This window comes from Mixophyes fleayi, chromosome 8 (assembly GCF_038048845.1).
Source record: "Mixophyes fleayi isolate aMixFle1 chromosome 8, aMixFle1.hap1, whole genome shotgun sequence".
NCBI lineage: Eukaryota > Metazoa > Chordata > Amphibia > Anura > Limnodynastidae > Mixophyes > Mixophyes fleayi.
In genome coordinates, this window is record NC_134409.1 from 45,560,008 (window position 1) to 45,632,096 (window position 72,089).

General features: G+C 40.4%; 1 protein-coding gene across 2 annotated transcripts; it reads left to right on the plus strand.

Moving 5' to 3' along the window:
* The first annotated feature begins 3,688 nt into the window (after positions 1–3,688).
* Positions 3,689–53,621, plus strand: LOC142099238 (dimethylaniline monooxygenase [N-oxide-forming] 2-like). 2 transcript variants are annotated; one of them, XM_075182488.1, is made up of 9 exons: positions 3,689–3,770; positions 23,837–23,976; positions 24,109–24,297; positions 24,691–24,853; positions 28,980–29,122; positions 42,483–42,679; positions 43,844–44,199; positions 44,325–44,397; positions 52,999–53,621. In XM_075182488.1, the coding sequence occupies exons 2-9, from the start codon at positions 23,845–23,847 to the stop codon at positions 53,348–53,350; spliced, it is 1,605 nt and encodes a 534-aa protein (XP_075038589.1). In that variant the 5' UTR covers positions 3,689–3,770; positions 23,837–23,844; the 3' UTR covers positions 53,351–53,621. The 2 variants fall into 2 exon arrangements, with proteins under 2 accessions (XP_075038589.1, XP_075038588.1); XM_075182487.1 differs by having other exon boundaries at positions 3,696–3,786.
* Positions 53,622–72,089: the final 18,468 nt, after the last annotated feature.

Here is a 72,089-nt window from a genome sequence, read left to right on the forward strand (position 1 = left end):
GCCTCTCACATATTTGCAACTACTTGCATTGCATCCAAACAAGTCTCCTCCATACATGCAGCATACATATACAGCCATACAGCACGAATGGCTCCATTCCACAAGAGACACTATAAAATAAGTATGAATGATCTTGAACAAAAAAAAGCTAATTTTTGTAATATGTGTGCGGTAGCGGGGGAAGCAATGACCTGTCAGGAGTTAAAACTAGCCTAGGTAGGCGTAGAAAATTAGTGGCAGTGACTTAATTCAATTTAATTAAAACCCACTACTATAACAAATGCAAACAATATGATATGTGAATCCTTAATAATCCATGCAAAATCCTGAGAAAAGCTTTGTTTCTTTAACAACAGTTAGCAATTATCTCCTTTACTACATACTGCAAAGGAGTGTGAAAGTCAAATAATTGGATTAAGTAAACTATATTGATTAATATTGTTTTACCATTCCAATCCACATTATTTTATTGGTAAAATGTATTAGAGATTATTTATACATAGATTAAAGGAATCTAAGGCTCAGGATATTGGAAAAGTATCATGTTTAGTGTCATTTAAATCTGCACATTACCATCAGTAATCTGCTACTATTGATGAAGCTTCCTGCGATCGCTAGTTATTAATTTCCTTATGTTTTAACTTTTTTCCCCCCCATTAGAGGTGCATGAAAAAACAGGTGATGTTGCAGTTTAAATCGCTGCGTTAAAGCAAAATATTGTATAGTTGAATAGCTTTCTCCGCATCTGCCTATACTTTTAATAAAAGGTGAAACTCAGGTGTGAGGTGATAACTTTTTTAGAAAATTGGCAAGTTAAATATTAAATTAAATTACAGGATTTAAATTCATGTCAGAAATCTGAAAAAACGTTCTACACGGCGATTACATTTTTTTTGCGGCTAATTGAATTCCCCCCTGTGTTGAAAATATGATCTGAGCCAGGAATGACACAAACTAGATGTGTAGTTAAGCATGCATGGGATAAAATACACAAACTTGTTATAGTGTTATCATATCATTGTAGATATGGTCAGGCCCGGCGCTCCCATTAGGCAAGGTTAGGCACTTGCCTAGGGCGCTGGGCTCTGGAGGGCACCACAGAATACTAAATGACTTTAAAACTGTGCGGCGACCGCTGACCATACCTGTCACGGCCACCGCACAGCATTCAGATGCACGGGGAGGGGGAAAGAGGCTATTTTGTCACCACCGCCGCCTCTCTGCTCCGTCTCCTCCCCTCCACTTACTAGTGTCAGTGAGTGGAGGGGAGGAGACGGAGCAGAGAGGCGGCGGTGGTGAGACAAGGTAAGGAGAGACGGGGTGAGGGGTGAGGGGGGAGGAGGGAGAAGGGCGGCGATATTTGCGGGGGGGGGGGGGGGGGCGATTTTTTAAAAATGCCTAGGGCGCCATGGATCCTAGCACCGGCCCTGGATATGGTTAATCTTTAAATAACCTGAAACAACTCCCCCTTCTTCCTAAAGATTAGAAACTGGTCATGTGTGCTGAGAATGTGAGTGTCACTAACAGGGCCATCTTAACAACATAATGGGCCCACCGGCAAAGCAGTGCACTGGGGCTCCTACCAGAAGAGAATAACATAATAGAATATATATCTATATATATATATATATATATATATATATATATATATATATATATATATATATATACACAAAATCACTTTTTTTTTAAATGTACTCGCTTAGTGACACTTCAAGTATTTGAAGTACTCCAACTAAGAAATCAAATCCCCCCCGTTCACTTACCTTTCAATTGACTTGATCTCAGATTGCACCCCCTTCTTCTCTTCTTTTATCTTATTCTGTGTATTCTGCTTCTTTGAATCCTCACTGTCGCTTGCTTCTCCGTTGCTTCTCGAGTAATTGTTCCTTCGTGCTGCGCTCCTCAATGAAAATGTTGGCCGTTTTTTGCAGGATTTTTTTTTGGTAGAATTATTTATTCTATTTATGAGCCCTGCCTATGGGACCTCCTTGCCCGGGGCCCCCCCAGGCACCTGCCCATTGTGCCCAGTGAAAAAGACGACCCTGGTCACTAATGCACCTCCAGAGACCTTTTTTGGATGTTACTGCAAGGGGTAAAATAGGATTTCAGCACTCAAACTAGCACTCACCTTTCACATATGTTACAAAATTAGATGAAAAATTCTCCATGCACACCTAATCACTGCCACCACCTGGTAGTAGTGTAATAGGAACCAAAATGCTGTCACACAAATGTACAAACTGTCGCACACTATGTTCCTAGTTAGTGAAAAGAGCTAACACATCACACACTAGCATACAAAAGGTTAATACAGTCAACAAAAGAACAATATTTTACTCCATAAAAGGTATATGAACTCATCAGAGTATCAAGGACAAAGCATACTAAATTTTAGATTTAATATAAAAAGGTAAAGGGCATTGGGTATAAGAAAAATATATAATAAAGAGGCATGCAAATAAATGCAATACAATTGCAGAATAGAGGGATAAAAATACAAAAAACCTCCTTACATAGTGCATATCATCTGTATACCTGCGACAAGGCAGAATAAGGTGAACAGTCCTCAATTAGACTGGGTTCCCAAAGCTGAAATTTTTTCTTAACATGCATAAGGGGTTTATGACTATATTTGGCAGGTCTCTCCATATGGCAGTGTATATTCTGGTATGGGATGAGATCCTCCATGGGTATGAATCATAACTTGTTCAGAAAAACGTCCAAAACCTTTATTCTACCATATCTTTCATTGTTACAAAGACATATTTGCCAGTTCAATACAGGTCCTAACCTCCCACACAATTGCGTATCGAATATGATAGTATTCTGAAATTGGCATTGGCATTCCGGAAGATACATGATCAACGTAAGTTCTCTGTACAGCGTTTATTTATTTATACACCTTATGCATTTACTGTCCCTGAGTTTAAATTGGCACTTAGATTTCTCAAAACATGAAACATGAATAAGTGTATTTTGAAATTTAGATTTTCTATATAAAGGCAAAAGCAGCATTTCTTCTATAGGTCATCTGCCCATCAGGGTGTCTGTTGTAAAGGAGGAGGTCAGTTATATATAAGTAACTGTTTTTTATACTGGCAATAAATACTTTTAACCCATAACTATGTTATACCTATGACCATTCATATTTTATTTTGTCTCTACTAACAGCAGTTATGTTATGGGTTACACATCTTAACTATAATTTTTCATTACAGTGTATATGACAAAGTCCAGTAATTATTGTGAGACCAATACAATCAAATTTGCTGATACCTTTTTGTAGAAGTACATAAAGCATACCGTTCAGGACAATAGTTTATAGGGAGATGTATAACAAAATTACATATAAGAAGAATGCCAGACATCTCAATTTCTCTCATGATATGGTAACCTTCATATGCACAAATAGTATATAGGATGTGTCTTTACATTAGACTTAAGCTCTTCGGGAAATAAAAGAAACAAGGTGCACTTTTTTTATTATTATTTTGGATTAACTTGCATTTTACATTCACTGGCCCTTTAAAATTATATTTAAAAGCCTTGCACATTATGCATACGTAAGCAAGCTAACATGTTGCTTTTTCTCAGTAGCACAAATATTATATGGGATGTGTCTTCAGACACATCCCATATAAGATCATTGGGAGATTAAAAAAAAATCTATCTTGTTTGTTCTCCCTTTCTCTCATTTCATTCAGTTTCATCCCAGCTGTTGAAAGCTGACAAATCTGGAATTGACAAAGGAACAAAAAAACTTGCAGGTAACGTTGCCCAACTGTGAGTATGTACGCCGTAATGCTAAAGTGATTTTTATGCTAATGAATCTTTTATAAAGGAAAATACAGGTGACATTTCATTTTAAATCTATATTGTTAAATAGCAGTTTAAGTAGTTTGTCGTGTTTGGGTGTATATATATATATATATATATATATATATATATATATATATATATATATATATATAGCTGGGAACCCTGATTTATGGAATATCACCTGAGAAGTTGTAAAAGGAAGTGATATATATATATATATATATATATATATATATAGATATATATATATATATATATATATATATATATATATAAATCTCCCCTTATAAGCTAGAAGAAGGGCAAATTAAAAGGATTACTCCTCACATATGATTATTTCCAATTAGTAAATGCAACAGTATAGGGCAATTTTCTCAGTGACCAAGAGCTGCTGTGTTATCCACTAGCCAGTGTGCAAAAATGAATATCCGACACTGATAATGTTAATCCTTCAACAGAATCAAAACCAATAGTATGAATTTCAGTTGATTTATTTAAATACTCTTCCAATGCTTTGCTGTGTTAGTTGAATCCTAGTCCAACTTCAAACACACCAAAGAGCAGAATGAATTGTAGACTATAAAAAGAAATTAGAATTTACCAATATTTCAGAAGAAAAATGTAAATATTGAGAAATGTTGCAATTTATTATGGGTCGTCCAAAAGTGATAGTAAATGGTTCTTTGAAGTGATTTTTTCACTTTTTACTGGGAGTTGAACCCATCTACGCCCTGACACAGAAAATGGTTAAATAAAGTGTTTGTGCCTCTCTTCAAAAGCATAACTAGGGTGTGCACCTATGTATGTGCATGATGGTCAATCAGATGCATTTATGTAATAGTGTACGCACTTCAAGCTCACAGTTTTGCAGCTTTGGAAATTGGTTTTAATGTCTCAAAAGATATTATTAATTGATCTATAACTATTGAATAAAGGGCCATTCATGACTGCATTTTTTGCACCTTTACCTGCTGTCATCACTTTTACATACCCATCTATATATTTTAGAGATGCTCACTGACTCCCTTGAAGTGATTATGGTTTTGGTTTTGGATCTGGATTAGCTTCGTGTTTTGATTTTGGTTTTGGCAAAACCACCTTGTGCGTTTTGGTTTTGGTTTTGGATCTGTATTTTTTTAGAAAAATTGCTAAAATATGCTAAAATCACATAATTTTGCTCTTTTGTTTTGTTCCTACATTATTATTAACCTCACTAACACTAATTTCAAGTAATTTGCAGTCAATTTTGACCACCTCACAGGTCACATTATCATTTTCATACACTTTCGGAAAAATACTGCAGCGACCTGGCTGGATGGTAAGCGACAGAGCAATGACTCAAACACACAGCAGTTCCTAGCACATCTAGGTCACATTGGCACATAGCAGTGGCAGAAAAGAAAAGTGGTGCAAGACGGAATTGTACTTTGGCCCTCCCACCCACCCTTATGTTGGATCTTAAAAAGGACAAGCCACTTTAACAAACCAAGCACTTCAGCCACAAAAGTGCCACTCCTTGTGGCTGAAGTGCTTGATTTGTTTGAGCCTCCACAAAACAAGGTAACAATGACCTTAAGCCACCTAATGTAACAGTGCTGTTAATGAACACTACTGTGGCAAGATGTTGTTGTCTTCATCCTCAGCCTCATCCTCACCCTCATCAGTGTGTACATCATCCTCACACATTATTAATTCATCACCGCTGGAATCCACCATTACAGAAGTCTCAGTATTTTGAAGTAATTGACGGGAAAGGCCTTTCTCGTGGAACTTGAAGTTCATTTTTATGAACATCAACTTTTCCACATTTTGAGGAAGTAGGCTCCTATGCCGATCGCTGACAAGGTTCCCGGCTGTGTTGAAAACTCTTTCCGAGTACACACTTGATTGTGGGTAGCTTAGGCATTGCAAACCGAGTTGGTACATGAGTCTTAAAATTCCCTTTTTTTCCTCCCAGTATGTAAAGGGACTGTCTGATGTGCCTATTTCTATGCTGTCATCAAAATAATCCTCCACCATCTGTTGGATGCGGATAGTAGGATCAGGTGGAGTTACGGCAGAGGTGTCATGTTTTTTGGTCACATCTTTGAGACCAGACCAGGTGCAGAGTCATCTGCATCATCCCTGGGTGTCTTGGGAAAGATATTTTTTTTCCTAGCAGCAGTTGAGTGAGAAGCTGAAGGAGGAGACTCCTTCCTGTCACGTAACACTTGAGCTGTCATCTTGCTCACCAGGAGCTCCTTGCATCTCTTCAGATCTGGGTAAGTTGGAAACAAAGAGAAGACATAGGTCTCAAACTGCTTTTCCAAAAGTCTAATTAAGCTCGCAGTGTCTGAACTCACTTCACAGGTGACTACTTCAAATGGTTTCAGCACCTTACACAACACAGAAAGCATAATCCGCTTAACGGGTGACATCTTACATTTACAGTGTTACTGACAGAGTTAATATACCACTATGAAATAAAGACACAGAGACTTTGTTTTGGCTAAATGAAAGGTCAGTAATTTATTGAAATGCTCAATATATTGAGAAGAGGTGGCCAATTTAGGCAGACCAATCAGCACCTAAGCCACACCCATGCGCTATCAAATCCGCCCCACTAGATTGGGTACGGCTGGGGCGCGCCCGCCTAAGCGGAGCCCCATCACCCCGAAGGGGTATTCTCCCCAAGTGCTCACTCCCTTTAGGGAAGAGTGTCTACTGCATCATGAATGTGACCCAATTGTCTGCTGACTGGGCTGCTTACCGCCACAGCTGGGTCCCGTTAGGAACCCAAGCCCGCCACCAACTGACCTCTCATAGCCAAAACACTGAAAATCTGCTCTACGAAACACGCCAATCCTGTCTCTGCCAAAATGCACCCCATCAGGTCTATATAAATTTGTGAACCTGCTCTGATGCCCAGGAAGCTGATAAACTCGCCCCCTATTTCCGAGAATATTCTCCTCGCCACCCTGTTAACCTTCCCGTGTGCCTTTCCAATATGGGCTGGCCTGTCTGCTCCTTTCCAGTTGATTCTAGGGATGATGTCCGACCATGTGAGGCGTACTGTTGGCTAATGTAGTTTAATCGCTCCAATATCCGCTTTGATCCTTACTATGAGCTCTATATCTTTCCACTTACCCAAATCATTGTCCCCGAGGTGGATTCTAATCACAGAAGGGCGTCCAAACCTGACCTTGCTATCCCTTAGAACCTTCAATGGCGACTCCCACAAAGCCCCCTGCGACCTATCCACCTCACTGAACTTGCCTGGGGGGATCTGGCCGACTTATGATCCACTTTGACCGGTCCAAAAGCCGAATGAATGGCCAACCAACCAAATATTCTTGCCATCCTGACTGGAACGAGCAAGATGGATTAATATGTGTGTCAACTAGAGACGAAATACACACTTAATAACTAGCGGAAAGGCACACCACTGTTTGTACGAGATACGGTGACCCATGCGGAGGTAAAACCAGAAACCCCGGGGTGCCAACAGCCAATCAGGCCCCCGGAGAAAAGAAAATGGCGAAACCCTCTGCGCCTCCTTTCAACAAGGAAAACAACCTATGTCATGGGTCAACCTCCTGAAATAGCAGCGATACGCTAAAGTTCAATAGGTGGACGAACATATTTCCTAAAACACTTTGAGTTCTACCTTCCCACCACCATAATAGACAGTCCTGAATCGCTTACTTCAGCCGCCACTGTAGCTGCTCCTATTCTGAAGGAATGAGCCCCTAATCTGCGGCATTAAGCCAAGCTTCGCAGCACACTACTTAAAGACAGCTGAACAATAAGTAGCTTGCAAGGGGGTACCCATCTCGGTGTCTAAGCCGATTACCACCAGGGGAGGGGGGGGGGCATGACCGAATACAAACTACCAAACTACAGTGTTCCTGCTGCGATGCAAAGTACTCCACCGCTCACTACCCAGCGGATCTGTCTTTGATCTATGTATTTACACGCCATACTAATGCTCTTACCACAACATTCTTGTTACCTAACCCTGACCCGATTGCCAGTCCGGAGGGCGCCACCAGTTAACTTATTCTGAATGTTCTGAAAAAAAAAAAGGCCATAGCAACCGACAACCTAAACAAAGCAGCCTCAAAAGCATCGCTAGCTACCGCCGGGATGATGTTCACAAGACCGGCCAACAATCTCTGTCAATGGGCCTACGTCTGACTTCCACGCAGGAGGAATTCTAGCTCAACCCCTAATGCCCTGCGAGCCAAAACCTGCTTGGCAACATCCTGACCACCGTGTACTGCAGAAAGAAGTAAATACCTGCTAAAGCTGACACCAAATAGGGCTTCGATTTACCCACATGAAACCAATGCCACACAAAAAACAGTACACGCTGCTGATCAGGTTTACGTTCTGTTACCCTTGTTGAACAGGACCCTCCCCAGGACTGCCAAGCCAACTGATATTTAAACAAGGTACCCGTTGCTATCGTATGTTTTACAAGGTCCACTGTACCGCCTTATAATCTGCCCGACAAAACCAGGGCATAAAACACCAATCACATTAGCCCCAGGGGCTAGCGGACGGATAGCCTGCACTACCCCAAAATTATCACAACCGGAAACTATTCTTATCGCCGTGGCGATTACACCACGATTCCATTGCTACAAAAATTGGGAACAACTCCAGAAACCAGACATTCCTCATGAAACCTTCTTGACGCCATGAAAGGGGCCATCGGCTGCACGCTACTCCCTGTCCAGGTAAGCCTCAAACCCATATGAGCCAGCCGCATCCGTAAACAAGTGCAGCTCCACATTATTGGCGTCAGGCAACATCCACAAACCCCATTGAAGTTAACCAAAACAAACGCCACATGACCAGATCGTCCCTAATCTCCTAGGATATCCTCACCAGATAACAAGCTTAAATACCCAACTGTAGCTCTCTCCAACTTCCTGCCAAAAAACCCTACCCATGGGGATAACGTAACAAACAAAGTTAAGTAGACCAAGCGAGAATGGAACGTGCTTTAACTGAGCCTTACTCTTGCCCTGCAACGAGACAATGACACCCTTCGACTTAGCCACTCTCTCCCTGGGCCACCTACAGCACCCTGCTCTAGTGTCCATTCCACTACCCAGGTATGACAATCTCTCTGACGGACCTTCCGATTCGTCCGCCGCCACAGGAACTCCCATAGTTCTAACCTTGACTGAGTGGAAAACGACAATTCCTGACACACCGTGGACCCACTTGGCCCAATGACAAGAAATCATCCAGGTAATGGGCCACCTTTTGATGCCCCATCCCCGTAACAACACGCCAATGGGGAAAATTACTAAAACACTCAAAATTTGTGCAAGACATTGAACCTCCCATAGACAAACATTCATCCACATAACAGCCATCTGGCAAACGAACACCCATGTATTTACACGAAGATGCAAGCAAAGGCGGAACCTAAATGCTGACTCATTATCCAGTTTCGCCAGCAACGCCCCAGCCCCAACGCGTTCTCCAAGGATTGATACACCACCGAGCACTCAGATTCTGCAAATACGTCACTCACGGACATACCATGTGGGTTAAACAGATGCTGTATCAGCCTAAACTTACCAACCTCCCTCTTTGGTACTACACCCACTGGGGAAATGACCAAGCCCTGAACCGGGGGGGGGGGGGGGTAGGAGAGGGACCGCACATTCTGCACAACTCGTCCTCTTTATTCACTTTCTCCTGCCCAACCAAAGGCAACTCTCAAGCTCATTTTAGGTTCATGGTAGACCACGCATGTACAGATCCACTTACCAGCAATTTATACCCATGCTTAACACCAACCCTTAAAAACTCAGAATCCGGTCTATTGGGGGTAACATCCTAGCCGTTTATCCAGCTCAGACAATGCAATAGGAGAAAAAGGCCTTAACTCGCAGGAGCACTTAGGGTGGGTCTATCTGTGGCACCTGGGCCGCTCCTCCTAGGACATTCCCTTCTGGGATGCCCTCCTCCATACGCGGCACAGACATGCTTAAGCCTACAGGCCGCTCCTCTGCCACCCTGACTATCGTTATATGCAACACATCTCCCTCGAAAGGGCTGGGCCAAACTGTTTGGGAGTTGCCATAACCTTACACCAAATCCATCCTTAATAAACCATCTTGTTTCTTGTGAAATGCCTCCTCATAACGTCTCCACATGTTACCTCTGGAGCGGGTATACATCCCCTGTATCAAGAGAATGGTTTTTTATGATGTTCATGTGCCCCTCCAGCCTACTCACCGAATAACAGGCTGCAGACTCCAGGAAACCCTCCAAAGAATTGGCAAAACTTCCATCAACTGAAGTCCGATGAGGATAGTAAGTAGACTTGGCTGATCCAGATGGAATGTGATTCACTTAGCGGATGGTTATAGGTAATTTAACGGTTCTTGTCAGCGGAGCAACAGATGTATATATAGTCCAAGAGCTTGGTGAACTAGAGATGTGCAATAGAATGTTGCTAGAAGTACAGCGTGAAAATAGAAATCCAATACACAGAGAAACATAAGTTCATCCCTTTGACAGAAAGCAGCTGATATCGCACAGAACTTGATTAAAGGAACTGGCTCCTAGCTCGGCAATGATTCTTAGCAATAGTCCAGCAATTCACAAACAGTAGAATGATAATAATAGCCGTGCCAGACCTAGAACCACAGATGACCAGAACTTGATTGTAGTTCAAAAGAATAATGAACAGCCGAGCAGGGCGGTAATGAATCCAATCAATATGAGCACAGTTTATAACAAGCAACTCACGACAGTTCAATGTGCAGATGAAAGTTCAATGAATAGTTGCAGCTTAGAGATGAACCATGAAATGGTATTCAGCAGGGCCAAATGGAGATCAGCGATGACAGGCAATCTCGGCAACCGAATAACATCCAGGAAACACTCAGGGAGTTAGGTATGCAGCCAGAACCCACGGTAATGTGAGTAACACTAAGATCAGGCAATGAATCCCTGATCACAAGAGGTTGATATAGTCTTCAGTAACCAATAAGCTTCAGAAGGAGGTTTCCAATTAGGATAACAGAAAACAGCCATGAAAGGGTAGAGACTCTGAAACAGGAGACAAGCACCAACATAGTTCCTTTAAAGGGCAAGTCACACAGCAGCACCTAGTTATGAGAGCGGTGTGTGACAATGGTTAAGTGTACAGTGGGTAGAATGGCATTTTGCAGCCCAATAATAACTTTGTTATGAACCGTCTGGTAGAGGTGAGGAATAGCTTTTCTACTGAAATGGTGTCGTGATGGAATTTGGTAACGGGGACACAAGATCTCAAGTAACGGTCTAAAACTAGCTGCATTAATAGTGGATATTGGATGCAGATCTTATACAAGCATAGTCACCATGGCGTCTGTGATCCGCTTTGCGACTGGGTGACAGCTTTTATACTTGCTTCCTCTTGCAAAGGATTGTTTAAAAGTCAAAAGTTGTAAGCTACTAGTAGTCTTCTTCTTGGTCTTCTTCTGGGATGAAGATTTACCCCAAGCAGCAGCAGCAGCAGCAGCAGTGGGACTAATGCTAAAGAATTCTTCTGAGGAATCCAGGATAGTGGAGGAGTCATCTAGCTTTAGCAACTTGGATGCAGGACTAACTCCGATCGCTACTGAGGATATTGACGAGGACGGTGTTGTGGGTTTAGATTGCAGCCATCGGGATATAGGTGAGAGAAGGGTCCTATCTGATGATGGACTGCTTGTTGTTATTTTTTTAGCATAACTTTCTGATTTTACCAACACCTTGCCATGAACTCGCGACAAATGGCGTAACATGGATGAAGGTGCTAGATGGTTAAGGTCCCTCCCTCGACTGACAGTAGCTTTACATACACTACAAATGGCTAGACAACTTTTGGCAGAATTTGGGTAGAAATAATTCCACACATAAGAAGTGGCTTTTTTGGTCTTTTGTCCAGGCATAACAATGGCCTTCTTCTTATCACGTGCCAGAACTGCTTCCACTGGTGCAGGACTTACACCAACATCATCGTCATCAACATCTTCATCATCGCCCTCGTCGGCTACACAAATTTCCCCCTCATCCAGTTCCAATTCCAATGAAGGCATCCTCAATATGTTGTATCACCGGCTACTCTCTGGCTGGAATGGTCACGATTACACATAGCAATCGTGGATGGACTCTGCTCAGGAATTGGTGTCATTTCTGAATCTGAGCATACATTTTCCTCTAATGCCTTACTGTTTTCATCCAGCACAGATTTTACACGTAAAAGTATTTGTGCACCACTTTTGGACTCCGAATTACTTGGTCTTGCTTGGTCACGAGTGACCTTACAAGAAGATGCCTCAGTAACAATTTTAGATCTCGCACTCATAGAGAAAGGTGAAGGCCTCATTCTTTCTTTGCCAGTGCGTGTGTAGAGTGGCATGTTGGCAATTTTTTTTTTGGGCAGGTAACTTTTCCTGGATTACAGCTCTTTATTTCTTTACCACGGTAAAAGGTGTTTTTTTTTATGTTTTTTTCCCTGATTTAAGAAGACTATGTACTTTTACATAGGCTTTAGCAGATGACATACAGGGATTACTATCATCAGGACTGGTGTCAGCAGCTGCCTGCTGCTCCTGCTCTTCTGTGTTCTGCTGTGAATCCATTTGGATAACACTGTACACTTTTTGGTGCAAATTTAGAAGAGAAGTCTGCAAGGACTAGTATTTGATTTTCACCAGTGACAATTAGCAATGGAGCAATGGAGGGGTTGTCTTTGGGTGTATATAACACTGTACACTTTTTTGGTGCAAATTTAGAAGAAAAGTCTGCAAGGACTAGTATTTGTATTTCTGCAATGATAATTACCAATGGAGCTCCTCTTTCTATGTGTTACCTATATAACACAGTAGAATTGGACTGCAGAATTACACCAACCCTGCCAGCAGCACTAGTATTTGTATTTTTCTGCAATGAGATTTAACACTGGAGCTATGGAGCTTTCCTGAATGTCCCTGATTACTTTCTTTAACACTGCTACCACCCTCCTCTTTCAATTCTCTAACTTTGCCTGCTCTACACTCTATGCTACCCCTTCTATATCCCTATCTCAAATGGCGCTAGATCGCTGTGGAGGGCGGTATTTATAGATTCCAAAACTCGCAAAATCCGAGATCCGACAACATCACAATGACGTTTTGCCTCGTTTTTGATTCCGTAAAAGAGCAAATAATCATCTTGGTACACAGATCCTTTAAATTCGGGTGTGTTCAGTTTCCGAGGAAACGAGCCTGAGCATCTCTAATATATGTAAGTATATCTATCTAATTAGACTGCAGTTATGTGTAAGGACTAGGGATGCTCACTGACCCCCATATTTTGGTTTTGCTTTGGATCTATAATTTTAAAATAAATAAATAAATAAATTGCAAAAAAATGCTAAAATCACATAATTTGGCTCTTTTTTTGTTCCTACATTATTATTATTATTATTATTATTATTATTATTATTAACCTCAATAATATTAATTTACAGACATTTACAGTCAATTTTTGTCAAGTGACAAGAACACTGCTACCCCTCCTATTTCTGTATGAGTAATGGCACTAAGCAATGGTACTGGAGAATGGAGAGTGACAAGAACACTGCTACCCCTGTCTCTGTGTTAGCAATGAAACCAGAGTACTTTCCCCCAGATCCGAGGAAGCGGTACTCGGACTGGCGATGTTCGGGGGGGGAGGGCTGGTTTTCGGAAAACCGTGGCTGAAAATCTCTAGCAGGGACCTGTAAATGATTTGACTTGCTGTGACTCCCGATTTGTAAGTCACACATGCTGTAAGAGAGTTAAGGTTAATTATAAAAGTGCTAACATCTCTGCACACAAATCTGCCTATTTGTTGGCACCATTCATAGCGTACATGGATGTATGCCCATGTTCCAGTACTTGGAGCATTATTTGCATTTAAGTTTAATACACACAACACAAAGCCAACTTTTCATTTCATTTTGTGCAGTGAAATATTTACTGAAAGACTGCTTGTTTTATAATAATATTTAACTGTGGGTTAATGTTACTAATGCTAAGGGTCATATATGAGGCTGCAAAAATGCAGATTCACATCCCAAATACTGTTTAGTCACATTATCATCATCATCAACATTTGATTATATAGCACCAGCAACTTCCGTAGTGCTTTACAATTGGGAGCAAACATTAATAAAACAATACTGAGTAATACATACAGGCAGAGAGGTAATAAAACCCTGCTCGCAAGTTTACAAAGTTATGGGTGCACCTATTTCTCTGCTATTGTCCCCATTTGCACAGACCAAAATATAGTTTACTTATCAATATTGTGGCAACAGTAGGGATAGAAAATATTTATTATTTTTAATGGGAAAATGTTGGCAGAAAAGGGAGTTCTTGCTCAATGTGTGATACAGAAATGGAACATAAATGGGCCTCATATTGCTCCCACATGCAGAATTTTAATTTTGTGTTGCAGAAAGCAAGTTTTAAGCTTTAAGGTTTAAGGGGTGAAGATTTTGGGGTCATTCCATATTTCTATTTCTGCAAACTGACTTACACAATCTTGAACTATGCAAAGCTGAGGCTTCATCCTATACTCACAGTGGGACAATGTTTTTTTTACAGAGTTGGTACTGTCTTTTATTTTTTTCCAACAATGATTTTTATTGAAGTTTTTCAAAGGCATATAAGGGGGGACAGAAAACAAAAAGGCAGGTAAACAAGGGATACACACAAGGGGCCCACATATGGAGGGGCTAGTTACTCAAGTGAAACAGCACAGATGTATTAAATGTAAAGAGAGACTTATACATTAGAATATCACAATGTGAGCAAGCACGTCAGGGGAAGTAAGGTCTGAATACCAAATGGGAGTCTGTCATATATCTTATCCATAAGATTGAGGTATTTAAATTAAGGCCCACATCATCAGTAATATTCTCATGCCACTTGAACCATTTCATAACGGGAGCCGATGCAGATGTAGAATAGCGCATCTCTATGGTCTCCATGTCAAAGCTATAATGGATCTTTTGATGATCCGAAATATGAGGGGATGGGTAGGCGATTTTCAGTTCTGGGCTATCGCAGCTCTGGCTGCTCTTAAAATGTGGCCCAAGAAGCATCTGTCATGCTTGGTAAACATGGAGCTGGCTTGGGAGCGACAGTGACACCAAGCACGATAGAGAATACTGCAAAAGCATCTTTCCAAATCGGTTGGATGTTGGGCCACACCCGAAAGGTTTGACAGACATCAGCCACCTGAGTGCACTGGCGCCAACAGTATTTGGATTGGGATGGCCAAATTGTGTTTAGCCTATCGGGCTTGAGGTATGGCCGGTTTAAAAGTTTGACTTGCATTTCCTTGTGGTTAATGCATGTGGACATATGATGGGAAGTGGAATAGAGGGTTTACCATTGATGTGGGGTAAAGGTCACGTGGAGGTCCGACTCCCAACAGAGCTGGGCAGGATCCTCGGGAGAGGGGACCAAGTAGTGGAGATATAGATAATTGCTACCTGATGGAGCCCTTTGTCAACCTATCCACCAAGTTGGCCGGTGGGAGGGACAAGGAATGGGGTGTTCTAGACCTTGTGGTGACCCTTGTGGTGACCCAATGCCGGATTTTGTAAATATTTGTATCCGTCCTTATGAGGAAGGTTGTACCAGTGTTGGAGGAGGGTGAATGGGATAAGGAGATTCTGGACAAACAAGCACTTAAGGACCGTCGGCCCAGAATGCACCAAATAGAAAGATTCAGGTCTGGTATAAGGCGGGATAGAGCATGGAGAGAGAGGTTAAGTCTGTATGCAACCCTATAATCCTATCCCAGATCTGCAGGGCATCCGAAATGGAATGGAGTTTATGAGGGGACACCTTTTTTTTTCTTAATGTAAAAGACAACATTAAATAGTTCACATATGACACATGAATGCACACAATTCCATTGTGGTTTAAGATATAAACTGGGCCACAACAAACAGTATTTTAGAAGATAAATTTAAATGTTGAGCAATATTGCAATCAATTAGGTGGTGGTTCAAAAGTAATAGTAGATGGGTCTGTGAAGCGAATTTTTCACATTTTCCTTGGATGTAAACCCTCCTAGGCCTGAACACTGAAAATGGTTATTTAAAGTGTTTTCAGCACAAATAAAGCATAAGTTGGGTGTGCACCTATGTAAGTGGTGGAATGCAAAATAGGTGCATTTCTGAAAAATGTATGCACTACAAGCGCACATTTTTGCAGCTTTGGTAATTACCTTTAATGTCTCACAATATATTATTAGTTGATATGTCGCGATTAAACAGTTATTAAAGGTCAGTTGTCACTGTACTTTCACCTGTTATCATCACATTTACTTACCAATCTGTATACAGAAATGTATCCATTAAACTGCAATTATGGGTCTATTTCCTGTTATATTGAAATGACTGAGCTTGCTGTTGCTCCCTGTTTTGTTACTCATACATGTTTTAAGAGAGTTAGGATCAATTATAAAAGTGCAAACATCTCTGCACACAAATCTGCCTATTTATTGGCATCATTTATAGAGATCATAGATGTAAACCCACATTCCAGTGCTTGGAACTGTTCCCATAAAATCACTCTGTGCCTACAGTACGTTTGTGGAAATCAATAAAAACAATACACCACCATTTTAGGATAACACTGATTTATATGTTGTATTTTAAACTGTAAGAACTGGTCAGTATAGAAAATTCCTCTGTGTACTTTGGTAATGTCTCACATAGGTATCTAAAGTATTAGGAATACATTTAGGTGCACAGCTGATGCTAGTGGTAGTGACGTTTTTCAAATCACAGGAGTAGACTTAAACAGCAATGAAAAAACAGTCAAGTTATGCCACTGGAAGAGTTCCTGGTTAAAAATTGCATTGTGTAGCTACTGTAACGCCTGCAGGAAACAGGACAGACGCACACAGATGAACTTACCTTACAAACGATGGTCACCTCCCGTCCGCTTCCGATGCACCCCAGCCATTGTCCTATTCCAGCAGATTAGCAACCGACCCTCTGTCACCTCCAACCACTTCCCTCTATGGAAGAAACAGGAATTACCGCTGTGCCTACCAGGAAAGGGCTGTCCAAGACCACGGCAATGAGCGGAGACACTCACAACAACTTTGCTTGCCACCACCTCGTTTTTCTCTTGCCAAGGGAGCGAGACTACGGGTACTTGAGACCAGAAACAGTCCCGCCTCAAGTACCACACTCACCTCTCGGTGAGGGCCTAGCAGAAAGAGGGAATCGAGTGTTTTACTCACCAGGCACTCCAACTTCCGGTCCCTGCTTTCCTGCTACTACCCGACACCTGTGGACGACAGATAACACACAGCTTCCCTCTACTGTACCAGTGAGGCTAGTATGTACACCCACAGAACTGCACTAACTACAACAGGCGACCCGACCCTAACAACTACTAATGGCCGGTACGCAACTTGACTATATAACTATAACTAGGTGTAGTGTAATACCTGGACCTACTCACTTTACGGGTCGGTGCGCGCGGTCTATTCCGGAGGGCTGTTCCTAACACCCTCACCCAGGTCGTACCGAGAAGACTGTCTTCTCGCTATGGGGTCACCCACGGAATCCTAAGGACCGGTTGCACAGGGCCCGAAAGAGGCTCACTGGAACAGCACACCACCGGTGTGTCAAATGCCGCACGGAACCGCCAGTCGTCACTGCCGGAACTCAAAATGACTGCCTCCACTCAAGCGGAACACCTGTCCCAGTCCGGAACAGCCAGAGAACATGCCGAGACTGAGGAATGGTCACTCAATTAGAACCACGGGCCGCCCCTGGAACTGTGCTGCACTGCCAGTGAGATACTCAATCACCACCTCTGGAAACCAGCGTAACTCCACGGACCTACGGGACGGGAAAAACTACTGTGTGTTCTTTCCCTGGCTATGTCTAAGCTCTTAACTACACCTTGTCCCCACAGTACAGGTCAATGCAGGAAAACAGCAAGTAACAAGAGCCTACCTTTAATGGGGGCCTGACGTCTTGCACCTGTAAAGAAACACAGCACACCAAAATACAAACCACAATGCAATATTCGTCGCACAGGCGGAATAATACCCTGCTTCTGTACCTGAAAGCTGTCACGTAGTACACACCTGCTATCTAACCGGACGATTAGTATAGCACCAATGGGAGCCTCCTGCTCTACGGTTACCTAGGCCTCTCACCTAGCTACTTACCACACACAGGACATTGCCCTACTCTACTCAGGGCTCTCACGCCACTGCATACATCCAGGGCCTTATGCCCAACACCATGGGTCTCTGCCCAGCTGCCTACAGAGCCTTGTGCTCTGACTATGGACCTTAGCCCTCTCTCTGCCTTGGGCTCTGAGCCCACTAACTAGGGCCTGGTGCCCTTCACTATGGCCTCTAGGCCACTAACTAGGGCCCTGTGCCCTGTCACCTAGGGGTATTAACCCCTAACTAGGCCCTGTGGCTTTACCTGACTATAGCCTCTATGCCACTAACTAGGGCCTTGTGTCCTTTATGCACTTTTGGGATTTAAGCCCACTAACTACCTATAAGGGCCTTGTGCCCTGTTACTCCTGGGCCTTGTACCCCTAACTGGTGGCCACGGGCCTAGCGCCCGACTTTGTCCACGGGCCTTGTGCCCGACTTAATGCTGAATATACTTACCTGCTCTGTGCAGGATACTCAGCTTGGCCCCTGCAGTCTTCTTTTCTGGGTCTTCCAGACCCTCCAACCAGTGGCGCCTCTTCTCCTGTTCGGTGCGGGTCTCGCAGCAGCTCTTAGGGCGGGGGTGTTCTCAGCCCTTTACATGGGCTTTCCGACAGCGTCTCCGGTGCTGCCCTCTTCTTATCTTCTGGGTGGGGGCGCTCTTAGCCCTTACAAGGGCTCCCCGCCTATGTCTCCGGCAGTGATTGACAGTGGCAGGGTAGCTCCTTGCCCTGACAAGGGCACCCTGCCACTTCCGGCGTCTTCGTCTTGATCCGCCGCTCCGGACGTCCCACGACGTCCTCTTCTCACTGCATTTAATGATGTCTTTATTTTTCATTGTATTATTTTTTGATGTTTGGATTTGGAATTAGGTTGTTTTTATGTTTAGATTTATTATTGAAATTTTTCCATTTACTGACAATTTTATTAACACTTTTTTTTCCTTTTGGATTGCATGATTTTTTTCACTCTGACATTTTCTCTTTTTATTAACAATTTTTCGCATGATTTTTTATTCAGAACTTAATTACTGGTTGTTTACTTAAAGAACTTCACCCTCATATTGTAGTGTTCCCCAAAACATGCCTTACTGGAACACTTTGGATTCTGATTAACCTGGTTAACAGTGGGACAGACACTAAATGCCCACAGCTTTTATAACTTCTGGCAAATATTGTAAGTAAAGGTGATGAAATTAATCGCATATTATTTCGCGAGCCAGTTCGTCAAATTTGCACAAAAATTTAAACATGTTCATGATTAAAAACAGAGGTAATATTGAGAAAATTGAGCCTGTTTGGCCATTGAAGAAGATATATATAATTGATTATTATATATATATAATTTTCCTTCCTTAAATAACTATTGTCTCTCTTCTCCCACTACATCAAAGTACATAGCTTTTGTCCCACAGAAGTTTTGTAATTACCTTCTGAAGACAAAACTGTCTTTTGGGATCAGACTAATTACACAGACACACACACACACCAAGGATTCTCTGCCTTTTTGAATTGAAAAATAGTAAAGTATATATGAGCCCTTTAATAGGGCTCTGCTGACATTATAAATATGAGTAAAATGTACTCTGTGTATTGTTAGTGCTTTAAATGGTTTATCTATAGACTATAGGAGCTACAATAGACTGTGTTGCAAACTTTGTTATAAAGTCACAGACCATGTGGTGTAGCTTTTAAGAAGGGTTTTGTTTAGGGTAACACTGTAAGCATAGAAAGTGAAGTTGCATGGGAGAGTCATAGAATTAGATGATGTTATTGTACTAAATGTTAGTGTGCTTAAGAAGTAATGCAGTTTAAGGGTTTGAAAGTAGTAATACCTTAGGAGTTTGATTGTACCAATACAATAGACCTCATACTTGAATAGTATTGTATTTGATGTAGCAATAGTGTGGCTTCTCTGTGAATATCTACTAGATAAACATTCATACTGTATTGTGTAACACTGTAAATATATATTGAAGTTCTGATTGTTGCTTTTAATACTGACTGTATTTGGTAAGTCGTCTGGCTGGTCTGTGCTCTCATGCTCTCCCCCCTATGTGTGTAATGGCTACTAGTTAAACAGATGTGTGATAAGATGAAAAGACTTCTTTGGATGTTGCTGTGAAGTTTGTAGATATCTCCTCCCCTGTTAGACAAGAAATACTAGTGAACATTGTGTGATAACTGCTGAATAGAGAGCTATTTGTGGTGGACTGGCTAATACTGCTTGTAATGAGTTATGGGTTTGTCCTGACTTTACATTGTTAGTAAGTGAGGCCTTGTGAGCCAACATGTGTTTGTAACAAAGCATTGTAAGTCAGCCATTCTGGATGGTTACTTTACATTGTAAGAAGAAGTTTCATTATGGTCTGAGATACATACACACAGTCACATGCACATACACACACATGCATAATTAGCAAGAAATTAATAAGTTATTGTACCTACACATAGAATGCCATTTATTATATGTACCGTGTGTAAGATTATGTTATCGAAATTATATTATTACATTATTGTACAAGTAAAGATTCTATTTCATACATATATATCTGCGTTTTGGTTATGAATTTATAATGTCTTGATACAGGCGATATTATATATATATATATATATATATATATATATATAAATTTGTGTGATACAGTAAATTAGGTTTAAAGGTCTGAAGTAGGCGTGTCATACGAGGGAAAGCGTAAATACATATGGTAATGTAACGAGCGTATCCAGAAATAGAAGCTACAATCCCTAGGTCTTGAAGGCACTGTCCTATCCTGGTTTTCATCCTACCTATCTAATCGCTCTTTCAGTGTTAATTTCTCTGGATCCACCTCTGCTCTGCTTCCTTTATCAGTTGGAGTACCACAAGGCTCAGTCCTAGGTCCTCTGCTATTCTCTATCTACACCACTTTTCTTGGAAAACTAATAAGCTCCTTTGGATTTCAGTATCATCTCTATGTGGATGATACACAAATTTATCTATCCTCTCCTGATCTTTCACCATCTGTGTTGTCTCGCGTTACTGACTGTCTTTCTGCCATTTCATCTTGGATGTCTTCTCGCCAATTCAAACTCAATCTTTCAAAAACTGAATTAATAATATTCCCACCCAAAAACAGAAGCTTCCTACCTGACATTTCTATTTCTGTTGATAACATGACCATAAATCCCACCCCGCAAGCTCGTTGCCTAGGTGTAATCCTTGATTCACAACTGTCATTTATTCCCCACATCGACTCTATATCTAAATCATGTTACATACACCTAAAGAACATTTCCAGAATACGCACATATCTGACACAAGACACCGCAAAACCATTAATTCATGCACTCATCATCTCCCGCATCGACTTTTGCAATTCCCTCCTTACTGGTCTTCCCAAAGTCAGACTTGAACCCCTACAATCTATTTTGCATGCAGCGGCTAGATTGATTTTCCTTACTAACCGTTTATCCTCTGCTGAGCCACTCTGTCAGTCTCTACATTGGCTGCCTGTATTTCAATGAATCCAATATAAAATTCTTCTACTAACATACAAGGCCATCAACAAAATTGCACCGACATACATTTCCTCACTGGTCTCAAAATATCTCCCCACTCGACACCTCCGCTCTGCACAAGATCTACGTCTCTCCTCCACTCTCATCACATCCTCCCATTCTCGGTTACAGGATTTTTTCTGGGCTGCACCCACTTTGTGGAATTCCATCCCACGCACAATAAGACTTTCCTCTAGTCTTCAAACCTTCAAGCGTTCACTGAAAACCCACCTCTTCAGACAAGGTTATGATATTCCTCAACCACCATCTTAATTTCCCTAGATTACCCTATTACCATCCTCTACACAGCTAACGCAAGACAACAACCCTCTGACCAACATTGCAACACACACAACCCACTCAATACTTTTACCTTTGTGTTCTAGCTGGTCCATTGTGCAATATAATGTAGCACATGCCCTTGCGTTTCAAACTCCCATTATACCCTAGATTGTAAGCTTGCGAGGAGGGCCCTCTTACCTCTCTGTCTGTATGAATTACCCAGTATTGCTTTATCAATGTTTGTTCCCAATTGTAAAGCGCTACGGAATTTGCTGGCGCTATATAAATAAATGTTGATGATGATGATGATGATGAAGGTAGCGTGCGCAATTATGGCGTAAATACAAATCCTTTAACAGCCATGATTGAGACTGGCATGCACATGTACGAACCGGCTCAAAAATGTTAGAGCTTACATGTTATTCATTTTTAATTGTGCACAATGAACAGCAAACTTATAATTCGCAATTCAAATTAAAAAATATGTTTAAAAAAATAAAAAAAAATATTTTTCAAACAGTTTTAAAAGTATTTAAGAACACTAATTGTAACACGGGCAGTAAAAGGTAAATGGAGAACAGCAAATCTCAACTGGTCCTGGTAAATCTGGAATGAGTCTGGCTAAAGTGAACTTTGAATGGTGAAAATGAGTTGCAAATTGTGAACACAAGCCACACATTTCGAATTACAAAATAAATTTAAAGTTAGGGTCAATTGTACATGTTTGTGACCAATGAATTGTAGAAATTCAAGGGAATTTTGAAGCGGTTTTAAAATCTTCGAGCATCTCAAACTGTATATTTTTTAATACTTTTCAAATAAATGTGCATTCTATACCTCCTTTTGGTAAAATGAAAGTATACTTATGCTTGTTTAATTATTTTTATTACATGGGTATTCATGCAATTACAAATGCACTTACTTGGCATCAAATGCTCCTGGATGGTAAAAAAATATATGTTCTATTGAAAGTATAGGATGTCTCTTGTTTGCTGACAACCTCTGAATACCTGCAAATTAAGACAATGCTTTTAAGGGGATAAAGAGCCTATGTGGCCACCCACTAACTTTAGAATTCCCCATATACAGTATATACCATTTTCATCCTTTACATCTAATTTAAATACATTGTCCCAGATAACAAAATCTCATGTTTGCATGTGGCAGTGCATCGAGGACATGGGTACACCTAGACCACATTTTGATTAAAAAAAAATCCTGATTGGCCCAGCTGATTTCATCATAAAATGCATAAGTTTGTAGCCTCTACAACTGCTGACATCATGTTATGCAGATGCATTCCTTCTTACAAAAATGTGTGCATTTTCATGAAAATAGGTGAATGATGTCACAAAATGGGAAATTCACAATACACTTTTTCAAATGACACTAATTGTGCACATGATTAAATTATGTGTGCACATAAAACAACATTTATACATCATAATCAGCTATTTATATAGCACCACTAATTCCGCAACGCTGGACAGAAAACTCACTCACATCAGTCCCTGCCCCATTGGAGTTTACAGTCTAAATTCCCCAACACACAAACACAGACCAAGAGAGACTAAGGACAATTTAATAGCCAATTATCCCACTAGTATGTTTTTGGAGTGTGGGAGGAAACCGGAGCACCCCGTGAAAACTCACGCAAACATGTGGAGAACATACAAACTCCACACAGATAAGGCCATAGTCGAGAATTGAACTCATGACCGCTGTGCTAATCACTAAGCCACCGTGCTGCATACGATAAAGTATTTGTTTTGCACCTGGGATAATGCTTCATAAGTTACTTTTAAGTACAACTGATAGTGGATATTACATTGTATAAAGTAGTTATGAGTAGATATCTGCAGTATGTTCAAATTTTTATTGACCTTGTTATGATCTGTGCTTGGTGCTTCACTACTGGTTGAACCATGTGCCTCAGCTGAATGTAAGGCCCAAACACTTACAGTATTTTCTTCAATCTGTAGATAACACAATGGTTAAGACTGTTGCAATCATTGGTGCTGGAATTAGCGGTTTGGGAGCTATCAAAGCATGTCTGGATGAAGGACTGGAGCCCACCTGCTTTGAAAGAAGTGATGACTATGGGGGTCTCTGGAAGTTCACAGTGAGTTCAGTTCTGCTTTATTGATATTTATTATTTATTATTATATACTAATAACATATTAACGATCTAAATGTCAGAAATATATACTGCTATTGTGTATCTTATTGACATATTAAAAATACAATGTTTTAGGATAGAGTGGAGGATGGAAGAGCCAGCATCTATTGGTCATTGGTCACCAATGCTTCCAAGGAAATATTGTCTCTCAGTGATTTTCCAATGCCAGCTGATTTTCCCAACTTCCTACCCAATAGCAAATATTATGAATACATCAAGTTGTATGCTGAGAATTTCAAACTGTTGAAATACATCAAATTCAAGGTAAGATTCAGAAATCCTAACCTAGTCGATAGCTGTAATTACACTTTATCCAGTAGTTTCAATTGAATGCCTTGCCCTCTTTTGAAAAAAAATAATAGCATAACTGTGCTTATATGCACACATAAATAATTTAAATAAAATGTAAAATTCTGAAATAGGGGCAGTGTATTCAAGGAGGTCAAACAAGCAGTATTTTAGAAGAAGAAAGGAAAAAAATCAATGAGGTGTACTCTAATTTATACTCATAACACAAATTTTGCACAAACTAAAGTCTGCGGTACCTCCACATTTTTCTAGTGTGTTGATGACCCTGACTATATTTTTGCTGCCTTCCACTTAATATCCACATGTAGACATTAGGAAATTGCTTATTTTGGCTGTGTTTGTGCTCAGACAGCAGTTTGCAGAGTGGAGAAGCATTCTGAATTTCCTACTACTGGACAATGGTTAGTTACTACAGAAATGAATGGAGACAAAAAGACAGACATCTTTGATGCAGTTATAGTTTGCACTGGTCAACATGCGCAACCAGTGTTACCAGGGAACACCCTTCCAGGTAATTTTTAGAATGCTTAAATCTAAGACCTATATGCTATGTTTCCCTGAGAAATTCAACATTCCGGTATCTTCCATGTTTCAAAGAGCTTATTTTCCACAAACACCCTTTACCTCACTTCTACTCGTAAAACAATGAAAATGAAAAGAACATGGGGCTCATGTACAGTTGGAGGACTCTGCAACCTGAACATTAGTAGAAAAAGATACATGCATGAAATAGAGCAAATGTCCAACACTACCATATGCTCCAGATTTACACCAGGATCAACAAATGCAGTGCAGAGAAAGTATAGATGGCGATTGACAGTGTTAGTAGTAGATATGGGTCATATTTCCCTATTAAGACACAATATAATAATATAATGAAGAGTCAAATACACAAGAGAGAATAGTCCTTGACAGCAGTGGCGGAACTACCATTGGTGCAACAGGTGCGGTGCACCTGGGCCATTGGAGATAATGGGGCTCACTGCACGGAGAACTAGTGAGCTGTGGGCCCGGGTCCCTTCTCCCCGCTTCACTGCACCGTGGCCCACAGCTCGATAGTTCCACCTCTGCTTGACAGTTTTATTGATAAATGTGAAAGTAACATTTACTATAAAATAAAATATAATGAACTACAAGTGCAAATAAAAGTACACACTAAATTCAATTAAATTTAGTGAACTTAAATGTAATAAAAAATTATGCTGTTTTCTCTTTCAAAATCCTATTCTACCGCAGTCCAAATGGATATGTCAGTTAAGTTATGCGAATGGACAGATGCAACTTCATATAATATAGCAGCCACACTAATTAATTAATATCAGTTTAAGAGGTGATTCCGTAAACATCCATTCAGAAGCGACTGGCTAGTGCTGCTGATCGTCATCATCGTGCATCTTGTTGCACGAGCCCTGCAGCACATACAAAAGATTTGACTCCTGACAGGTGTATATGGATCTGCATACAGGCCTATCTCAGCCGCAGTTATGTGAACATGCCACTCCTGTACTCTGCCTACACTTGGCTGCCTCTTTGTTTCCCATTCTGTCTCCACAGTTGTAAGGAGATACAAGTGTAAAATGTGATCAAATCTGCATATGAAATTGTCTATTTTACGCAAATAAAGATGACTTGTGTCCAAATCTACATGAACCCCATAGGTCTTTTAATAACAATAATATTCACATTTTAATAATGTATTATTTAAAATGTTACTAACTTTGAATGTATAATTAAATTAATTTTGTTTCTTTGTACATTTAATTTCTAAGACTGCTTGTATTTTTATTACTTTCATAGACTATTTTCCTGTAATAGAAATATTTAAAGAACAGACTGAGGTTTTGTGTTACATGTTATAGTGTGACCAGCAGAGTCTGTCATAACCTAGTGCTGGTCACAGCATTTAGTGGGGAAGCCCACACTGTTTGTCCCTATGAGCAAACAGCTCAGGCTATGAGTGTTGGTGCTTAGATCACTTTTTTAATTTTTTTTAATTTTTTTACATTTTACATAATTAGCCACTATGGCATCACCATGGCATTATGATACTGACTGGAATCTCAAAAGCACCATGATACACTTAAAGTGTATTACATGGTTTAATCATTCAGATATTTTTAATATACAATGTAGAGTCTCACTTATCTTAAGATACATGTGATTCAGAATATACATGCAAATCTGTTAACACGCAGCATCAGGCCTTTACACTCAGACTTTACACTGTTTTTCCTTCTATCTTTTAACTGGGATTTTACTTGTTTGCAACTGAGTAAAAATGAACACATACTGCAGCTGCCACAAAACAGAATTAGTATAGTATCAGAAATTATTCAATTTTATTGTACATTGGTCAGAGTCATGAGCCCAAAGTTCAAGAAACTAAGAAAGCATGCCCAAAATAAGTTATATATTATTGCTTTAGTGTAGTTATTGACTATGTTAGCAAGTTAGAAAAAATTGTGAGAGTAACATAATTTTAAGGGTCTCAGAGTATCATTAACATTCGAAAAAGGTATTTGACTACAGTTGGTAATGACTATAAATGGCAAGGGTGGATTGGCCATAGGCCTTATCGGGAAATTTTCCCAGTAGACTAGTAGCCTAATGAGGCCGCTCATAGGTCACCTGATGATTTTCCTCTTTTCATGATATTTTTATTTGTGTGTGTGTTTTTTTTAATGATAGGGAACCGGGTGCACGTGTCCCAGGACCCCTTTCTTTAGGTGGCCCCCCCCAGGCCAGGGAGTCATCCGTGGAGACAGCATGGTAGTTGGTGGCTGGCCCCTTCTCTGGGACCATCCACTTTCCCTCTAGTGGTCACAGATCTGTCCCTCCCTCCCTCTACCTATGTGTGGCCTCGTCCTATCCTAGAAGAATCAGAGGTCACATGGGATGCTCACCATGTGAAAGGTGTCATCCCATGTGTGCAGTACGGCTGGAACAAGGTAAGTGTGTGGGTGTGCATGATGTTTGTGCTGCTTAAACAGAGTTGCAACATTGGACTTCCCACAGCTGATCTCCATAGTGCCCAAAACATAATAATACCAGTCATTTGCCATAATGAGTATACAATCAATGGCCCCAATGCGCACCCATTACCTGTCATATTGCAAACTCCCTATTGCACAGATGCATTGCCATCCAAATTTCACGCACCTCAATAGAGTACTCCATTGCACAGACCTGTGCAGAACCTGCATATGATATGTTTTCTGTAGTTCTGGAAAATTTCAGCAGTTTGAAAACAGTGTATTTTGGAGGAGCAGCAGAGAGTTTTTTTGAAAAACAAAACAAAAAAAACAAAGACCCAACACTTTAAAATTTTGATTTTGCAGTAACCCACCCTCCTTCTGACAAGTAGAGTTGCTTAGTTTAAATGCTCAAGAACCCTACAGGCCAAGAAATCTCACTCCTGCTGGGGCATACAGTTCCTTGATGCTTACAGGTGCTTGAGTTTAAATGTGAACTTTGCAACCAGAGCCTAGTTATTCCAAACCCCTAAGTCACTGTCATATGTGTGTGTTAGGGCAGGGGGGGCATGTGGAACAGTATTGTGTGTGTGTGAGGGCAGGAGGTTTATGGCAATGTCATATGTGTGTGTGCGGGCAGGGGGGCTTATGGCAACACAATGTAGTTGCGTGGAAGGTGGTGGCTAATTAATGGGTGTTATTTTATTTGTGGGGTGATGGTGGGGCAATTTAATTTAATGGAGGGGCCTATTAATTTAAGATGGGGTGGTTTGGGAGATATTAATTGAATGTGGGGGTGAGTTTGGGGAGAATAGCTCTATTTAAGAAATGTGAATATTAATTATTTAATGACAGTGATGGTTGCTGGATAGGTATATTTACTAAATGCTATTAATTTATTGCCAGGGTAGGGGGTGGTCTCTACTGTAATCTGGTTGGGAGGTAGGCTATTAATTTAATGGTGTACTGCGGGTCAGAGCTAATTATTTAATGGTGGGTGCTATTAGTTTATTTGTGGGGTGATGGTGGGGCTATTTAATTTAATTTAATAGTGGGACCTATTAATTTAGGTGCGGTGACGGGACCTTTATTGTAATGTTGGGGTGGTTTGGGGCTATTAATTGAATGTGAGGCTGAGTTTGGGAAGGAGGGCAATTTATTAATTGTAAATATGAAATATATATTAGGGGTTAGGGTCTAAGGTTAGGGTTAAGGTTGACCCTAACCCTAATCCTAACCTTAACCCTAAGACTAACCTCTAAAATAATACTTAGATGACATAAATGACAGTGGGGTCCGTCCATCACCGCTTTAAGACAAGCCACGGTTTCTGAAGACGCCATTTGGTAGATTCGGACACAGAGCGAGTCGTCCCATCAAGTCATCTGCATCGTGGTAAGTATTTTTTTTTGCAGGTCGCTGTAGTATGCAATCAGACTCCTCATGTTGTTTTCTTCTGTGTCGGGGTAGTCATTACCGTTAAACTGACTACCACCGAATAATTCATAGGTAGCTTCACATTAATTAAGGTCATGTTGGAGGATCTGAAAAAGTATTTCATTAATTATATATTCCAAAGTACAAGCCATTTCTTGTAATCATTTTGACTGATATTCTCAACTCAGAATAATCTAGTATGGGTGTCATTGCTTTGTTTCCATAAAGGTATTGAAAAGTTTAAAGGACAAGTTATACGTTGTCAAGAATACAAGAGGCCAATTGGATTTGATGGTAAACGAGTATTAATAATTGGAATGGGTAACACTGGAGTTGATATATCAACAGAACTGTCTACACGAGCATCCCAGGTACATTTCACTCAACTCATATTTTCATTAAATAACAAGTGAATTATTAATTTCTAATTGACAACTGTGGTTTCTAATAAAAGAGGGTCATAAGATTCATTTTAAAATTTTAATTTGGAGTCTTTTTTTCAATATTTGGCACTATAAGTGCTTTGGGGTGTCCCCCATTATTTTGCATTAATATTTCTGGCTGTCAAAAGTCCAATTTGTCAGCAAACATAAAATATAATATTCAGCACTCCCAAGTGCTTTTGGGATGTCCCTCATTCTTTTGCATTAATATTTCTGGCTGTCAAAAGTCCTATTTGTCAGCAGACTTAAAATATAATATTTAGCACTCCCAAGTGCTTTTGGGGTGTCCCCCATCCTTTTGCATTAATATTTCTGGCTGTCAAAAGTCATATTTGTCAGCAGCATCTAAAACAATTTGTAGCATCCATTAAGAGCGTTGGGCTCATAATGGATTCTAAGCAGTCCACATATGAGCAGAATCAGCAACCAGGTTCTGTCACCAGTCCTGATGGTAGTGTTCCCAGTACGTCATCTGGGAAAGGCGATGTCAAACTACACAGTCTTTTGAAATCAGTCAAAAAAACACACACCCAAATTTTTTTTACCGTCTTGAAGCACAAAAGAAGTGTAACTGAGGAAAAGTTAAGTGCCGATAAAAAAATAATTGCCAACATGCCATTCTATACACGCAGTGGCAAAGAGAGAATGAGGCCTTCACCTTTGTCTATTAGTGGCAGATCCAAAAATGTCATCGAGCCTACAAGTGGTGCACAACTACTGTTACATGTCAAAGCCGAGCTGCAAGATAACAGTAAGGCATTAGAGGATAATGTTTGCTCTGAATCACAAATGACACCAAACCCTGTGGAGAGTCCATCCAACAGTGGGATGTCTAATCGTGAGCATTCAGTGTACCCATAAAGAGGGACCCTTTCAGCAGTTCTGCTGATGTGTGCCTAAACAGCCCGAGTGTTGCCGGTGATACACCAAGTGAGGATGACACTTTGGAATTAGAATAGGATGAGGGGGAGATTTGGGTAGCCGACGAGGGCGCTGATGAGGATGCGGTTGATTGTGTAAGTCCTGCGCCAGTGGCAGCAGGGTGGCACCAGTGGCAGCAGTTCTGGCACGTGAGGTTCTGGCACCAATTTGCACTTTCCAAACACAAGCAGAGATGACGCAGGTGGCAGACCACAAGAGTTTGACATCTGGGCTGGTTTGAATTTTTGGGTATTTTATACAAGTGGAGGGGGGCCTAGAGAGACAGAAACCAGACTGGCTTTCTCCATTTCAATTAATATTGTACAGTGTATAACGGCTGAATTGTTTTAGTATTTTCTACAAGTGGAGGGGGGCCTAGAGAGACAGAAACCAAACTGCCTTTGTCCATTTCTTTACATATTTAAGTATAAGTGTATGGTTTAATATACATCCAAAGACGATGGCTGCATTGCCAATATTCATAGATGGAGAGGAAGACAATCTGGTTTGTGTGTCGATTTAATGAAGACCTACCAGGAATTAAACTGTTTTTTGGATAATTTATTAGCTTTACAATTACATTACTTATCCAAGAAACAGGTGGAGCACTAAATTTGGTTATTTTAGGCCCAAAAACAATGATTTTTAATCAAAATAGCAAAACAAAACCAAACAAAACCAAAACCAAAACACGCAATGACGGTTTGACAAAACCAAAACACGACGGTAATCCAGATCCAAAACCAAAACCAAAACACGGGGGTCAGTGAACATCTCTAGTTTAAATAACGACAAAAAAATGTGCAAAAAAATTCAATAAAATAGTGTACCGCCCCCCCCACCTCCCAAGTCATATTCAGGGCTGCAAAGAGGACTTCAGATCCCCAATAAAGCAACTTAACGAGGCCCCATTTATAGCCGAGGATGGTAAAAGAGTTTTCACTGCTGCTGAGTGGCGGCGCAAAAGTGAGTGTAAGCATGTAATTGTAGGTGTGGCTGTGCATTATTGGGGGCGTGTCTAGCAGGTGAAAAGCACTAGGCCACTGTCCATGCAGAAAAATGCCTTATACACACATGCCCCCTCTGCCCACTTGCTTTAATCACACATGCCAGCTCTCTGCCCACATGCTTTAATCACAAATGCCCCCTCTCTACCCAGCAGCTATAGTCACACTTGCCCCTCTCTAACCAGCACCTTTAGTCACACATGTCCCCTCTCTGCCCTGCACCTTTAGTCACACATGCCCCCTCTCTGCCCAGCAGCTATAGTCACACTTGCCCCTCTCTAACCAGCACCTTTAGTCACACATGCCCCCTCACCAGCACCTTTAGTCACACATGCCCCTCTCTGCCCAGCACCTTTAGTCACACATGCCCCTCTCTGCCCAGCACCATTAGTCACACATGCCACCTCTGTGCACAGCACCTTCACACATGCCCCCGCTGTGCCCAGCACCTTCACACATGCCCCTCTATGCCCAACACCTTTAGTCACACATGCCCCCTCTGTGCCCAGCACCGTCATACATGCCCCCTCTGTGTCCAGCACCTTCACACATGCCCCTTCTGTACCTAGCTCCTTCTCACATGCCCCCTCTGTGCCCAGTAGCTTTACACATACTTCCTCTGTGCCCAGCAGATTCACACATGCCCCCTCTGTGCCCAGCACCTTCACACATGCCCCTCTATGCCCAACACCTTTAGTCACACATGCCCCCTCTGTGCCCAACACTGTCACACATGCCCCCTCTGTGCCCAGCACCTTCTCACATGCCCCCTCTGTGCCCAGCACCTTCTCACATGCCCCCTCTGTGCCCAGTAGCTTTACACATACTTCCTCTGTGCCCAGCAGATTCACACATGCCCCCTCTGTGCCCAGCACCTTCTCACATGCCCCCTCTGTGCCTATCACCATCACACATGCCCCCTCTGTGCCCAGCACCTTTAGTCACACATGCCCCCTCTGTGCCCAGCACCATCACACATGCCTCCTCTGTTCCCAGTGCCTTCACATATGCCTCTTCTGTGCCCAGCACCTTCACACATGCCCCTCTATGCTCAACACCTTTAGTCACACATGCCCCCTCTGTGCCCAGCACCGTCACACATGCCCCCTCTGTGTCCAGCACCTTCACACACGCCCCTTCTGTACCTAGCTCCTTCACACATGCCCCCTCTGTGCCCAACACTGTCACACATGCCCCCTCTGTGCCCAGCACCTTCTCACATGCCCCCTCTGTGCCCAGCACCTTCTCACATACTTCCTCTGTGCCCAGCAGATTCACACATGCCCCCTCTGTGCCCAGCACCTTCTCACATGCCCCCTCTGTGCCTATCACCATCACACATGCCCCCTCTGTGCCCAGCACCTTTAGTCACACATGCCCCCTCTGTGCCCAGCACCATCACACATGCCCCCTCTGTTCCCAGTGCCTTCACATATGCCTCTTCTGTGCCCAGCTCCTTCACACATGCCCCCCTCTGTGCCCAGCACTTCCACACATGCCCCCTCTCTGCCCAACAGCTTCACACTTACCCCCACTGTGCCCAGAACCTTCTCACATGCCCCCTCTGTGCGCAGCACCTTCTCACATGCCCCCTCTGTGCCCAGTACCTTCACACATACCCCCTTTGTGTCCAGCACCTTTAGTCACACATGCCTCCTCCCCATCACATTTTCTTGCCTTTTTCTCCCCTCCCGCTGGTACCTGGTCCAGCTCTCAACACAGCCCCATGCACTCGCGGTTGAAAAGAAAAATTTGTTTTAATTTTTTTTTAACTATACAGCTACAGTGGAGCCCCAGGCCCCCAGGCAGGAACGGGCCCGGGTAATTTCTACCCACCCCACCCCCCTCTTGGCGGCTCTGGTCATATTAACCCTAGTCAGGACCAGATTAAGGGAATGGAGGCCCCTGAGCCAAGGGGCCCCCAATTTCCCCGTGAGGCCCCCCCTGTTAGCCGCCTGCCGCCCCCTATGAGGCCCCTTCCTGTTAGCTGCCCCACCCCTGTGTGGAAGGAAACCGGAGCAAGCGGAAAAAACCCACGCAAACACGGGGAGAACATACAAACTCCACACAGATAAAGCCATTGTCAGGAATCGAACTCATGTCCCCAGTGTTGTGAGGCAGAAGTGCTAGCCACTATGCCACCGTGCTGCACATGTTGTTTGCTAGCTAGTGGCATGTGTATGTTTAATTTTGAATACAAAGAATATGCCGGGTCAGTCATCACTATCATTTGGCACATACACTTGCCCTGTAGCTGGCTAAATAACACATACTTTAGATAATCCCAGGATTTGAATCGGATACACATGCATTGGCATACTGTACATTGCCAATGTCCATGTGCCCCTACCCTCCCTTGTTCATCCCTTCAAGCTGTAGGCAGTCATAAGTGTAATTTGCGTTTGGACATGAACTGAATGCAATTGTGTACATTGGTGTAAGATCTGTTCCTGAGCATGTGCAGAGCTATTTCACGCAAGATTCTGCATGCAAATAGACTTGCGGCTGAAGATAAATCAAGCCCTGAAAGAGCAATGTATAAGTAGAATGAAGACCAGGAAAGGGCTTTGTCTTGAAGTGTTAATATGTGAAAAGGGTAGTCAACGGTGTCAAATACAGTAGAGAGGTCCAGAAGACTTAGAAGTGAGTAATGGCATTTAGATTCCGCAGTCCTGAAATCATTGATCAACTTCATCAGTGCAGTCTTCTGTGTTGAAAGGAATCAACTGATTTGTGAGGACATATGGCCAAGTACAGGTAGTTGGGTAGAAATATTAGAAGTGAGTTCATTTGTGGGATCAAAAGAAGAGAAGTTGCCAGAGGGTGCATGGAAGGAATTTAACAGGTTGTTGCTTGAGGATGATGAAACCATTTAATGTCTGATCTTTTCAATCTTGTCCTTGAAGTAGAAAGCAAGATCTTGTGTATTGATGGTAGCAATTGTGTGGGAGCGTTGAGAACAGATTTACATGTATAAAGAAGTGTTTGAGGTTAGAAGCCTAAGAGCTGATGACAGAGTGGGAGTATGTTTTGTTTCATCTACAGCATTTCAATAAAAGTGGCCATTAGCAGTATATGTGAATAAGTCATTAAATGTAAGACTTTTACCAATGTTGTTCTACTTGGTGAGAAAGTTTTCAAGGTATAATATTTCTTTAGTGTGCCATGGCTAACGTTGCCATTGAGTTGGAGTGTAAAGTGTAGCTGGAGTTACTTGAACTAGACTGTTTAGAGTTTGCTTAAAATATCATACTGCCAGATCAGAAGAGGAGAATGTATAATTTGGGTGAGAAGTTGGTGGGACCCCATGCTACGCGTTTCCTTGCTACAGTTCCACCAGCCCTGGCTGGCATAGTCTACTGCTGTTTTTGGCAATTTCAGGAGGTTCCACTCTGTTCATCCCCATTTTTTGGTAATACTAGCTTAATCTGGCAGAACTAGTGCTGGTTTAGGTAATTTCAGGGAAACCATAGTTTTTGTCACCCAGTTTTGCAAATACCAACCTAAGCTGGCAGTACTAGGGCTGGCTTGGCTATTCTGGGGAGGGGGGGGTCACACTTTTCTCTTCCTTTTCTTTTAACAGAACATTGCAACTTGGATCTTGCTACAGGGGGGACGCAGTCACAAAAGAGATACGTCCTAGAGGTGTATATGAACTAGAGATGATTACTGACCCCCGTGTTTTGGTTTTGGTTTTTGATCTGGATTACATTCGGGTTTTGGTTTTGGTTTTGGCAAAACCACCCTTGCGTGTTTTGGTTTTGGATTTGGTTTTGTTTTGCAATTTTTTTGAAAAATCATTTTTTTTTTTACCTAAAATAACTGAACTTAGTGCTCCTCCTGTTTCTTGGATAAGCAAGGTAATTGTAAAGCTAATAAATTATGAAAAAAACAGTTTAATTCCTGGTAGGCCGTCATTAATTCTACACACAAACCAGATTGTCTTCCTCTCCATCTATGCCTATTGGCAATGCAGCCATCGTCTTTGGGTGTATATTACACCCTACACTTATAGTTAAATATATAAAGAAATGGACAAAGGCAGTTTGGTGTCAGTCTTGGTATGACACCCTAGCCTTATTGAGAAATTGCCAAAACAGCAGCCTTTCAAGACTGTACGTGATATAGAAATGCCCAAAGTCCCTTTCCTATTTGGGGGTAGATTGCACCCTGCACTTATACTGATACTTAATCTTTTTTGGGTGTGTTTTATTCCCTGATTTAAAAAGACTATGTACTTTTACATAGGCTTTACCAGATGACGTACAGGGAAGACTACCATCAGGACTGGTGCCAGCACGTGCTTGCTGATCCTGCTCTATTGTGGACTGCTTTGAATCCATTTTAATGAGCCAAAAGCACTTGTAGTGCAAAATATTCTATAGATATTGCTACTAAATATGACTTTTGGCAGCCAGAAAATGTATTGTTTCACACTGGGGAATATGGGACACCCCAAAGTACTTGTAGTGCAAAATATTGTATAGATACTGCTTCTAAATATGACTTTTGGCAGTCAGAAAAATTATTGTTTCACACTGGGGAATATGGGACACCCCAAAGCACTTGTAGTGCAAAATATTGTATAGATATTGCTACTAAATATGACTTTTGGCAGCCAGAAAATTTATTGTTTCACACTGGGGAAAATGGGACACCCCAAAGCACTTGTAGTGTAAAATATTGTATAGATACTGCTGCTAAATATGACTTTTGGCAGCCAGAAAATTATTGTTTCACACTGGGGAAAATGGGACACCCCAAAGCACCTGTAGTGCAAAATATTGTATAGATAGTGCTGCTAAATATGACTTTTGGCAGCCAGAAAAATTAGTGTTTTACACTGGGGAATATGTTACACCCCAAAACACTTGCAGTGCAAAATATTGTATAGATACTGCTGCTAAATATGACTTTTGGAAGCCAGAAAAATTAGTTTTTCACACTGGGGAATATGGGACACCCCAGAGCACTTGTAGTGCAAAATATTGAAAAAAAAAAAAAAAGCCTCCTCTATCCTCCTCTCTTCCTGTTCTAACAATTGCTAATAGAATTGATATCAGAATTGCAATAATAATTAAAAGAATAAGGTATACAGTTATTGCTCTGTTCCTGCTCTAATACAGCCTGTGATCTAACCCTGCTCTCTCCCTCTGTCAAATGGCGATGGATTGCTGTGGAAGCGGGTGTTTATGCATTTCAAATATCGCGAGAACCGAGCCCCGAGATCAGCTCGGTACTTGGATAAGCAAAGTTCGGGCGGGTTTGGATCTCGGATCTCGCCCATCTCTAATATGAACCCCTGCATAAAAACACTAACACATCTGCCCCCAGACTGACCGTTAAGGCATAGTAAAGCTGATTTAGAAACCAGCTAGATCTGAGCTAATTGGTTAGCTGATCAAGACGGTTACAATTGTGTCAGGATGCATAAGAATCTAGTATAATGACATAAAATCTGCATCTCTGATCAATATTTTAACACAGATAACAACAATTGTTGACAAATTGCAGATACATACATTAAAAAAAAAAAGCATTGAATAATGGTTTCTGATTAGGCTCTTTGCGTATTGACCCCTTCAGTAGATAGAAATGCACACATTAACTCTGCAGCTATATTATATCAAGTTATGGCTATCAATTTGGATTTATTACTTTTAATTTCCATTTTGACTAATGCAGGAAATTGGCAATGTGGTGTTGTTAGCATTTAATTAAATCTTAAATAATTAATTAAACCTTTTATGGAATTGTGATGTTCAAATTTATTAATACCAATGTCAACACACTAGTCTCTCTTGTGAAAATGATGCTTCATTTTATGTCTGAAAAGGTAATGCAATGTTGGCATTTATAACTAATACTGTCATGAAGCATCTGTGCGCTATTGCGTGCAGTTGTACACCTGATAAATACTGCTGTGTTTTGAATTGGACGTATTACTGCGCAATTTTGCATTTACATTTTGAGCATACATCTGTGATATAAAAATGCCTCAAACTCTAAATCAGGCCTACGGAGAGCAAAATACTATTATGGTTGAAACAGTTCCATCCATGTCAGCATTGGAAAATGAGAAAGGCTGTTCCCATGCAATTGTAAACCGAAACCGATCCAAACAAATAAAGGAAAAGGGTCTGGACCAAAAGCAAACAAAATAACAATTACTGGGCAGAAATTAGGCACAAGACAACCCAGAGCTAAACAAGAACTGACAATTTGAAGCCATACTAAGACTGGGGGTAGATTTATCAAGCTACTGGTTTAAAAAAAATGGAGATGTTGCCTATAGCAACCATTCAGATTGTAGTTATCATTTATTTAGTACATTCTACAAAATGACAGCTATAATCTGATTGGTCGCTATAGGCAACATCTCCACTTTTTCAGACCCACAGCTTGATAAATTTGCCCCTAGGACTACAAACAGAATCATAGCACAAGATAAACCAGAGAGGAGCTGCTGCTATTTGGACCCAAAGACAGGCTGCAAAATTATCCAGATATACAGAAGGAATTGGATTTTATAGAGAACTTCTTATTGATAGATCTTAAGCAGACATCAGCTGGATATCGTTTATTCAATCTTGTGCTTGTTCACAGGAGTCCTGTGAGGGAGGGTTACACAGCAGGACCAGCCATAATAGCCTAGAAGTAAGCATACATAGGTTTTTCTTAAGTCCTATCATGTTGATTTGTGAAAATCTAATTTAAGTATGACCACCTGCAGCTGCTGGGCTACTTACAAAATGTCAACACCCATGATCCACAACAAAATAGTGGCAATAGCAGCACTACAATCGGCTTATACAACAGGCCTGGATACTGGAAGGATGAGAATATTAAGGAAGACTCTGAGCCACTTAATGAACCCACTGATGCCAATCAAAAGAGGTGAGGAGATAAAAAGGAGCAGTCAGGGAGCAAAAGGGCAGCAGCCATTGTGGGTGAGTTTGCAGTAGCTGCAGGAGGCAGAGCCTGTGACAGAAGTGGTGGAGACGAACATACAGGCTGGTCAGAGTCCAGCCAGTGAGGAGGGCTGGAGAGAATTGGAGAGGATAATTCCTTCTGAGATTGATGAGAGTGTACATGCTGTGGGGAACATTTTACCAAGGACTTGTGTCTGCGAACCTCCAGATGAACCCTGTCAAGAGCTAGCCCATGACAAGATGGGGAGTCTCCTGATCTGGGTGACCCACAGGTGAGCAGAGCGGATGGCAAGCAAGAGGAGTTTTGGTCCCAGTGTACTACTGCAGCAGCCTGACCAGAGCCCTGCCTCCATTTGACTGATAAGTACAATCATTCATGTTCGCACACATGCTATTACCTACTCATCTAATTGCATCAGATAAATATATTGTACATGTATTATTTGTTACCTCATACATTAAAGACTTTTACATAATCCAGATTATGCAACAAGTGCATCAATGTTACCCAACATTTGTTTATATTCATGTGATTATTTGCTCTAGCTAGCCAAGTGAAGGAACTGTTTCTTGAGTGATTGCTGTTATTGCTATTCTTTATTCAGGTTGATTATCTGTCAAAGGGATTATATGCTAGCATTTACTGACAAAGCTGCAAGGTCCATTCTTTTTAGCTTTTGACAGAGGAGGTTTTTATCCCAGCATTTAGCAGTTGAGCTGTTACTATCATTCAGTCTGTGTTATTTGCAAGATTTACATATTCATCTGACAGATTGTCCAAGTGTCTTAAACTTATTTCTATTGTCAATTTAACATGTATTCAATTCTATTGCAACAATTTGATTCTTTGGCTATACCATCGTGTGGTCAAACCCTGACAGACAACCGAGCTTAACTTTGGTGTGTGTTATTCTAGTGTGTAAACCCATACCTTCTATTTGAGAGATGTATCTCTTAGAGGTGGTGATTGCGAGGCGTAGTCTAATCGGGATTGGGAGTAGTATTGGAACTTAAACTGTTAATTGCATGTTATATGTCATACCTTTTTGTTATTGTACCACCTGCTAATATTACGTACCAAGGTGGTTTTTATATATAAGCTGTATTTGTGTTAGTTCTGAGAGGCTTATGTTGATTCAAGGGGGTCTCCTAAGTTGTCCCCTGGCAACACAAGGTACCTTCATCCTCACAGAGACCAACTAGAAGACTTGGATGAGAAGTGAGCACTGCAAATACAGCATTTCAGCAACACCCTATTCTGTGTCATTTTCAGACAAGCCACCATAGATTCAGGTGAATTCCAATGTTGCTGGTGAGCTAATTATAAGTGTAGTTCAATAAAAACAACTAAGGGAGGTTTGTTTATCTCTCAAAATAAGTTAATGTTCTATATCAGGGGGACCTAAAGTGCAGCTGTTGGGCTGTATGTGGCCTGCCAAAACTTCTTTGTGCCTCATGCAGGTTTTGTTGACACCCCAGTAACCTAGCCCACTCTAACCACCACTTTTGAGTTTCCCGGGTACTGAATCTCTGGGTCATGCCTTACTCTGCCTGTCCTTCTGTGAGCTGACCAGTGAACAGTCTGAGTAGCTCAGATTAGGTAGTACTGGTAGTCAGACGTATGGGTTGTATTGTGGTTGTATTGTGCAATATTATTTCAGAGCTTGCGACTGGTTGACAGCTGATGTATGAGAGGGAACAAGTGGGCAGAGCTCCTGAGACTGGAATCATAGGAATATTTTCCACACAAAAATACTTTGTACCATCCGCACAGAAATATATGTGGGCCTCGCTTTCTTCATTTATCAAGCATTTATCAAGCAATTCACATTTAATTGGGGGTGCTCACTCAGAACAAACAATAGCCTGCCAGTCCTTGATCTCAGCCTATTATCCCTGCTTGTGGACCTTACATCTATATTCTGCACCAAAATCCTTATTGTCCCAGATTTAATTCTTATGTTGTTATGCTGCTCCCTACTGTGTTCTGTCCACACCCACTGTCCGGATACGAGGGTGTTAGAGCCTGGGCTCATTAGATAACCCTGGAAACTTGGGGTTATTTGGATCACACAGGCAAAGAGAGAGAGGGAAGATGCAAATTGTACATTTATAACAAAAGGTAAAACACAACTGTAAACACTAGAAAACAATTAACAGTTAAAAGAACTACCATTATCATAAGACTTATAAAAAACACACAGCATCTCCCAGTATCAATTATCTCCTAAGCGCTATATTGTTTAATGTTAATACCTTAGCCAGACCAGGCTTTAATAATTCTCTGGCCAAGTTGTATTGCCAATACTTTCAATGGAACTGTTTAACTCCTGGCTAAATGTTGTAAATGCACTCCTTGCAACTTACTTGTCCACTACGGTTGGCCTTACCCTCTCTACCAATATAGTAGGAGTCATGGATTCCAGTCATTTGTCTCCTGTATGCACACCAAGTAGGCAGACTCGCGAGCAGTTACTGTTAGAACAAAGTTTCACCGTTGCAGGTTGCTCAGGCAAAGATGCAGTTAAGATGAAGAGTTGTGATTAAAACGCACGTTGGAAGGAGACAGAACTCCGATAGCAAGCTCAGGATATTCTAGAACACCCAGATGTTTCCTTGCAGGGACTCATTTAACTAGTCCACAAACCCCACTGGGATAATCACAACCTGCAAGGTGATTCTGAGTTCAGCTGCCTTAGATTGGCAGGGAGGTGTCCACGTGGAGTTATCCAATCCTGGTGTGGTGTCTAGAAGTATTCTAGAGAATAATGAAGGATCAAGCTAGATACTGCAGTGACTAATCCAAGTTCACACATAGCAACTCCCTGTTTTAACATTTTGCATTAATTAATGATGTGAAAGGGGCTCCAACTGTTCCAGACTTCCTATCTTCACTGTGAGAGGAAATAACTGACCAGGAAACAGTATAACTGATATTTTGTAGTCCAAATAAGATGTGTTCAACCCATCTGGCTACATTTAAGAACAAGGGGCCTGATTCATTAAGGATCCTAACTTAAGAAACTTCATATTTAAGTCTCCTGGACAAAACTATGTTACAATGCAAGGGGTGCAAATTAGTTTTCTGTTTTGCACATAAGTTAAATACTGACTGTTTTTTCATGTAGCACACAAATATCAACTTTAAGGGCTAGATTTACTAAGCTGCGGGTTTGAAAAAGTGGGGATGTTGCCTATAGCAACCAATCTGATTCTAGCTGTCATTTTGTAGAAGGTACTAAATAAATGAAAGCTAGAATCTGATTGGTTGCTAAAGGCAACATCCCCACTTTTTCAAACCCGCAGCTTAGTAAATCTAGCCCTAAGTGTACAAATAAGCTATCAAGTATTTGTGTGCTACATGAAAAAACAGTCAGTATTTAACTTATGTGCGAAACAGAATACTAATTTGCACCCCTTGCATTGTAACATGGTTTTGTCCAGGAGACTTAAATAAGAAGTTTCTTAAGTTAAAATTCTTAATGAATCAGGCCCAAGGTGATTAAGAGTAAAACCATCCCTGATGGGGGGGTATGTATGGTTAGAGGTTACAACAATGAGATAAGTGAAACTAAAAACAATGTTCATCTGAACAAATCAAACAAGCACACTCCATCTTAAGTTTTCAAAGGGACAGATGGGGAAGATCATGACTGTCAGACCCATCCTGTTAAACCCATAAATACTCTATTCTTAAAAGCCCTACAGGTGACATTCTAGAGGTAACAAAACCCGATGGCCTTTGTCTTTAATAAATTGCCATTTTAAAAAATTACAGCAAAGTACAGAGAATCAGAGGTTCATCTGAACTGACACTTAGTAAATATACCACTAAAATTTCACTGCATGCAATTGGGCAAAGAAAGGCACCCCTGTTCTACATTGTGTGGAGCTATTTCTTATCCATTAGGTGTCACATATGCAAACATTAAGAAGATGATCTTTCAATCAAAATAATATTTGATGACCAAACTGTCAGGTAAAATTATGGAAATCGAAGCATAACACTGAAACCAATTGAACTTTATTTTTTTCTGCTCTGCTTTGAGCATTTTGATCCATGAACTTGTACCAGAACCTCAATATATTTTGTAAAGCATTTTATTGTATAAATAGCCCCAGTGATTTTCTTGTTAGTAATTTATGCCAGTACCCAGAATATAATATACACAAAATAGAAGGAAATATGTAGACTATTAGCAAAAGAAATACAATTAAAACAGCATAGATTTTCCTGATTAAACAGATTGTAAAGTTTGATTATTATCTTTACCCAATATTTAATAAATATATTAGAATATTGGCTCTAATGTAATGTAATATTAAGGTTCTGTTTAATATTGCACTATTACCCATGGTCATTTTGTATTGATGATCGGTTACTGCATATCCTTGTATTTAATCTCTCCTATGTATCATATTCTGCAGGTATACCTGAGCACCAGAAAAGGAATATGGGTTATTCAACGACTTGGAAAAGGAGGATTGCCTTATGATTTGTTTTTTCTGCAACGTTTTAAAAATTGGATCCAAAACTTAGTTCCGGCACCTGTATCCCGATGGATGATAAAGAAATACATGAATAATCAATTTAACCATCAACTGTACGACATAGAACCTGAGGGGTAAATTGAAATATAGGGTATTATTATTCCTGAGAGCATTTTTAATCAATAATCTGATGTAATAATGTCTAACAGAATGCTTTTGCTATTGAATATATAGGGATCCCCAAAAAATTTGTTGCTGTTAATGAAGCAGCAAATTTAAGTATAGATAATATTGCTACAACTAAGTGTTGATATTTGGGAAATCAAGAAGAAATTATGGGAGCAAGTGATGACTTCAGAAACCATTATCCAAAAACAAACTATTCTAGGGCCTTAGATGTTTTTGTTTTTTTTTTACTCTAATGCCCTAAGTATTGTGAGTAGATGCATCCTAATTTATTAATTTTGTGCACAAAATGCTCACTATCCATTACTCTCTCCTCCATTAAGATTAGTGGGAAAAATAAGTCTCTGTTAAAGACCAAGAAAAATTAAATGGGGAAAAAAGTAAATTAAGCTGGCATAAAATAATTTCAATGTTACCCCCTAACAATTGTGTATTAGGCATGTGCTTTGTTTTAGTTTGCCTATATGGTACATACAACTCTAAGCACAGAGACATTGGCTAATGAGTAGATAATGCTACAGTAAGACTGAAGCATTGTAAGTACAAAGCTAGACACATACACACACAACGATATTGGCAACAATATTGACAAATTGGGCCAATGTAGATTTGAGTGTGTTCTAAAATGATCAACATGTCTGGGAGTTAACTGAAGGAGGTTGATGGGATCATTTTTGGTGTGCTTTAAAATATAGTCAGCAGATAATTGCTGCCAGGCTGTGAGCTTGGTCATCTGCCACCCACAGTAAGCCAATCCTATGAATTCCAGCCACTTGTCCCAAGTGCAAAATATTTTAGTCTGTCCAACCTGATTACCCACTTTATTGGTTTTATTGGTAACTCATACTTAGGTTTATTGATTTAATCAAGTGCATGCTTAGCTCATTTGTTGCCTGCATAACAGAAGTCACAACTAGAAATCATAAACCTTCATATTTTAGTGTCTATCTTTACATACACTTCAGTACACTTTGGGACACAACTTAGTGAGTAGAAAATTTACAGTAATTTGCTGTACTGAATATTTTTCTGAATACTTGAATGCTGCATTCCATTCTAAATTTGTTTGTAACATTTTCTCGTTAACGGTATAAAATATATTTTTATCATAGAATTGAATGGAGGGAGCCATTGGTAAATGAAGAACTTCCAAGCCGTATTCTCTCTGGCTCAATTATTATCAAGTCAGAAGTGACAACATTCACCGAGACATCAGCCCATTTTGCAGATGGTTCTGTTGTGAATGATCTAGATGTTGTCATCTTAGCCATAGGATATGACTACAGTTTCCCTTTTCTGGATCAATCAATTGTTAAGAAGGATGAAAGCAAAGGATCTTTCTACAAAAAGATAATTCCTTTGGACATTGAAAAGCCCACGCTAGCATTCATTGCCTTTGTTCTTCCAGTTGGGCCAAGCGGGGTCGTTGCTGAACTTCAGTCTCGATGGGCTACTAGACTTTTCAAGGGTAAGGAATTGGTAAATATAATAATGAGCAAACTTAAAGGAAAATAATTGAAACATAAATAGCTCAATCTTGGTCCCAGCCAATATCTCAGCAAATCCTTTTTATACAATAACATTATTTTTCAGGATTACACAACCTTCCAAATGCAGAAAAAATCAAAGAAGAAATGCTAAAGGATGAAAAACTGAGAAAGAAATGGTGAGATAAAATATACAGGGTTTATTTAATATTTAAAAATATTATATATAGAAATAAATAGTATATTTAATACCTTTGTGATTATAATCAATATATTGACATTGCTAATTTTAAGTATAAATCATGCAAAAATAAAAATTTCTTTTATGTTTTTTAACTGTAGTGATATGTACATTTCAATTTTCAAATAATTTATATAAAAGATTTACTAATAACATTCACGTGTGTGTGTGTGTGTGTGTGTGTGTTTGTGTATTGGACATTAAAACCTCCTGCCTAATATTGTGTAGGGCCGTCCCTCTGCCGTCAAAACAGCTATAACCTGTCAAGGCATGGAATCCGTAAGACTTCTGAAGGAGGCCTGTGGTGTCTGGCATCATGAATTTAGCAGCAGATCCTTTAAGTCCTGTAAGTTGCAAGGTAAAGTCCCCATGGCTTGGACTTGTTTTTCCATCGAACAGATGCTCACTTGGAATGAGATCTGAGGAACTTGGAGGCCAAGTCCACACCTTGAACGCTTTGTTGTGTTCTCAAACCATTCCTGATCAATTTTTTCAGTATGGCATTACCCTGCTGAAAGAGGCCAATGCCATCAGGGAATACAGTTGTCATGAAGGGGTGTTCTTGGTCTGCAAAAAATGTTTAGGTAGGTGGTACGTGTCGCAGTAACATCCACATGAATGCCAGGACCCAAGGTTTTCCCAGCAGAACATTGCCCGGTGATTAACACTACCTATGCCGCCTTGCCTTCTTCCCATAGTGCATTCCAGTGTCATCTCTTCCCCAGGTAAATGATGCGCATACACACACACACACACACAACCTTTCACATGATGTAAAAGAAAATGTGATTCATCAGACCATGCCACCTTCTTCCATTGTTGCATGGTCCAGTACTGGTGCTCATGTGTCCATTGTAGACCCTTTTGGTGGTTGACATGGGACAGCATGGGCACTCTGACTGGTCTGCAGCTACACAGCCCCATATGTAGCAAGCTGTGATGCACTGTTTGCTCTGACACCTTTCTATCACAGCCAGCATTAACCTTGTCTGCAATTTGTGCTACAGTAGCTATTCTGTGGGATTGGAAGAGACAGACTAGCCTTCGCCCTTCACGTGCATCAATAGGCCTTAGGCACTCATGACCCTGTCGCTGGTTCACTGTTTATCTTTCCTTGGACCACTTTTGATAGGTACTCTCCACTGCATTCCCAGAACATCTATCAAAACCTGCCGTTTTGGAGATGGTCTGAGCCAATCGTCCAGCCATCAAAATTTGGCCCTTGTCAAAATCGCTCAGATCCTTATGATGGCACATCTTTTCTGCTTAAAGAACTGACTGTTCACTTGCTGCCTAATATACCCAACCCCTTGACAGGTGCCATTGTAACAAGATACTCAATGCTTTTCAGTGGTTTTTCTGTTGTGGCTGTTCTGTATATATATCATGTCATTATGTAGGTAACTCCCAGGAGAGAGCCACTTGGCTTGGTTAGCTGAAGCTTCTGAACATGTCTGTCTGCAAATTGAACGATAGAGGGGTGAAGGGAAGATGGGATGACCACCGGGTGTAATTGTGGATCAAGTAAAAGGAGTCCTGGGGGTAAATGTATTAAACTGCGGATCTTGCAAGTTGCTGATATTTGGAACTCGGGAAAAGTCTTTAAAGGCCAAACTTGCAACGTACCATAGAAGCTACTTTCGGGATTGATTAGTATGCTCAAACCATAAAGTGAAATTCCAAGCCTTTGCCAAATGACTTCCGAAACTAAATCCCTCAGTCATAGATGATCTACATGGGAAATTCATGCAGCCAAAATACCACTTGGGTGAAAATTTAGATTGCCAATAGGATTTTTTTTCATGGTGATGAAGTTTAAATTGCTTGGAGATGCAATCCACTATCACCAGGATGGTGCTATTATATTCAGAGCTACAAGGTTGGTTATGAAATATATATGAAGAATTTGTTCATGGCCTTTGTGGGCATGGGCATCGGGGTACGTTGCCAGATCCACCTTGGAGACTGTTACCATTTTAACTTGGATCCTGTCAAACAACTTTAAAAAGATGGACACACCCAGAATCAAACCTGGATTTATTATGGCTTTTCACTCTGTGATGGATTGTTAAGGAGAAAGATCTGCTGGAAGGGTGCTTCAGACTTTATATTGCTAGATCTAGGCTAGTATGCTATAATGAATTCAAATTTAGTTAGGAATTGCTCACACCATGCCTGCCAAGAGTTTAGGATGATGGCAAGTAGCTACAGGTTTCTAAAGTTGTAGTTAACGTCGGGTGAAATGATTTGAAAAGCAGGATCAGGGTAAAGGACATTATTGCCACCAGTGACTGTTGACACTTTTTCATCTTTGGGAATAGTTGGCTATCCTGGAGCCTGCGCAATACCTGTTTCAAGTAATTGTGATGTTTCTCAAATATGCTGGAGAAAATGAAGATATCATCAAGGTAGATGAGGACCAATGTCTCCATTGGCATTACACTGGTCAAACTGCATGGCCTGTTATTCATAGTGGACATCCTTTGTGTTGAAGACCACCTTTCATTCACCCAGTCCCAGAAATGGATCAGGGTGTAGATCAGGGTTGTCCAACCCGCGGCCCGCGGGCTGCAGGCGGCCCAGCATGCCTGTAAATGTGGCCCAGCAGGAGTTTTGGTTGTGGCAAGGGAGCAGCGCTGTTAATGAAAAAAAAATCCTGCAAAAAAAGAAAAAGATAAGAAAATACTTACCTTGTGGTCACGCGGTCCCTACCTGGTCTCCTCCTATGTGCGGCGCTCGCAGTGAATGTCGGGCGTGATGTCATCACTTCCGACATCCATTGCGGTGCTGTTCCGACATCCATTGCGGAGCTCAGCACATAGGAGTCACCCGCGCAAACTATCAGCAGCAGTGAAACGGAAAAACCGAGAAGAGGATCAGAGAACAAGCCGATTAAAAGGTAAGTTAAGGGTTTTTTTATTATTTCAAGGGACGCTGACTAGTGCATAAACTCACCTGGTCCTGTAGCATCACGGACCTTATCTTCCTGTCTTAATGATTGCTGTATTGAAGCCCTTCATAAAATGTTGTAACAATATCACTTGATGTTTGACAGCAGCCATTAGCATGTCATTGAAGCACTGAGCAACAACAAGGAGCATTAGCAATGTTTTCTATGGTTTTTTTGGATGATCGGCTATTATTAGTGCTAGTGTATTTTATGTGCGGCCCAAAACAACTTGTCGCCTTCCAATGTGACCCAGGGAAGCTAAAAGGTTGGACACCCCTGGTGTAGATAGTGATAGTTTACTGTTTAAAGAGAACCCTTTTTACTATCATATTCTGCACAGTCGTCTAAGGGCCTTCCCTGCACGTCCTTGAAGTGTGGGCAACAAGTGCTTGATCCATTCCTCTTTTGGCGCTGTGTGAAGTTGCAGATGATCATCAATATCTCCAACACTGTCCTCAAATTTAAATTTTATCCCCCCTAGGGGATAATTCTTTTCCCTTAGGGAGGGACTCATTCCTGGACAGCACAGCTGGTGTCCTTCCATCTTGGCTCCATGCTTGTGTGATCTGTGCGCACTCTGTTGCCCTCTACATTGAGGTGAGAGGGACACGGCCACAGAAAGGATGGGTAAGAAACAATATTTACATTTTTGTATAGTTATCATTTGCAAAGTGTAGCAACACCACAGCTTCACTTTGTGTATGTTGCTATGTACTTTTGTACATGGTGGCTCTCAACAATCAAAGTTAAATGTAGTCTCTATTTTATGAATTTCTTTGTATATAATGGTACATAGATATAATATTTTGTTGTTAACTGAGAGTCAGTGAGTTTTATTATCATCATCATCATCATCATTATTTATTTATATAGCGCCACTAATTCCACAGTGCTGTACAGAGAACTCACTCACATCAGTCCCTGCCCCATTGGGGCTTACAGTCTAAATTCCCTAACACACGCACACATACATACACACATACACAGACAGACAGACTAGGGTCAATTTGTTAGCAGCCAATTAACCTATCAGTGTGTTTTTGGAGTGTGGGAGGAAACCGGAGCACCTGGAGGAAACCCACGCAAACACGGGGAGAACATACAAACCCCTCACAGATAAGGCAATGGCATGGTCGGGAATTGAACTCATGACCTCAGTGCTGTGAGGCAGAGGTGCTAACCACTACGCCACCGTGCTGCCCAGCCACTACGCCACCGTGCTGTTTATCTAGTTGTTCCTGGGTATAACTTAGTTCGAGTGTCTATACTTTCATAAAAGAAGATGACTTAAATGGGAAGGGAGAAATGGGAGGGTGGAGGTTCAGTGGTCAGGTTTTAGCAGCTGTTATGCATACTTTTTTGTAAGAAGACACAATAATTTTTTTATTTTTTTTTTAAAGTTTTATTTTTGAGAGGTCAATAGTAAACATCAGTCCAAGATAGTATCCGTAACAATCAAACAAATTCAAGGACCTATACATTCAGTGTATATCAAACAGAACGAAAACATGATATTGACCAAATTTTATTTGTAGGGAGAGAAGAGAAAGGAAACAGAGAGAAGAGAAGTTGGTCAGAGTGAGAAAAACCAAATAGACTAGGGGGGCGGTGTGGCTAAACCGCCAATAGGAGAAAAAGCGGGGCAAAGCGGGAGCAAGGAGAGAAAAAAAAAGGAAGAAGGGGAAGGCAAGGGAGGGAAGATGGTAAAGGGTCGAGGAAGGATATCAAGTGGAGTGTTGTAGGGGAATCAAATGGCAAAAGGAGTTTGAACTTGAAAAAATTACATCCACGGTGCCCAAATTTTGTGAAATGATTTAGAAGTATTACGCAGTATGCATGTCATAAACTCCATTTTATATGAGTGCCAGACTCTATTGATAATTGCCTGCAGAGTAGGCATGGTGGACTGTTTCCAATTAGTGGCAATTTGACACAGTGCTGCAGAAACTATATGGCGGAACATTTTTGTTTGATGTGTAGTAGCGGAAAGAATTCCAAGTGGGAGAAGGAAAAATCTAGGTGAGAATGGGATGTCAATCTGCAGAATCTGAGACGCGAAGTTCCTTAGCTCTAGCCAGAATGGGGCAAACTTGGGGCACTGCCACCAGATATGGAGGAAGGACCCTTCCGACGAACAACCTCTCCAACATGAGCTGGATGTGTCCGGAAAGATTTTTTGTAATTTGGTTGGGACCAGGTACCATCGGTAAAGAAGCTTATAGGCGTTTTCTTTCAGCTTCACACAGATTGAGCTAGAGGCCGTGTTAGACTTTATTTCATCCCAGTCCTCTCTATCCAAGGGGCCTCCCAAATCCTCCTCCAGGCTCGCTCATGGGAATCTTGGATGTCTAAGTTGGGGACTTTCAGTTCCCAGTATAATCGAGATATAAGGCCATTTGTAGAGGATCGCCGGAGAAAAAGTGACTCGAATGAGGTCAATGGCCTGATTCTTAAAGTTAATTTAGTGGTGGAGTGAAAATGTCTTAGTTGTAGGTATTGAAAAAAGAAGGTGCTGGGAATGTTAAATTTGGTCTTTATGTCTGCGAATGAGGGAAAAGAAGTGTCTTTAGTGATATCATTAAGATAATAAACATCATTCCTTTTCCAAAATTCAAAGGATGAAGCTATACGACCTGGTGGAAAATCTGGGTTGTCAAAGAGTGGGATGATTGGACTAGGAGCCGGGGCGAGATTAAACTTTGTGTTTGCTCGGTCCCAGATTGCAAGCGAATGCGATACAATTGGGTGATAAATAACGGACCGAGGACGTTTAGTGCGAGGGTGCCACTGGAGAGAGAAGGCGGAGGAAATACCCAGGCTCTCAGCTTCAATCGAGACCCAGACTCTGGAGGAGCCTGAGGAATTCCACAAAATACATTGGGCGAGTTGCGCTGCCAGAAAATAGTTTCTAAAGTTGGGGACCCCAAGCCACCATCCCGTGTCGATCTTTGTAGAACAAGACACAATAATTTTTATAACTGAATTCGTTGTGCTGAGAGGCAGAAGAGGCATTTTGTATGAAAGCCAGGTAATCGTAAACCTAACTGTATGGGTTCCTTGATGCACTCAGCTAGGATGTAATGGATCATCCATGGCTTGTGATCTAATGGGAATTCAATGTAATTTTGAGCTACAGAGTAACCATGTTGCTTAACTGGGACTAATGCAGATCCAGATAGTCAAAGATCCGCTTTACAATGGCCATCAACAACTCCTTGTTTACATCAATGGGTTGTTGTCAGTACTGAGGACAGAGGCTGATATAGAAACAGTGGCAGACACAAGCATTCCAATGCCTTGCTTGTCTTGACAGTCGTTGACTTGGGTGTTTCACCTTGCTTATTAGCATCATTAAGGTTGAACTAATGCACAGCTGTGATTGGTTCATGATGGGTTTAGAAGATTGGCAGTTTCATTTGCTAGTGACCAATGTTGATTGGTTGGAGAATGAAGAGTAATGAGGGACGAAGTTAAAGTTGATGAACTGATAAGCAAAATAAGACTCTCTGAAGCACCAACAGTGAAGTGCAAATCCAAAGTTTTTGATAGGAGTGAGGGCCTTAAAGAATGCATACAGGTGAGTTCACCCATTCCTTATTCACTTGACCCTTAGCAGAAGTGCTGATTGATGTAAGTGTGCACTTCCACCTTTCATCTGTAGCTGGTATCATGGTGGACCCTCACACATGGCTAGTGTTGAAGGTGCACTGACACCTGATATCTCTAACTGGTATTGTGGCAGATCCTCACAATTCTCCAATGCATAATACTATTTGCATGTTTTATTAGTACTGTCAACTTGAGGGGTCTCCTATCGCGCATCATGAAAGTCATTGATAAGATTCAATATCCTGCTGCTCTGTGATGTCACTAATTTATTCATTGCAAGATGTACAGAGATATTTAAAGAGTGCTTAAAGTACTTTACATGCACTCATCACACACAGTATTATCAAGTTAAATGAGAAATGTCTGCAATGCCTAAATATAAAACAACAGTATAGTTCCAATCCCAAAAAACTATAATCAAGCTCCAGTGCCAAACAGTTTGGGCTGGTAATAGTCTGGATTCCCCTGCCATTGTACTAAGATAAAATATTAAGCAAATAGCTTAAACACTGACACAAGGGGCAATATGATGTGTAGTAGTCCCATTACAGCAGTATGACCTCAAGTGACTAGGGCTGACTTCAGTCGGTCACATTAATATGATGACAACTATTCATGTCCCTGATCTGTTTAATGTGTGCACCCCCATCCCCATTGTGCAGGGAAGGTACTGAAGTGTAGTTTAACTATTGCACCATATCACAAATAGACTTTCCCTTTGTAAGGCCTTTCAAACTAAAGGGAGACTTCATTAATAAGGAAGTAACTGTAAAAATGTACCTACTAATCTATAATAAATCCAAATCTATATATATATATATTTTTTGTGTGCATTTGTTGTATTTCCATCATACATTTTTTAAAGTACTTTGCAGTAACTACAAACATCTCCCCCCTTGTGTGCTGGCTTCTCAATATGACAATTAATTGACACAGTAGTAAAACATGTATGAGAGCAGAAATGTATTCAATTTTGTTTTTATTGATTATAAATATGTCAAAGTCCTGTGGCAAGACCATAAAATTCTAAATATGTGTTTTTTTAAAATTAATGCACATTTCCGTTTTTAGGATCTTGTGGCAATTTTTTTTTTTTCTCTGCCAGCAACTCCTCGTTTTTTTGTTTGCTGTTGTTTTTACGGTTTTCCACTTCCCGAATTTAGTTTTTCATTAATTGCCACACTATTTTAATTGGTTGAAAGTCACGTGCCCTATAATAAAATTAACAAAATAATATAAACAGTTTTCTTAATAACACAAGCAAATCAAGTCTGTACATTAGTGTGCTACTGTAATTTGCTGAATACCAACTTACGCAGAAGGTGTGCAGGCTCAATTGATGTCATTCTCCAACAAGAAAGCAGAGGTTTTAAGTCATTGTATTGAAAAAAGGGTAGCCCACAGCATTTGTTTTCAGGTGGTAAGCGATGAGGACCCTACACACAATCTATTCCTAGAAAAACTTCTTCTCCATAATGCAAAAACATAAACGCCACAAAATGAAAAATGTTTTTATTACAACAAGCAGACATTCACATTCAGCTTTGGAGACTTTTTTCTCACTTAAAAATTAATATTGATCAGTATAAGTATAATATACCATCTACTGTAGAATATAGAGAAAATAATAAAATCGGTATATAAATGTGAATATAAGTGTGAGCAAGCTACAGACTAAGAAATGATACCAAGTAGAAGTCATGTCAAGCACATAGATGGAATCTAGTCACCAACAGTCCCCAATGTCCAGAGACAAAAGCAGGTTTTATATATTGGCCCCTAGTTTTCATTATTGCCCAGCTGCACAGTATAATTCCTCTTATTTTGCATGCTGAAACAATTCTTACTATCTATTCAAGTTCTGCAAGTTCATCACTAGTGCATGAGGGTTTGCCTAAAGAACCTTATGTTTGTTCACAACTATGCTAGACATAAATCTTGTTAATTAAATTTTGATATTACTTTTGGTTATCCTTTAAGGTTTTCCACACCGAAAAATAATTTTCGACGTACAGATTACATTACATACATGGATGATCTTGCCTCCGATATAGGCGTGAAACCAAACATATTCCAGTTTTTCCTGACAGACCCACTTTTGGCATTCAAAGTTGTTTTTGGACCCTGCAATTCTTATCAGTACCGTCTGACTGGTCCAGGAAAGTGGTCTGGAGCTCGAGAAGCCATTTTCAACCAATGGGAACGTATTGAAAAACCCCTAAGAACACGAGTGGCAAAACATGATCCTAAATCACCATTGACAACGCTTGTGCTCTGTTTTTTTTGCTTTGTGTTTTTGCTTGCAGCAGTTTGGCTAAAGACTGAAATATAAGAAACCTATATTCTATGGAGTATAAATGGTTACTCAAATAGCAAAGCTGGAGTTTTGTACAAGTGTTTGAAGATTCAGTACATATTTGAAGTATTTTCCACATTTTCTTAATTGCAAAAACAAATTAATGAGAAAAGTGTCTTAACAGTAAAGTAATCAGAAGTTTGGAGTTTTATAACACAACTAGTTAAAAGTCCGTCGAAATGGAGTAAGATCATGTTGGACTGTTTTTTTGGTAACTTTTAAATCCCGTGCATTGTTTATCCCATGCATGTGAAATCAACAACCAGCTCAAAAAAATAAAAATAACTTAACACAATTCCTATTTCACACATGTTGTCAATTTTTTTTTGGAATGTTATAACTGTCCTTTCATTAATTGCTCAATAACAGCGGCAGCCATAAATACACCTATTTTCACTGTACCCTAATGGCAGCATTGATTGAATAGTTTGTCCGATGGGTGCTCAGCCATCAAAGTTACCGACATCAAGAATGGCGTGGCATCTTGTTCGCTGACCTTTTAGAAGTTGACATGATATACCTTTGTCTTGTTCGTTCTTCGATTGTTTTTTCTGTGACGGGCAATTTGCTGAGGAGCCATACTTGCATGGCGATGACGAGCACATTCGCATTCTCATCGGTCATCAGTCATAGTTTGCCTTTGGGCTTTATCCAGCTCCGCCCTTCATCTTTTTGCTGCTTCTTGCTGTGCAGTTACTCCCACACCAGATCTTGCAGACTCTTTGTTGCTTAAATTAAATTAATTAATTCAATTAGTCTATTCCTATTATTTCACACTAAGGGGTATAGTTACTAAACTGCGGGTTTGAAAAAGTGGAGATGTTGCCTATAGCAACTAGTCAGAATCTAGTTAGCACTTATTTAGTGCATTCTATAAAATGATAGCTAGTATCTGATTGGTTGCTATAGGCAACATCTCCAATTTTTCAAACCCGCAGTTTAGTAACTATACCCTTAAGTGCAAATAAAACGAATGGAGAAACACTTGAGTCCATTTTGGAATAGCAAAGGTCATTATAAATGGTACCTGGCACACCAAAAACCTAAATAAACCGAACAAAATAAGTCCAAGAAATGAGGAAAATCTAGACAACAGGAATAGTCAAGTACACTTTCTGCCCCCCTCATTTTTCTGTAGCTCTCTCTTTCTGCCCCCCTCATTTTTCTATAGCCCTTTCTATGCCGCCCTCGTTTTTCTGTAGCCCACTCCTTCTGCACCCCCTCCCTCACTTTCTGTAGTCTGTACTTACCTTCTATGCTTCTTTTCTCGCTTCTCTGCTTAATCACGGCTCCTTCCACTGGCAGTATTGTGACATCACAACGTTGCTGGAGCTGGAAGCAGGACACACACTAAGATGCGGTGCTGCACTGTAGCAACACCGTAGAGAAAAAAAAATGTTCAAAAGTTAATTAAACTTTGAAAACCCATGGAAAAAAGGTGCCGGAGCGCTGTTCTGCGCGTTCTATGACAATGAAAGCCCTGTGTGTGTGTGTGTGTGTATATATATGTGTAATATATATATATATATATATATATATATATATATATATCTATATATATATATCTATTGTGAGAAAGTACAATATTCACAGGAATCGGACACAGGTATGCTGAACCATTTAGCTGTTTATTAGCAGTTGTCAGGATGGTAAAACAGCTCCAATGCTAGTACAGCAATCATATCCAGTAACAGTACACGAAAATCCCCATCACCTACATCTGGCTAGACATCACTTCCCTGTCTACTCGCCAGCCACTTACTGGCATCGGTGGTGCCACCCACACATACAGACAATGTCTTTATCCTCTACCCCAAGCACTACAACAAATCACAGCAAACCAATCACACCCATGTGAAACACCTGTATGTGTGTGTGTGTGTTGTCGAATCTAAATCAGATTGTTCACCTGTAAGTGTCAGTTTATCAGTTATGAGCTCATCAGCTGGAGAGAATTAAATACACTGCATGGTTTGAGTGTACAAATAAACTCTGCTTTATTAGTTACAAGTTCCTATCTATATAGCAAAAATCACGTATTGCAGAAAACTACGCCCCAAAAGGTTTTAACCACTCATGTTCCCTTCACACAGATGTTAGTATATTCTCTCATTATCCACACTAGAACTCCGCAGGGGGGGGGGGCTGGCTTATCTCCTGTCTGGTATGTCCAAGGTTATAAGCTTAGCCTTGCAAATAATGAATTACTCCTACAAAACAGGTGCATCTAATTGTATTTAAGCTATAACAAAACAATATGGCTATAAGGCAACAAGATGGCATCAGCTTAGCAAAATCACATTTCTCATTTCCCATCTTTTTATTCATTATTTGCCCTAACACTACCTATCAGAGATCACATTCTTGCTGTCGCTTTTAATGGGTACTTATACGCATACACCCTTCTAACAGAACATATGAATAGGATTGTCTAAAACTGGATATATAGAACAATCCATCCCCCATCCACAACAAGTCCATGATCCCTCTTCTAGCTGATAGATGGTCAATGAGTCGACAACCGTCTTGCACCCGACACATGTCCTGATGTCAGATCTTCACATATATCAGTTAACATGAGAGGCTCTGGGGCCTCTTGTGCTTCCTTCTTGTCTTCTAACTATGGATTTTTTTTAGAGAAGGAAAAAAGGAAAGGGAGGAAGAAAATACACAGTGCGCTCGGCAAGTGCTATATGTCACTTATTTCACAATAAAAGGGATCGTCCATTGTGCTGTATATCTTCACAAGGATAAACTTCAGTAACGAGCATGTGGATTCCAGGGAAAAGGTTCTTGGTTTCTGCACTGATCACAACTGGCCGTAGTACTGAGAGTTCCACATGGTTCACACTCATTAGATAGGGTGTACAGTACAGCGGTTAAGACAGATGTGGTAACTTTAATTTTTCTGGAAGAGAAACACTTAGCTTTAATACACTTGCTATTAAGCCACATCATCAGTTTTATTAGTATATATATAATAATAAGGATTAGTAACAGTCCTTGAAGTACAACATGTATAAAACCTGATAACCATCCTCCTATACCCTTGAACCAATCGGCCAGGTACAGCCATGAAAACTATCCTTCTAGATAAGCATCTCCAGTGTGTTCATTTAAAAATTTATATTTCATGTCTTAATTTTTTTGTAAGTGTTCATTAAACATTTTCTCTGGATCATCTGCGTCACTAGTTAAAAAGGTGCAACCCTGGGCTTCAATTTACATATTTAGGGTTAGGCAGTACCCTCCAGACTAAAATGTCAGGTAGTCCAATATTAACCTATTGTCTTGTGTAAATGTAATAATGTGTTGGGCCACAATACTCATAAATACATTTCTGTATTTGGTGTAAACCCCTACAGTCATGGGTTGCTCTTTTCTTATTTGGTTGGGTTAAACTTTCATATTAGAATTTTTCTCATTATGTATAATGATCTCTACATTACTATTGGCATGAGTCTGGTTCTTCCAGACCTGGCTTTCCTTTCTAGACTAGTACACGTCTACAGCCTACAGCAAAGTAACATAATGTGCAATCAATATTACTCCTGCTGATATCAATGAACACCACTCCCTGGTCTCCCTTGGACCTTTAAAAAACTTGTAAAATACATTTTAATCAGACTCCCCTTGTCTGAAGATCTTGCAGTGGGATGCGTGTATTCAGGTGTCATTTCCCTGTACTTCCATTACCATGGGAGTTGTCAATAAGACCTGGAAAGGACTCTCATATCTGGGTTAAAAACTCTTCCTGACATGCTTTTTCACGACCACCCAGTCCCCTGGTTGCAGTTTATGGGTACCTGCATCAAAATTAGGGCCTGGAATGGAAGAAATCACTTGACCATGTATTTCAGTTTGTTGTTTCTATAATAAAGCAACATAGTTCAACAAATCACCATGTACATGCTGTAGTTGCTATGGAAAGTAACAGCCTGTTCTGTGTGCTGTGCCAAACAGTATCTGATTTGGTGCTAAACCAGTGTCTTTCCTAGGAGTGTTTCTTACTCAGTGCAAGTACACATGAGATCTATGGCAGACCTGTTTCAGCCATTATTTTCTGCATTTTCAATTGCAGAGTACCATTAAGGCACTCCACACATCCCGAACTTTGGGGTCTGTGAGGGGTGTGAAGGGCAGATATGATTCCCATGTCTTTTAACAGTTCCTTGAATCCTTGCCCCGTAGTGTGTCCCTCTGTCACTTTCAATGACCTCTGGTACCCCATATCTGCAGATTACCTCACTCGTAAATTTCATGGCTACTGCTTTAGCATTTGCTTTTCTATACAGCCATGTCTCCAGCCAGTGACTAAAGAAGTCGACACAGACTAGCACATTCTGAAAGCCTGAGCATTTGGGAAGTTGTATAAAGTCTATCTGCATCCTCTTATAGGGATACTGTGTCTGGGGTGCGGTTTTCCATAGGACAGACTTACCCGGGTTATTCTATGCACAGATTAAGCATCCTTCTACTAACACCTGTGCTGCTTGGACAAACCCTGCTGCTATCCATAACCTGTTAGTGAGTACAACTATAGCATCTTTCCCCAGATGCACTTTCTCATGTGCTATATTGGCCATAATCATGCGCAATTACAAATGCATAACTTGAATAAGTGTAAATATTTATTCTTTGTCCTTTTGCATATATGCATGCAAGTGTCAGGGCCTTTAATTCAGCTTCTTGTGCTGACATGTGACTTGGTAGATTCTGTTAAATCACTCTTTCTGTGTGTGTGGTTACAGCACACCCTGTATAAGAAACACTATCTATGTGGTAGCGTAAGATATCTGCATTTGGTAGCAGTGTATCTATGTCAGATAAAACCAAAGATCCTTGTCTCATTAGTTCTACACAATAATATTCAGAAATATGTTGTGTTTGCATTTTTTTCTTCCTGTTCAAACTGGGATGGGATTCCCCCAAATCCCTAGGGGAACCCCGATATATACAAGTACTTCTCCCATCTTTTGAAACTTGCTGCAATAAGGCAGCAGGATTCAACATTGTGCACCACTTAAGTGTAACGTTACAGGGAGTTAGCAGTGCTACTTAGTCTGGCTGCTGAGAAGTGTTTTGTTGGTGTCACATGCTGTAATAAAAATTTTAAATCAAGCACAATTAGGGTTACTGGGTGCCTTTGCACAATATCTGTACTTTTTCCAAACACCATGGCCGCTACAGCCATTGCTCGTATGACTGGGTCTAATTGTGCAGAGTAGTATACAAGTGACCTTAGCTTGCGACCATGTATCTGTGTCAGTACTGCTTGTGTATGTGCACTTACTTTATAACAAAATAATGGGAATGGCTTTTCATAATCTGTCAAAGTCAGTGCTGGCGCTGAAGTTACTTCAGCTTAAAATTAGTTAAACATTTGGCTCTGCTCAGAGGAGAGTATAAATGGTTTGCTATCATCCAGAAGTGCTATTGCAGGAGCACAGATAATAGCTCTTAAAGTCTTAAGGCTTTTTTCATTTATGTGCAAACATTGAATTCCCATCAATGCATAACCATATCCATGATACAAAGAGGTATTTACAGTATATGATGATTATAGCACAGTAAATAAGGGCAGTGAATGTCTTTACAACACTGATTGACTCAAAACTATTATGAGGATAAAAGAATAAAAACCTTTGTTATCTACCATAATTTGACATTACATTGCATTACTTTCTTTCAAACCATCTGATATAAAATTTGGTCCAAAAAAACCCAAAAATAAACCTAAACACTGGTTCATACATTTCATATTCATTTCATATTTAACTATGTTAGTCCATTTCTCCTTTTCTCTTTAAAAACATCTTCTCACCTTCTTCGACATACAGAAAACCACCTAGTTCATGCATTTGCTATGCGTATAGCCCATAAACTCTAATATCTCTTTCCAAAACAAGGTAATCATTACTCAGCAGAATCTACGTTCTTTAAATCCTTCATTAGTTTATACTTATGTTTGTTGTGGCTGTTGACCAAAACATATTGCAAACTTCTATTCATTGGAAGTTGGATCAATGCAATCTGGATTGAAAGGGTGCTTGGTAGCTGGAGAGCTTCTGTGAAGAAAAAAGAACTTTTGCATAGAGATTAACATTTATTCACTAGGAATTACAGTAACTGTTATTAATTCACATTGAACAGCTGCTAATACGGCACTTGTTTAAAAGTTTCTCTTTGTAGCTTAACTGTGACGCTATGCGTTCCATGCAATGAAAAACTGATTTCCTCAAAGGGGCAGTCCCTAATCTCACAAACAGGGAATGTCAAAGTGACGAGACCTGGGCGAGTGTTCAAAGCCACTCCTTTCTCATCATCTCTTTGTAAACCAAATATTCACACATATTTTCAGATTCTGTGATTTCCATGTTTAAAGTACAAATATATATTCACAATTCTCTCTCACAGACGACATTTTATCTCGTAACATTTCTTTATGGGCATAACAAACCCTCCTGATTTCTGAGAACATTCATCAGCGCCATTTTAACACAGATAAAAACAGCTTGTAATATATCTCTGCATGTAAAGCTCACTCCCACAATTCTCAACTTCATTAAAGAGAAAGCTATTTTTCTCAACTTCAGAAACAAAATTACTTTGTTTAAATACAGAAAACGGCTTGTTGGACACCAGCCAACTTTGTTCTGACACCAGTAATAATAGTGATAATTAGAGATGGTCACTGACCCCCGTGTTTTGGTTTTGGATTCGGTTTTGGATCTGGATTACCGTCGTGTTTTGGTTTTGGTTTTGGTTTTGCAAAACTGCCATTGCGTGTTTTGGTTTTGGTTTTGGTTTTGTTTGGTTTTGTTTTGCTATTTTTTTGGAAAATCCATGTTTTTGGGCCTAAATTAACCCAATTTAGTGCTCCAACTGTTTTAGAGACAAGTAATCTAATTGTTGAGGTAATAAATCATCCAAAAAAACAGTTTAATTCTTCGTTGGTAGGCCTATTCTACACACAAAACAGATTGACTATGCATATTGGCAATGCAGCCATCGTCTTTGAATGTATATTACACCCTACACTTATAGTTAAATATGTAAAGAAATGGAAAAAGCCAGTTTGGTTTCTGTCTCTCAAGGCCCCCCTCCACTTGTATAAAATACCAAAAAATTCAGCCATTATAGACTGTACAATATTAATTGACATGGAGAAAGCCAGTTTGGTTTCTGTCTCTCTAGGCCCCCCTCCACTTGTATAAAATACTAAAAAATTCAGCCATTATAGACTGTACAATATTAATTGACATGGAGAAAGACAGTTTGGTTTCTGTCTCTCTAGGCCCCCCTCCACTTGTATAAAATACAAAAAAATCCAGCCGTTATAGACTGTACAATATTAATTGACATGGAGAAAGCCAGTTTGGTTTCTGTCTCTCTAGGCCCCCCTCCACTTGTATAAAATACAAAAAAATCCAGCCGTTATAGACTGTACAATATTAATTGACATGGAGAAAGCCAGTTTGGTTTCTGTCTCTCTAGGCCCCCCTCCACTTGTATAAAATACTAATAAATTCAGCCGTTATATACTGTACAATATAAATTGAAATGGACAAAGGCAGTTTGGTATCTGTCTGCATCAGATCCTCTCTCCACTAGGAGTAAAATAGAAAACTATTCAGCCGTTATATAATCTAGAATATAAATAGAAATTGAGAAAGGCAATTTGGTATCTGTCTGCATCATAATCATCAACATCATCATTAGCGCCCTCGTCGCCTACACAAATCTCCCCCTCATCCTCTTCTAATTTCAAAGTGGCATCCTCAATTTGGGTATCACCGGCTACACTCGGGCTATTAAGGCACACATCAGCAGAATGCTCACGATTAGACATCCCACTGTTGGATGGACTCTCCACAGGGATTGTTGTCATTTGTGAATCAGAGCAAATATTCTCCTGTAATGCCTCACTGTTATCTTGCAGCTCGGCTTTGACGCGTAACAGTAGTTGTGCACCAATTGTAGGCTGGGTACTTTTTGGGATCTGCCACTAATAGCCAAAGGTGAAGGCCTCATTCTCTCTTTGCCACTGCGTGTGTAGAATGGCATGCTTGCAATTTTTTTTTTATCGTCACTTAACTTTTGCTCAGTTACACTTCTTTTTCGCTTCAATACAGTAAAATTTTTTTTGGTTTTTGTTTTTTGCACTAATTTGAAAACACTCTGTTGTTTGACATCGCCTTGGCCAGATGACGTACTGGGAACACTAACATCAGGACTGGTGACAGAACCTGGTTGCTCATTCAGATCATATGTGGACTGCTTTGAATCCATTCTGAGCGCAAACCACTGGGGAGTGCTAAAAATTATTTAGTAGATACTGCTGACAGTTATGACTTTTGACAGCCAGAAATATTAATGCACAATTAGGGAGGACACCCCAAAAGCACTGAGGAGTGCTAAAAATTATTTAGTAGATACTGCTGACAGATATGACTTTTGACAGCCAGAAATATTAATGCACAATTAGGGAGGACACCCCAAAAGCACTGAGGAGTGCTAAAAATTATTTAGTAGATACTGCTGACAGATATGACTTTTGACAGCCAGAAATATTAATGCACAATTAGGGAGGACACCCCAAAAGCACTGAGGAGTGCTAAAAATTATTTAGTAGATACTGCTGACAGATATGACTTTTGACAGCCAGAAATATTAATGCACAATTAGGGAGGACACCCCAAAAGCACTGAGGAGTGCTAAAAATTATTTAGTAGATACTGCTGACAGATATGACTTTTGACAGCCAGAAATATTAATGCACAATTAGGGAGGACACCCCAAAAGCACTGAGGAGTGCTAAAAATTATTTAGTAGATACTGCTGACAGATATGACTTTTGACAGCCAGAAATATTTATGCACAATTATGGGGGACACCCCAAAAGCGCTGGGGAGTGCCAAATATGAAGAAAAAATAATAAACCTCTATCCTCCTCTCTGCACTAGCAATTTTGGTTAGAGCAATTGCAAGAACAATATTGTATTCTCTGTCCCTGCTCTAATTAGCCTATGACTACACCCTGCTCTCTCCCTCTGTCAAATGGCGATGGATTGCTGTGGAGGCGTGTATTTATAAAGTTGAAGTATCGCGAGAACCGAGCCCCGAGATCCGACGACGTCACAATGACGTTCGGCCTCGATTTGGATTCGGAATGGGCGGGAGAGTACCGAGCTGCTCAGCTCGGTACTCGGATACCCAAAGTTCGGGTGGGTTCGGTTCTCGGAGAACCGGACCCGCCCATCTCTAGTGATAATGTACATTATTTACAGTCTTGTGACGGACCAAAGATTTTAAAACTTCTTTTGCATCTCTTCAAAAGCATTACATTTACAACTGTACAGCTTTTTCAACCTTGAAACATGTCTCTTGTAAAACGGTCAAGACAGACAAACACGGATCTCCCTCACACGCAGTAAGACGGAGATAAAACTCACATACAGTAAAGGAAAATTAACTGCCATCTTCCAGCCTACTGCTGTGGAACTACAAGTCCCAGCATTAGACTAAATACACATTAGCTTCAACATGTTACTATCACTCAGCACTCCGGACATATTTTTTTCTCTTGAAATATTGGGGATTGACTCCATATGTACTGTTGCATACTTGTGCTGGGCATTGGTATGGATGTCATATAGGGTTCCGGAATAACACATTGTACCCCATCTTGGAATGCTGCATTTGGCTAGGCCGAAATGTATATAGTGGTGCCTACCTGATATGTCATGTGTCCTGTTTGTGGTTGGATGGAGTCAAAACTGTGTCTGGCCAGAAATCCTCCCTGTTCGACCTACAAATGATGTTGTACACCAAACAGTCCATTTTTATTTGCATTGGTCTGCTTGTACTTTTCATTTTGCTTCCTAACGTTGCTGCAGGTCAAATAAGTCTTGAGACAGATTTCAAGATATCAAATGGTTTACGCATTCCACCATCTTCCCTGTTAGCACATCAGTTTGATCAAGATCACGGAGCCTTTTTCTTTTTTTCTTTTACAAACTTTGTTGCTGTGTTGGTACTTCTTTGATGTCCTGGCTGTCACATTTGTTGGTTATGAGCATAACATCTTGAAATTCATCCCATATAATCACAATGGGGCAGCTTAAAAATGTAAATAGTCCGCAAGTCCCAATATAAACACCTTCCTGTAGATATATGTTTTTGGGGACCCGATGGTATCTATAATGACATGACTCAATTCAGTGTCAAATATTTGATCTTCCAAACCGCATCCAATTATGCATATGATAGTCCCAAGGACATCTATAGCTTCCAAATAAATATCAAAGACTTAGCTTGCAAGCGTCTTCTATGTATAGAGACATCCACTCTAGCAGCCTGTTGTTTCCAGAGAGCGGGTATATTGAAGCGCTATACCGCTCGTAGTCCTCTCGCTGTGTGGTCGGAGTTCCGGAAATGAGGTCAAATGACGCGTTTCTCCGTCACAGATGACGGTTTCATCAGAGGTAAGTATCGTCCAGCAGGGGTATCCCCCTTAAATAGCGGAAGTGTTTAGTTTCTTTTCTCTAACAGGATATCTGCATTTTTCTCTGAATAAATGGAAACCAACCCCAAACCTATTAGGTTCATCCTTATCCAATCCAATAAATACAAAGTCCTTATACAATGAAAAGGAACCTTCAGGCTCCTTATTGTGATGAGCAGTCATTTGTTCTTAGGCAGATTGAGTTTTTGCCTCATATTATCCCTAATCTTGTCAAAACGTTAAAATGAAAGGGATCTCTTTCAACGCTTACCGATCCCAATACTCCATAGTGCTGGTAAGAATCAATTTCTCAATAATAAGTTTCTTTTCAACATTTAAATATTCGTTCATTTATCCACAGGCTTTCCTCATCCAATAGACAAAATCCTTCAGGCTCAATATTATAATAAGCCGTCCGCTGTTACTAGGCAGATTTAGGTTTCTTCACATATCATCCTTAATTATGCCAAAACAATACGATATAAGGGATCTCTTTGGACATTTATAAATCACGATTCTCTACAATATTAATGAAAGCCAGTTTATCTATATTATAAATTTATTTTCGAACATTAAACATTGATTCATTTATCTACAAATTTCCTTTCGATATCTCTTTATTCACCTAATCAATTATATTACTCTTCCTTATCTACTATAACACAAATATTCCATTGTCCCAATATTTAACATATTATGTCAATATGTCAATATTTCTGATAACCACATCATATAATTGAGTATAACATTAAATGCATTTAACAATTTAAAAATTTCAAACATCTGTGTCTTTCAGTTTCCTGCAAAGGTAGAGCAATGGCAACTTATTGCTGAAGATTTTGACAGTCAATTGAATTTTACAAACTGTAGCAGTGCCATTGATGGGAAACGTATGAATTATACCACTGTCCAAAAGTGGATCCTATTTTTACAAATATAAAGGATTTTCAGCATAATTCTAATGGCCAAACTGGATGCCAACTATGATTTATTATTTGTGGACATTGGGTAAAATGGGAAAGTCTCAGATGGAGGTGCATTTAAGCAGACTCCATTCCATGACAAACTCAAAAACAATGAACTTAATCTACCAACAGGAAATGACACAAAATATGGACTAAATTTGTATTTGTGGCAGATGAAGCATTTGCATTACGCAGTACGTTTTGAAACCTTACCCGCAATGCAGTCTGTCAACATAAAGGTGGATATTTAATTATAGGTTCTCACGAGCTAGACGTTTTTTTGAAAATGAGTTTGGAATTTTATATGAAATGGTAGGAGCTGCCTGTTCTGTTATAATAACCAAAATAACGCCTGTTTTACAGATGCTATGGAGCAACAGGCCAGCTTAATTGAAAAAAAGCAAGTGGGACCACAACATAAAGTAATTTTAAGTAGTGTCCAAGGTGAAAAAATTGCACTGTAGTAGAAACGAACTTGTGTTCCGTTTCTTCGTTTGACATAATTAAAATGTTTTTCCTTTCTTCCTATAGATATCATTGTTATATCTGATGACAGTTCATAGAGAGAGAGGGATGCAACATGCAGTAATACTTGTGGTCCTACGGGTGGGAAGGGTATGGTCAAGAGGATGGAAAAACGGAATTATTTTACATAATTAAGTGCGAACATCTTGAACATGAACATGAACATGAAGAAACTTAAAAAAAAATTCCTCAAACAGTTTCAAGGATATGAAAATATTTATGTCACAAACCAGTAGCCAGGTTAATCGTTAATTATTTCAGCAGATTTATAAGTGCTGCAATTTTTTTATCCATTTCTAAGGATATTGTTTAATAATCCACGTGCTAAAAAAGTGTGGTTTATTTAGTGCACTTGCAATATATATATATATATATATATATATATATATATATATATATATATTGTAGCAAAGATGCCTATTTGCCGCAGCTCTCCTGCATAGGGACAGGTGAGGTCCCGGGAACTCTGCAAGGGAAAGCTGCATACAGGGTTAATTCCTATACAGTCCTTCCCATAGCACACAAACATACAGGTGTACTTGTATTGATTTATTGTGTGTTATTTATTTATTGTATGTGATTGGTTTGCAGTCTTTGGGTGGGGGTTAAAAGACTGTGTTGTTTTTTTTATGTTGGTGACTGATGCTGGAAGAGCTGGTCAGTCAGTAAAGAGCTGGACTGTGTTTAGCTTAGCATTAGGGTCACCAGGAGGTGTAAACAATCTGGCATTGTTTACTGGTGTCACCCTGACTAAGTATCGCTCTTTATTGTGCTGCAAAAAATAAAGCATCATTTGATTTGAAGCTGCCTGTGTCTGATGTCTGCAGGGTGTCAGTGTCAGAAGTACTACAAGAAGGCTGCGTTTGTTACAAGTTGTGTCATCGTGGGATCGTCAAGGACAGCCAACGCACAGCTGTCCACACAACCTCCAGATGCAAAAGGTGGTGACTGTCACTGTCACACACCAAACTGTGTATTAAGCTGTCAGTTACAGAGGAGAAATTGCTGGATTGCTGAGAAAACAAATATTTTTTTCTCTATGGAGAGAAATATAGGAGCAATGTTACTAGAACTGTGCAGTGTCTGTTGTTTTGCAAAAGAAACCAAAAGTTTGTATTGCCACACCCTGTTTGTCCTCTGAACTGTGAGTTGGGTGTGGTCTTCAGAAGTCTGCTGTTTACCTGTGTGCAGGCTAAAACACCTGTTTGTCCTTCTAATTGCCTGTGGAAAATGCTGAGAGTGAAAAGTTTGATGTTTAAAAACTGCACATAGAAATCAAGAGTAATTTGCTGCCACCCTAAATTTTCTTACTCCAGTCAAGATGGACAAAAAAAGAATCAAATGTGTCAGAAAGAAAGTGTACAAAGAGGTAGGACTGTAATTGATTCCCAGCAGGGTGGATTTGAAACATTGCATGGTAGTTTGCAGAATGGAAAAGAATTTGAATCTCATGCTCTCTGTGCAAGCATGGTGTTACCTGGGTCAGACTATGTAGGCATGGCAGAGTATGATTGCATGGAGATAACTTTTAGAGCAGAAATCTTCTGACTTGAGAAAGAGTTGACGGACTCAAAGCAGCAGTGTGTTGAAAAGATAAAAATCCAAGAGGCTGTTTCTGAGTCCCTGAGAAGAGAATCACAAGAGTTGTATGAAGCAAAAGAAAGGGCAGTTACAGCTCTTAAAGAGATAGCAGCAGAAAATGAGGACAAACAGTGGAAGCTCTTAAAGAGACAGTAGCAGAGAAAGACAAAGAGATTGCTGCACTGAAACAAGAGCATGTCACTGTTCAGACCGAGGTCACTCCCAGACTTGTTCAGCCCATGGTATCACATGGTGCTATCCGGTCAGTGGACCCTCTTAGCGCTATTTGGTCAGGGATGCTTTGTGGTGTTACTATTGCTCAAGGTCCAGCTGCGAAGTTGTGGATGAGAAGGTGTTTTAGGTGTGGACAGCTGGGACACCTTAAAGCTGAGTGCAACAAGCTGGATGGTTTAGCTTGACATTAGGGTCCCCAGGAGGTGTAAACAATGTGGCATTGTTTACTGGTGTCATCCTGACTAAGTATTGGTCTTTAATGTGATGTAAACAATAAAGCACCATTTGATTTGAAGCTGTCAGATGTCTGTGGGGTGTGAGTATCAGAAGTACTACAAGTGGTGTCAGAAGTGCTACAAGAAGGCCGCTTTGTTACTATCTATATCTATATATATATATATATATATATATATATATATATATCTATATATATATATATATATATATATATATATAAAACAAGTTAACCCGTGCATGATACTCATGCATTCTAGTCAAATCAAGATACTTAAAGTCTTAAAAAGGTTCTTGTCATGCATTTGGGCCTAGCCCAGGCCTCCTCAGGGGAAGATCGTTACTTCCCGACGCAAGCGCCCTTTTTAATGTGTGTTCATGAGGTAAAATTACCTCACGAAAATGAGTTTGACCCCTCAACTCGTAAATTTAGCCTTTACTACCCCTCCCACGGGGGGAAGGGGGGATGATGGAAGTTAACTGACTTGACTATTCTAATTTTTTTGTCAAATAATGTCAGTATACCAAATTTCAGGTCAATTGGATGAGCCCTTTCTGAGAAAATAGTTTTTTCCACACACACACACACTAACGCACGCCTCTACACATGTGTGTTCATGAGGTAAAATTACCTCACGAAAATGAGTTTGAGCCCTACCAAATTTCAGCCCCTTTTTGAATTTTTTTTCCCACACACACTAAGAATTTAGTAGGTCAGTGTATAACTCTGCCCAGCAGGTGGCGCTGCAACTTGGGTTTTTTTTCCACACACAGACGCCACTAAGCATTTATATATTAGATAATCACACTAAAATCAGTATGGCCAGTATGAAATATGTTGAATCCACATGTGTGATTTTATACATAGCATATCTATATTTCTTGTAGACTAGATGCACACTGGTGTTAATTATGCAAGCAGACATATTCTATACACATCTTTAATATTTAGAGTGTATGCCTTTTCTTGTAGGCTGTTCTGACAAAGGTGAATAATTAGGCAAACAGACATGTGCTATATGCATCTATAGAATACACAGCTACTATTTATTTTCCGTTAGAAGCACATAATTGGCATTTGACTAACATCCGAACACCACACCACGTGGGAGAGGGGAAGACATCAGAAATTTACATACACATGCCTCAAAAAGAGTCACAATTTGAGGAACTATCGGTAGTTGGTCATGAATTCATACACAGTTTATGATAGGAAGGAGAATATCAAACAGCACAACCAACCAAATGAAATGACGATCGGCACTTTGGAAGGACTGTCGTTCATCGTGTTAGTATACACTAGAGATGGACAGGCTTGGTTCATCCGAATTTAGCCTATCCGAGTACCGAGGCGAGCTAAATTGTCTTGAGATTTGAAAAGCATAAATACCAGCCTCCACAGCAATCCAGCGCCATTTGACAGAGGGAGAGAGCAGGGTTAGGTCACAGGCTATATCAGCGCAGGGACAGAGCAGTAATTGGACACATTATTGTTTCGATTCAATACAATTCTGATCTTAATACCAATTGTTACAGCAATAAGAGGAGGCTTTTTTTCTATTTCTGCCACACCAAGTGCTTTTGGGGTGTCCCTTATTCCCCATTCTTTTGCATTCATTTTTCTGGCTGTCAATTTGTAGCACTACAAGTGCTTTTGGGGAGTACCATATTCTACAGTGTTTTACTGTAATTTTTCAGGTTGTCAAAAGTCAGATTTGTCAGCAGTATCTAAAACAATTTTTAGCACTACAAGTGCTTTTGGGGTGTCCCATATTCCCCAGTGTTTTACTGTCATTTTTCTGGCAGTCAAAAGTCAGATTTGTCAGCAGTATAAAAAACAATTTTTAGCACAAGTGCTTTGGCCTCATTATAATGGATTCAAAGCAGTCCACATATGAGCAGAATCAGCAACCAGGTTCTGTCACCAGTCCACATGGTAGGGTTCCCAGTACGTCATCTGGCAAAGGTGATGTCAAACTACACAGTCTTTTGAAATCAGGCAAAAAAACACACACCAAAAATTTTTTTACTGTGTTGAAGCGAAAAAGAAGTGTAACTGAGGAAAAGTTAACTGCTGATTAGAAATAAAATTGCCAACATGCCATTCTACACACGCAGTGGCAAAGAGAGAATGAGGCCTTAGTGGCAGATCCAAAAATGTTACCGAGCCTACAAGTGGTGCACAACTACTGTTAGGCGTCAAAGATAACAGTAAGGCATTAGAGGATAATGTTTGCTCTGCATCAGAAATGACACCAATCCCTGTGGAGAGTCCATCCAACAGTGGGATGTCTAATCGTGAGCATTCTGTTAGTGTACCCATAAAGAGGGGCCCTTTCAGCAGTTCTGCTGATGTGTGCCTGAACAGCCCGAGTGTAGCCGGTGATACACAAATTGAGGATGCCACTTTGGAAATAGAAGAGGATGAGGGGGAGATTTATGTAGGCGACAAGGGCGCTAATGAGGATGTTGATGAGAATGAGGTTGTTTGTGTAAGTCCTGCACCAGTGGCAGCAGTTCTGGCACGTGACAAGAAAAAGGCCATTGTCATGCCTGGCCATAAAACAAAAAAATCCAACTCTTATGTGTGGAATATTTCAACCCCAATCCAGACAACAATTGTATAGCCATTTGTAGTGTATGTCAAGCCACAGTCAGTCGAGGGAGGGACCTTAATCATCTTAGAACCTCGTCTATGTTATGCCATTTGATGAGAGTTCATGGCAAAGTGTTAGGAAAAGCTGAAAGTTCTTCCAAATAAATTACAAGCACTCCATCATCAGCTAGGACCCTCCGGTCACCGACATCTCAACGGCTACAAAATACACCCACCACACCATCCTCATCAATATCCTCAGTAGCGCTCGGAGTTAGCCCTACATCCCACCTATTAAGGCTGGATGACTCCTGCACTATAATTGATTCCTCTGAAGAAAGCGTTAGTCCCACTGCTGCTGCTGTTGCTGCTGCTGGGGGTAAATCATCAGCCCAGAGAAGGCCAAGAAAATGAGCAGTCCTACATTTCAACAATTAACTGTGAAACAATCATTTGCTGGGGGAAGCAAATATGACAGCAGTCACCCAGTCACCAAGCGAATCACAGACGCCATGGCTGCCATGTTAGTGTTTGATCTGCGTCCAATATCCACAATAAACGCAGCTGGTTTTTCACAGTTAATTAAGGTTTTGTGTCCGCGTTACAGAATTCCATCGCGACACCATTGTTCCCGTAAAGCTATTCCACAACTATACCAAAAAGTGTGTACAAATTTAGAGATTGCGCTGAAAAATTCCCTTCTGCCCACTGTCCACTTAACCACAGATATGTGGACAAGTGGAAGTGGGCAAACCAAAGACTATATGACTGTGACAGCCCACTGGGTTGGTCATTCAGCTTCACCAGCAGGAACAGCAGCAGCATGTTCACCACTACGTAACATTTGTCACAGGCAGGCCACTCTTTGTATCACCGGCTTCACTAACAGGCATACAGCTGACAATTTGTTATGCAAACTAAGAGATGTGATTGATACATGGCTTATACCACTTGGACTCTCCCCAGGATATGCCATTTCTGATAATGCCAACAATATAGTGCGAGCATTACAGCTGGGTGAATTCCATTACTTTCCCTGTTTTGCTCACACCATCAACTTGGTGGTGCAGAGCTTCCTACAAAATAACCGTGAGGTGCAGGAGATGCTTTCGGTGGCCCGTAAGATTTAAGGCCATTTCAGGCATTCTGCCACAGCATGTAGGAGATTGCAGCAGCTCCAAGAGCAGTTTAACTTGCCCTGCCACCAACTTAAGCAAGAGGTGGTAACTAGGTGGAATTCCATCCTGCACATGCTTCAGAGGATGGAGGAACAGCGTAAAGCCATCCAAGCATATTGCACAAGCCATGACATTGGGAAAGGAGGGGGCATGTATTTCACTCTTGCACATTGGGGAATCCTTTCAGTGCTGTGCAAGGTGCTGAAACCATTTGAAGTTGTGACGTGTGAAGTGATTGCAGATTGTGCTAGTTTGAGCCAAGTCATTCCTTTTATTAGACTATTGGAAAAGCAGCTTGAGAAACTGAAGGAGGAGATGAAAGCAAGCAATTCCGCAAAGTTTGTTTGCCTTTGTCTTATAGAGACAGAAACCAAACTGCCTTTGTCCATTTCTATTAATATTGTACAGTCTATAATGGCTGAATTTTTTGGTATTTTATACAAGTGGAGGGGGGCCTTTAGAGACAGAAACCAAACTGCCTTTGTCCATTTCTTTACATATTTAACTATAAGTGTAGGGTGTAATATACATCCAAAGACGACGGCTGCATTGCCAATATGCATAGATGGAGAGGAAGACAATCTGGTTTGTGTGTCAAATTAATGAAGGCCTACCAGGAATTAAACTGTTTTTTTGATAATTTATTAGCTTTAAAACTACATTACTTATCCAAGAAACAGGTGGAGCACTAAATTTGGTTATTTTATGACCAAAAACATTGATTTTTGAACAATATAGCAAAACAAAACCAAACAAAACCAAAACCAAAACACGCAATGACGGTTTGGCAAAACCAACACCAAAACACGACGATAATCCAGATCCAAGACCAAAACCAAAACCAAAACACGGGGGTCAGTGAGCATCTCTAGTATACACACTAAAATAATATCTG

What these genes read in the sequence shown, in the direction of transcription:
- LOC142099238 (XM_075182488.1), top strand. Translation starts at nt 23,845, where the DNA reads ATGGTTAAGACTGTTGCAATCATTGGTGCTGGAATTAGCGGTTTGGGA. An exon ending in ACCAGGGAACACCCTTCCAG is followed by an intron (nt 24,854 to 28,979) that starts GTAATTTTTAGA and finishes GTTTCCATAAAG; the next exon opens with GTATTGAAAAGTTTAAAGGA. An exon ending in TACGACATAGAACCTGAGGG is followed by an intron (nt 42,680 to 43,843) that starts GTAAATTGAAAT and finishes TTTTTATCATAG; the next exon opens with AATTGAATGGAGGGAGCCAT.